A 71240-nucleotide genomic window follows, 5' to 3' on the forward strand; every position below is an offset into this window, starting at 1 on the left:
CTCATCACATTCAACCTAACAGAACAGCCTGCCTTGGCTACTTCCTGCTACGATGAAATGTTCTGTTTGTGTGGAGACCGGCCCTGACTGTGGGCCGCCACAGAAGAGAGCTTCACCTCGGCAGTGAGTAGTGAAGGAAGCACAGGAAAACCAGAGACCGAGCTGAAAAAGGAAGTGGTGCGTTAGCAGCAGCTCGGACTTCAGAAGAAAAAGCATGGTTCCTCTGTGCCGTTGATCTCAAAGAAAGCGAAAGCAGAAAGAAGAAGGCTAGTCAACTCCAGTGACACCATCATTTTTGAGATGGGTTTCCATAAACACAACAATCACTGAGCCAGATAAGTCTGTGTGTGCTCACAAGGCCATTCTGACAGATATTCGTCTGATGGCTCTACAGACTGGAGTTGGTACTGTCCCAGTTATTCTGAACAGCCAAACCCTACATTATTGTGTGGATCATAACATATGCTGTTCTTTGCTGAACTGGCCAGCTGAACTGGCTATAGTCTTCACTGATCTGTGGTTAATAATTAGCTGTATACTTTCACCCTAACGTATTTCCTAAAGTACACTACAGAAATGTACATATGTGGCATCTGTATGTGCAATGCATTCATTTATCAAGAACACCAATCAGATATAATGGGGAAGTTGATTAAGAGGGTTGCTGCAACACAGACAAAAAATCCATCCTGTGTGCCCCATATCTGACATCCACAGCCCAAGAGCTTCCACTTCAGCCCTTGGCTGGTATGATAACAGAAGTCTAGTTTTGGAAAACATAGACCAAAAGTAATACTGAAACATTTCTTAGGATGAGAATGATGTGCTTTTTGCTGGATGTATTTAAACCGTGGTTTTCCATGGCTGAAACATCAAACTTGACACTACACACAAGAATAAAAATGGAATAAACTTAATTGTGCGTTGCATCACACCAGCATGCACAAGAATAGCAGAGCCCAGCAAAAACTCTAAAACTAGATGCCAATATCACGCGTGCGTACTAGATGCCAGGTCTGAACATACCATGACATGGAAGATATCTTTAAGTTAAAACCACGTTATGTTTCAAAGTAAACTGGTAAGACGTTGCCTCTTCTTCACTCTGAAGATTTGCCTCCGCAAACAGTGTTTGCCCCACACCACACGCCCAACATCTTTCTGCCGGACACATCCTACGCCCCAAAATCATCTGTACCCCATATGCCACCACTGCTTGTGCATTTAGGACAATGCTGAACGTAAACGGTTCGCGTTATAACCACCGCTTGGTTGAAACAGCGGGCAGGTGTCACCTCAGAGGGGTAACTCTTCCTTCAAACAGCCAAATTAAACAAACATCAAATGAAGACTGTGCATCCTCCAGACACTCCTTTTGTACCCAGTTCTGCTAAAAAACAAAAGGCCAATGTCCCAGTGTGGCACAGTGAAAATTGCCCACAACAATAACAATAAGCAAGGGTCATGTTTTTCCCATCACATGCATTCAAAAGTGTTAACAGGATCCACTGTTACTGAAGACACATGGGATTGTACATATTCATTCTCTCTCCCTCTCTCTCTCTCTCTCTCACACACACACACACACACACACTATCACCATCACCACTCTGTTCCTTTCTCACAATGGACTATTTTAAGGACTTGAACAATGAGTCTCTTCGCCTTGCAAAGTAATTGATGGTTAATAGAACACACATTATGGTAAAAACTGAATGGGATGCTTCTGTTTACAATAATGCAGAAGGGTTTGCAGATTTCATTTTGGGGCTGTGGTGTTATACTGTGTGTCTTCACAGCAAGCATGTAGCCTGTTAAATATTACAGGAATACATTCAATTGAACTTACAAATGCCATTTGCAAAATTCAAAAGGTTTTAATTTTAGAACAGAAATTGAAGAATGTTCGCCTACCCTATTTCCATGCATAACAGACTTAAAGGCTTAAATGCTTGCTGCTTCTTGCACAGGTCCCCCTTGAAAGAGATGACAATCTAAATGAGGCTCTATCATGGTTAAATAAATGGTCAATAAAACAAATCGATCAACCAGTCTGCTTTATTATTGTTAAACTGATTTGTAGGATTGTAACAACCGCATTTACTGAGAAAAACTATTGATTCTCTTTGGCAGTTTGCACAATAAAACAACAACAACAACAAAACCATTCAAAATGGAGGGAAGCAAGGACAGGTGATTACGAAGGAAGGGGCTGCCTGAGGTAGAGAGGGCAGAACTGCAGAGAGGGGAATGGGTGTCCGTGGCTTTGCCCGCTGGGTGGAAAACGCAACAGGTGGGTCGCCCCCCAGCAGAGAAGCCCAAGAGCGTGCGCTGGTCTCGCCCTGTCACAGTGGCGCTCTGTGCTCTTTTAGTGCAGACAATGAGGGATAATTGTGAAGTGGCGCTGGGTTTCCATGGGAACAATAATGAGGGCAGCGCTGTAAAGCCCACTCTGGCTCTGATTCATCTGCCTTTATGGTCCGGTGAAGAATTCACTAGCCGCGCATTCAGCCTCGACTTCTCCAACGCTGTGGATAAACGTCTCCCATAATCCGCCCAGTCTACACGCGGGAAAAGATTACTGAGGCGCATTGAGGCTCCACTTTGTTCATCCGAAGTGAGACTTTGCTGAAATAACGAATCATTCAGAATGGCGGTTTAATCTAATTTTATTTCTTGTCGGTATTTAGCTGAAGACGCAGAACGCGGCACGGCAGTTGTTTGCAGCAAAGTGAACTGAGCTGGAGGGCTCTGGAACCGAATGCCGCTCGCTTGGCTCATCGAGCTGTAATTGAAATTCATTTTTGCGCTGCATATAGCAGCGTGACAAATTTACAATTGCTAATGCATTCCAGTCCCCCCCCTCCCCACCCGGACCGAATAAGTCACAGTTGTGTATGAGGTCATCGGAAGCCATGGCAACGGAGTTACTCGTTTAAACCCCGAAGACATGTTCATGACAAATTAGAACAGGACAGAGAAAATGCCAATAGATTATGATTCCTTATACTAATTTCTCCACCATTGCACAACCGTATAACTAATGAACATTACGGAAAGCCATGTAGGCTACTCGTGTGACTAGCGGTTGGCTATTACACAAGCACTTCCTTGCATCTGCGCTCCAAAATTCTTAAGGCAGACCCTACAATGTTTGCAGCTGCTAATTGTCAGCTGTTAAGTGACAGCGCTGACAATATCGAGAGGATGACACGTGTACTATATATTCTAGGAGGGGTGGTGATAACAGAAACTGAGGCCTTCACACCCTGGTTCCTGTTTGCGTTCTGTTTCCCCCAGAGGAACAGATTTCGGTACCTATCACACCACACCTGCTTTGAAAACATGCTTACTAATGCCAAAAAAACAAAACTTTAAATATCACAGACTGCAGAGTATTCAATTGCGGCATATTCATGTTCCATTTGAAAACAGCCTTTTCTTCACACTTAAGATTCTTTTTACTGTGGACTCAGAGAAGAGGGTGTATTATGGATTTCCCACAAACAGTCGCTTTGCACGTTATCATGGGAGGGGCACGAACGCCTCTATCAAATGCGCAAATATTCATTACAGAATCCCTTTCCCTCAGGTTCCTCCAGCTCCCCCCGGAGGTTCGGTTCACTGTGAAGCTTCTGCTCCATGTGCCGTCTATTTCTGGTAGGAAAGATATATAAAGGCGGTGAGAGGGCCGGGCTGGGTGGGGCGGGCCTTGCGGTGAGAAGCCGGGTGGCCACAGCATCCGTTCTCACAGAACAGGTGACCAGAAAAAGAGGAAGCGCACCCTGGGAGGGAGGGTGTGCCCTGCAGTGAAATTTCACTCTTGCCATCTTCATGTGGTAACAGCGGTGTAGCGCGTCCGTGTGCTCAGAGGTCCACTTCCTGGAACAAGCGCAGAGGATACATGAACTTCCGTGGCAGCAAGACATAGAAAGAGGAAGGGCTATCTGAGAGAGAGAGAGAGCAGTGAGGAGCGGGGCTCTGAGGTTTACACCTCAGGTTGTTAGAATGTCGTTTGTGGAAAACAAAGGCGCACTTGCAGTGATTCTGTCTGGCTCAGGTGTGTAACTGTGAAACGGCACCCTGAGCCTGTCACCTTCGACAAGTCCAGCAGCCCAACAGCTTTTTCACAGGAGTGCCCCAAAGACCTCCTTAAAGAGCTGTGTTTGACAGGCCTAACTCTAGCCTGACTCAGGTCTCTCTTCATTTTGCGGTCTGTAAGTCTTCTCTGTGCGATAGGGCCCATCAGCCCAGTAAACACAGAACTCTGCCCATTGCTGTGAGGAAGATATATTTCAGTGGAACGACAAAACAGTGACTACTGTACTTTAAAAAATAAACCCCAGAACAGTGTTCATTTATTCCAGGTTTGTTAATAGTGTATATGGATATTTGGATATTTTTAAAAGATGAAAATGTCCTAATGAAGTCCAAAAGCTGTTAGAATTGTAAACTGATCATATGTGAAGAATAGTAGTAGCTCAAACCACAGTAAGCTACAGTGATACTAGTGCTACTTTAAAAAAAAAAATTGAATCGTGTTTACTCAGATGCTGGTAGTTGCAGGCTAGGAAACAGGAAACGGTCTGAACAATCTCAGCTGAAGTTCACAAACACGGACAGCACGACTGTTGGGCCTATTTTTGTGCCTTTCGATTAGTGTACAACCCCAGACACTGTGCACTGCATTTGTTTTAAAATCGTCTATCCTTTGTTAACGGGTTCATGACTTCATCCTTTATTGATTTATTTTCCCAGGAAACGTCGGGACACGTCAGCACCTCTTTCCACGAAGACATTTATCCGAGCAATGTGCAAAAACACTGTGGCGTTGCTTCCCACATTAAGAAACAAGAGCTCTTTTCCGGTTCTCATTAGCATGAGAATGCGTCTCCCACCGAAGCTGTACGTTAGCAACGCTGCCTCTTTCAGGCTCACCAGCGCAAGCCGTTGGCAGTCCTCTCAGGGGTACTCCGCGATCCCCATTAACAAAGCTCCGCATCCTGCCGGCCACACTGCCAAGCGCTCACAGCCTCCAGAATTACGCACGGGAGCACCGAGACTTCCGTGTCCACAATCCGTCTTGCCGCAGAATAGCCGCGGAGCTCGCGCATAAAGATACATTCGTGACCAGCAGCGAATTCCAAGAAGAGTGAGGGATCAAAGTTTTTTCTTTTGTTCTAATTTTGCCTTACTTGTCCATTGTCGTTCGTTCAGTTTTATCCTTGTTCCATTGCTGTAAGTATAATCTAGCTCCTCAAGTTAGTTCCCCACGTGTCGAGCGTACCCCTCAATATCTAGCTCACTCTCAGCCACATTTGACACCGGCAAAGTCAGGATTGGATCCGGACCTTGGGTTTCACCATCACTACACTACAACACAAGTGCATTAGCTGGATATGCAACCTGGGTGACCCAGATCAATCTTATTTTCAAGCCCATCCAACCCTCCACACATGGAGAGGAATGTTGCTTGGTGAGCATGTCGGAGGTCAGTTGTTCCGACCACGATAAAGGCTTCCGATGGCTTCCTGTGGTCTCTCCATATGCTGAGAGGGTCCTCAGACATTTCCACGAGCCATCTCCTCACATAAATTATCACTACTACTTTGGGATTTGTTTTTATTTATGATTATTAAGTAATATAACAGGCCTACCGATCCAGACCTACGGTTATACATTTATTACAACACATAAATAATATTGCAGGATATAAATCGGCTCAAATGCCAGAGTTACTGCTGCAGTGGCCTTGGAAGATCCTAAATTGCTTTAGCAAATATTCAGCGGGTACAAATGGACAAGATGTAAAAATGACTTGTTTAGTCATTCTGGGCATGGCTGGCTGCTAAACACATTGATAACAGACTAAATGAGTATTAACACTGCCCACTAAAGGAGTATTTGGACTAAATCACTTAATACTGCAAGAGGTTCGATTGCGCATAGAACTGTGGTCTTTAATCAAGGAAGGGAACTGTCGGGAGGTGTTCCTGGTTTGCTGTCCTCAGCACTTGTGTATGATTCATTTTTGATGCCATTCCAGATGAATAAGCAAAATTGGGAAGAGGAACTCCCGAAATGATTTATTGTTGTCGACCAACAGAGATTGCATCTGTGCCTGTGTGTGCGTATGTGTGTTTGCATGTTCGTGTGTGTCTGCGTGTCTGCGTTATGACTATAACTTCACGGGACATGCAAGGACCATGGGTATGAAGTTTGCTTCCTCACACGCTCCCAGTGAAACTCCCCCGTCCAGATTTGGGTTACATTGCAGCCGTGTCACTGTGACCCCCCCCCCCCCCCCGCTGCCCCAGGGGAGATTTTGGAGTGAAGGGGGAGGGTGCTGGAGATGCCGCTTGTCAGCCCTTTTGGCACTCCCCAAGACGAACGGTGCCCAAGGTGACTGCCTACATGGCCTATGCCTATAACCGGCCCTGGTGCCTCCCTGGAACAGCTTGTGAAGCAGGCAGTACTCTACTAGTGCACAGAGCTGTAGCATCATTTGAGTCAAGAGGCATAACCTGTGCAGTGGTCACTGGCCCGTCCTTCCCATTGGTCCCTGTAAGCAGGAGAGGAAATCCCCTGAAGGAACTTACAACAGACTGTACAGAACAGAACAGGGGTAGCATTACCTGGGGCAGCACTAGTCGCAGGACAATATGGCGACATGTTGCATGTTGCAATGTGCTGAAATTAGGCGCTAGCCCCTTGGCCTTGACAGTGAGTGAATGGAGTTTGTTTTCCCAGTGATATTTCCAAATGCTTAAAGCGATGAGGTGACCTCACACACAATGTATTGCGGGTTGCATAAATCATGCAAATGCAATGCACTATGCAAGTCTTCTCACATACATTTAAAAACTATCCATTCACACCAAGTATTATGCCTACTGGGAAAAAATGATTTGTTCTGTGACCAAATTAAAATTGCCATCCACAAATTATTTAAACATTAACTGAGCAAAATAATGAATCCTTCACAATATCATGGGTAACAAAATGTCTTCGTAATTGGCCATTTAAACCATAATTTTATGTAACATGTTTGCGTATGACATTGTTTTACGACATGAGGAATCATATTTTGATGAGGTTTGAACAGCCTAATTTCCGACCCCAGTATTTGCGCTTATGATGCATATTTCCGCGGAGTGGGACGATGGCGCTGGCTGTGAAGCCAATTACAAATCAAGTCAAGGCAACGCTGCTGGGGAGGGGATCGGGGGAGGGGGATTAAAAATAAACTGCACTGATCTCTGGCGTTGTCAGAGAAGCAGCGTGACGCTTGATCTCATCTCGGCAGATAACCACGCGCCGACGGGCCTTCGCTGTCCTTGATCTCTAAAAAAAAAAAAAAAAACGTATCGGGCCGTCTTTAAACTGTCAGTCTGCTTCAAAAATAAAAGCCTGCTCCAAAATGGGATGCAATTTACACCAAGCGTCCAGCAGCCTCTGCAAATCCCGAGGGTTAGCGGCAAACTCGCCGTAGCTGGCGGATGTGCTTAAACGCGGCGTGATGAATGTGAAATTTAAACTCGCGGTAATCCAACAAAGCCCTCCGTTTCGCAGAGTTGCTAATGGTTCCCGGGGCGCATTATGAAACGAGAGCGGGGTCGCACTGGAGAGGAAACAATAAGTGACATCGCCTGTTCTGCTCTCACAATTTCCTTCGTGAATGGCACAGCGGCAGCGCGCTTGCGATTTTTGTGCAAGAAAATAAGGGTGCGAATTTCCCGCTGTTGCGAAACCGCCCTTTTGTAAGCGACACACAGCTATGCAGAGTGAAATATCAGAAATAAGGTTGCGGAAGACTTCTGCGTACAAACCACAACATAGAGCCATGACCACAGGGGTTCAAGTTTCGTAAGAACCCAGTAAAAGGATATGCATTTCAATTTAAAAGCTCCTGAGGAGGCTCAGTGTGCAAATAAAGCCCAGTGGAGTTCTGTAAGCTGCATATACAGTATTGAGCATAAATATGACAGCCGCAGATAGTGTCAGGTGTCCAACTAAACACTTTCCCTGGGGCTCACTCTCTCTTTTTCATGGGTAAATTTATAATATAAATTGTCCTGTGCAATTCGTATTACATTGCCGTGCAACGTCCTAGGAGGTATTTTTACATTTTTCTACTGGCATGTATAAGGCAACTATGCATGTTATGCAAATAGCCAACATAAAGATCATTACCAAAATAAAAAATTTCTGCAAAGCAGCAGTTCCGGGGTCCAAGCAGCAGCAGTGAACATGACACTGCACAAGGCCAAAGATCAAGTCTGGAATTAAAAAGACCAATAATTAATGCTGTCACTTAGCATCCTATGCAAATTTTCATATTCTGAAATATGATTGGCAATCATTTTGCCATCTCTGAACATAGAAACATTACCTCGGCAATATAGTTAGGCAGCTGAACAAAGTGTTCTTGTTCCAAATGACATCTGATCAGAATTATGTTTCATGAGAATGAGATTTTCTTTTTTTGCTGGACCGCAACAGCGGGGCCAGCCCTATAAACGTGAATGTCTGTGACTGACTGAGTGACTGAGTGATGAAGTTACACCATTGGTCGGCCGGTTCGGTCCAGCCACATACTAGGTTTTGACCTGGTCTTGCTTCCAGATGGAATCAGATGAAATTATTTTTTTGAATGGAATGATGACCAACAACGCTAAAATTCCCATTTTCTTATAGTGGCCATGTTGTTAAAGTATTCAACACTGTTCAAATTTTGCCTTGTTCAGAATGATGTGGCCTTCAATTCAAAACATGTCAAGACTGAACACCATGTCTGGAATTAATTACAGTGGTTTAAAGGGTCACGCCCAAATGGGTCAAATTGATTGGCCCGCCATTCAGCCATTTTTTTATTCACTGCTTCGCAGTTTAGTTAGGGATTAGTACAAAGATGGTTCACACTGAGTCTGACATCAACCTGATGCATGATTCATGAAAAGTAATAGATTTGTTTTGTGTTTTTCAGAAAATTGAAAACAGCGGAAAATGTGATCTGGTGCATTTTATTGGCCCAAAAATATTATGCAGCCATGTCTAATAGTTTTGGTTGTATGTCTGTAAGGTGAACGGTTCAAGTTATGAATTTTCAAAATTGGAAATTTTCTAAAATGCTTTGTAGCGCTACCACTAGGTCAATTGCTGCCATGCTGTAGTAGATAGCAATTTCACACATCCCTAATAAGCCTATCAAGTTTCAAGAGTTTTCACCATAATGTCTGGGAGATAAGCATTTTCCCTGGAGAAAAAAATACAAATAAAAAAACTGAACAATTACAACAGGGTTCCAGCAGCCTCGCCGCTTGGACAGCTAATAATAAATAAAATACTGGGAGTGCGTTCTCCCCGCCCCTTTCTTAAATCCTTTGAATTTAACTTTCAAATAATTCTGAAAACACACCTTCGAGAATTTATGTTCCATGCTTCCCCAGGGCCTGGTTTAATGTTTGTTTACATCTGTCCCTTGCACAGCAGTGTACACATGCACACAGATACATGTAGCACATGAGCTACACGCACATTCATTTTGTTGAGAAAAATGTAAATTCATCTCAAGCCCTGATTAGGAATGAATATTAAGAAGCTGTTCTCATAATTTCCTTGTCCCTGGTGTCCTTTGGTGGCTCACAGCCATTGTTGATCAGATGCTTTTCACCCATGCTCTCCCGTCTTAGGGACAAGACGCATCAGAACTGACAACAGCGCAGGGTTCACTCTGTTCTCTCTCAGAGACGCCGTAACCGAACGGCTGTATCCTTGGTTACGACTGTGAGCGAAGGATGCAGCGCTCGCGGCCTGGACATGGGGGTGGGGGGGTGGTTCGGGGCAGCAAAGAGAAGATACACGTACTGATGTACGCAGGAGTGTGCGTGTGTGATCTGCCATTACATTTTGTTATTGTAACAAAATGTACTGCAAGTGCTAAATAAGCCCCCCCTAGTGGCCATTGCTCTAAACTGCAGTGCCAATAAGTGCAGGATAACTGAGGGAACTTACAGGATTCTATGCAGGTACTCTGTCCGCCTTTGTCAGATGAAAGCTTTGTCTGGATTCAAAGCAGACGTAGACAGATCCAGTTCTGTCACTTTGCCATTCTGAGCATGAGTGGGAAGCGGTGAATGCTGGGATGCTGGGTGGAACTGCACCCCAGGGATTCAGAGTACCGAGCTGCCTGCGTTTATCGGGAGTGGAGAACGTCTGCTTATTGTGAACTGCCTCGCCCACAGCTAAGAATAGCAGCCCTGTCCTTCACTGACAACACTACTGCAGGAGTGTGCATAAGTGTGTGTATAGGCAGGCATACTCATACCTCACAGTCTGTGAGCTAAAAAAAGCCCATGTCTCCAAATCCATGAGTCAATAAAAAGCAATCTAATAATAACAAATAACATCCAACGATTCAAAGCACCGTGAGCTCAGCTGAAGGAGCTTTTCACAAACCCAGGCTGGGTCATACGGCCTTCACCTCACAATCCTGCTCCGATCTATTGGCAGACCATGGCCAGGAGTCTGCAGTCGAGGGACACGATTGGCTGGTCCTACCAGGGGAGGGTTGTGATTAAGTTTGCAAAGTTTCCACTGCCTCTGTTCCATAGGCTACTAGCTGTCAGGACAGCTAGTAGCCTGTGGAACAGACTCCAGTGTCTCTACAGTGGGCAGTAGGCCTGTATTGGGGGGAAGGGGTGAATGGACAGTGCACACACTTCAGCTGCAGTATGGGCTCAGTGTAAGAGTGCTGGGGACAGAGCAGGGACTTAAGAGGCACAGGTGGGGATACCAAGCCAGAGGGGGAAAAAGAGGGAACGATGTCAAATGAAATGCGCCGTGGAAGGTTACCTGAGAAGGGCAGCCATTTGCTTGAAATGGGAAATGTGGTTGACTGTAAGGTTCAGACAAGCCGGGTCCATTCCCTGTGCTGCAAACTCCCACAGTTTGCCTCCCGCAGAGACAGGGATGGATGTCACTGGGAGTCCGTCATGGACACTCCCGCAGTCTCTGATTCAGTAGCTGAAGGGGCATGATTAGGGTTGAGTCCTGATCTGAGCGCGGTAAGATCACTATAGATAAGGGCACCATTAGATATGTCACCCAAACAAACAGGAGTGCATTCCTAGGCCAGACCTGGGTCAAACACATACCTGAAACATTTTACACTTTCTGGGGACTTTTGATATAATTTCGGTTGTAATGTGTTTTCGTTTGGCCCAGGCTGTTTTTGTGTGCGATGAAGGACTGTTGTCTCTGATGTCCTGCCAGCTTCACAATGGCTGGTTAGGACCATTATTGGATTTGTGGTATGAAGCAAGAAAATACACTTCAAGAAACTTCCAAACTTCCATTTTTCTCCAGTGGCTGTACATTTGAACAAATTCATTTTCTAGCATTTACTCACATTAATAATCACAAATTTCTGTTTGTACATCATGCCACCCTTCTCACAGAGGAATTAGGTCCACCCAAATATAAGGCTTCATTTCTTTTGAAAGAACACTATGGAAATATACACGTATACAATCCCCAAAGGTATAAAGTCCCTTTACAGGCTGAGCTACTTTCAGTTTATTTTCTTGGTTTGAACCACAAACCCCATAATGCCCATACGCCAGCAGCTGTAAAGCCAGCACGTCGACAGAAACTTCAGTAAACATCTAAAATATCCTTCACCGCTCACAAAAACTGCCAGGGCCAACGGGAACCACGCACTAAAGCTGAAACAATATTTTTTTTTTAAACCCAGAAAGTGGACTATTTATTTAATCCTTAAGTCGCCAGTACAACCATCGCAGATTTTCAAAGAAATATGATTTCAACAACATTCTGGACAATATTTCTTTCATATAGTCCTACGTCCAAATTTTACTTGCTTACAGATTTTCAGTATTACAGTATTTCAGATGTGTATCTAATCAGGCTCTGCCCCAATGTCAGAGGAAAGATCTAGAAGGCCTCCTCAATGCCCAGCAGAAGTGATAATGGGACTGAAGTAGTTTGACTGCCTATATCACACAGCTACACCACTTCACTTCCGGTGGTTTGGAGCTGTGAGCTCTCCCTCTGCTGTCCACACATGAGAAATGACATCCAGCCGATCTTCCTCCAAAACATCTCGGACAGACCTGCGCCAAGACCGTTCTCCAACATTTGGGGGTGGAGGAGAGGGAGGGGACAGCGGAAATTGCCAGCCCATATAGTTTTTTCTCGCCTCTGATTTGGCATCTTTGTGAAGGGGTAAAAACAACCTTGGTCCAAATTAGTACTCCTACGCAATTCTGATTAATTTCAGCTGTGCTCAGGCCAAAGTACAACAACACAAGATCCCAGACATCCTAGTTAAGTACAACCATTTCACTTATTGTTCATTATATTTGCTGAGTGCAACTTATCTGAAAAACATTGTTATCCAGCATCATGCAAAAACCTTACTTTTCTGCATATCATCCACGAAAACAGCTGGATATTAATTAAAGCAATTCATGCAAGGTCACTTGCTCAAGGGCAACAGTGACAACCTCACGGTTTCAAGCTCAGCTTGTACACCTGTAGGTAAACTCACATGCCTTTCTTCAAGAATTTCTGCACCTAGGACAACCAATCATCCGCACGCGAGCGTCTGGCCACACAGTAGCGTCCTGGTCATCGAAGAGCGCACAGGAGGGTTAACGCCATCACGGCAGCCTTCTGTTTTTACCCATCAGCCCCGCGCTCCGGCTCTCCAGTCAGCCCCGCCCGCCTCGCACCTCTACGCACCGTGCAGCTGTAGCCGCTTCTGTGGTGTCTGGTTTTTAACAGAGACAGTGAACCACTCTAGCAGACTCCGAGAAAGGCCTCAGCTTAGAAAAACAAAATACAAAATTGGTGCGGAACAAGATATGAAGGTCCTACAACAAACTACAGTTTTATCTTTACTTTTTCAGTTGCATGTCCTGCCTCTAATTTTTCTCATCAGGCCTGCTGACTCATTCAGACTTGAGATGTTATTCTGTTTTTTAAAGGATTTCCATAAACATATGGAAATCCTATTGTGGCTTGGAACTGGAGTATTTAAAATAACAGCCTTTTCAGGGGCCTTCTCTCTCTCCACAACAGTAATTACAGACTGTAAGTTTGCCTGTGTGGGGTTCTTACTCAGGTTAAACCACATCATACAAGACTAAAACCTTTCAACATCCCTCTTCTACAAACGTCCCGTTGAACTCTCACACCAAGCAATGGCTACAGAGCAGAACCCTGCCCAGCCGAGTCGGTGTCATGGCTGAATCTTCAGAACCCGTTCTCACTGCACGGTCTGATGCATAATGAATGAGAGCCATGCTAAGTTTCCCAGAAGATGGGGAATGCAGAGGTGCACTTTAACCCTGCAAGATGCACGCGGACGCCATTTTCATCGAACTCCCAGCGGAACCATTCACCTCCATTTAGGGTTAAACAGCGTGGTCATGTGACCGCCATTACTGGAAACCGGTTTATAAACGCGTAACTGACCATCCTCGGCTTCTCAAATGGCGAGGGGTTCAGGGACGGGGCTTCTTATGTAACAGGGCTCGGGGGCAGAGACGGCGAGCCGCAGGTATAGAATTACCAGATCAGGAAACGACAGTGAAGCGTACGCTAGCCCGGCTCATATGCTAGCCGGGGTGGCCATCTTCTCCTGTAATGAATAAAAACTGCTAGCACCTCAGGACCCCAAGCATATGTGTCCAATCAGGACGTCGTGTCGGACCACATTTTCGCCCGAGCGGTTTTTTTTTTTTTGTCTGCGCAGCAGCTACCGAAGAGAACGCAGAACTGCTGTGTCAAGCGGTCAGCGCTGACAAAAGCGCGTGCCAAGTGCTGGAGCTCAGGATCGGAACCCGAGGCGAAGCCACATCAAAGGCACCTGCCGTAAAACACAGAGGTCTGCAAATAGGACCCTACTGCATTTCTGCAAGTCTGCTTTCCGAAAAGGCCTGTTCCCTGAAAAGACTGAGTGTAACATCACACGCGTGCAGTGACATCATCACAACACCTGCCCTGTGTGTGTGTGTATATATATATATATATTTCTCTCTCTCTCAGGGCTCCAGTTCACTGTTCCCAAAAAGCCATTGGCCGATATTCACGAAGGAAACTCATATTCCATGAACTTTCATCATATTGACTACCTGAGGAAAGGTAACAGAAAACGCCAGCCCCCGCCCCTCCCCCCACGGGGCGCGGCGCGAGGACACTTACTGCTGAAGTCCCTCCGACGGGCCCGGGCCCTCCAGGGCCGGCTCCTGATCCAGCGCAGCCGTCCCGTCAGGTCCATGGTCCCCTGGGCTCACTGGGCGAACGGTTGGGCCCTCATCCCCGGGCCCCCGGCGGCAGCGGGCGGCTCTCGGGAGGGCAGGGGGTTTAGAGATTAGGACAGGCTGCAGCGCTTCTCCTCCAGTGGACGTGCTGCCTGCTCTCTCCGGCCTCTCCAGGCTGGGCCTCTGATTAATGCATGAGGCGCAGGGAACCGTACCCCCGCCGGGCTGGAGCCGCACGCGCACGCTAACGAGCCGGCCTCCCCCAGGGCCGCCGCTCCCATTGGCCCACGGCAGCACCCGAGCCGCCGACCACTAAGTGAAACGTGATCTCCTGCCGGCGATGCGGAGGAGAGCGAGCGCGTACGTACGAGCACGCACACACGCGCACAAACACACGCACCCACACGCGTACAAACACACACACACACCCACATGCGCACAAACACACACACACACACACAAACTCACAGAAATACTCACACATGAAACGCGTATATCAAGCGTTCTCACAGTCAAATACGCACAAAGACCACACACCCACACAGAACTATATACATACAAAGCGCAAGGAGACACACGCACACAGGGAAAACCTCTTCACCTTCTGAAAGGAGTTCCTCTAGTAGTGTCCAAGGTCTCTCCAACCTACCCTTACACACACATATACACGATGCATAACTGCCAAAACCTGATAGGGTGCAGAACTGTTTTTTTTTTGTTTTGTTTTTTTGCTTTTAAACAGATGAATGGAAATATAGCTGCAAGCAGCAATGCGGGGCCCTACGAACATGTCCAAGCCGGGTAAATACTAGGCGAAGGAGAAAAGAGTCCAAGCGGCATAGATTTCAGGATTTTGGACAATCTACATACCTCTGCATGAGACGATCCAACTTCCGGTTCATGAGAAACATTACTTTGAACTATGAATGTGCATTAGCATAAAGTGCTAACTTTGTCACGCCACAAATCACGCAGTTTTTAACGAAACAGCTTGTCCTTATCACCCTTGATGGAGAGAATACCCAAGAGTACACGATGCGATGGAATCAGGTAAAACGTTCATGAGAAGATTAGTTTTAAAGCGTTGTATTAGCATTAGCATTCCGCCAAAATGGTCAAATTTCAAATGCCTGTAATTTTCTTATTTTTTGGGATATCTGCAACTGCGCCGATATGGTACAACATGGTAGTACCCTCTTCATGCCCAGTCTGTTTCAAGTCCCTAGATTATTGTTGTAAAAATTACTTGAAAGCACTTGAAATTTGTGGCCTATTTTTCTTTTTTTTTTTTTTATACCAAGTTTCTCCGCCATCTTGGAATGGATCTCTTAGCTGTTAACACTCTATAGGGAGACATGGCGGACTTTATGGTTTCTTTAGGCATATTTCTTCCTCATGAGGAATGACACAAGTACACCTGGTTTCATAAATTTTCATCAAACGGGGTGGAAATGCCTGTGTTTTGAAATTTGCGTTTTGAATCGGTTACTGTAGCGTCACCTATGGACAAATTATGGTCATTCTTTCTGGCATAGTTAATCATGGTGTCTTGTTTCGACCTGGTAATTTATATCATTTTTGGTCAAGGACCTTTTGAGTTATTTGACCAAGTCCAGGAAAATAATAATAATACGATAATAATAATAATAATAATAATAATACCAATGAAAACAATAGGGTTCCTACTTTGTAGGACCCCTAAAAAATTCATAATATATAAAACAGCCATTTTTACGTCATTTTAAATAAAGCATGACCAACGACTCTGCTGCCCTCAGGTGGCCAATCATCACATTACACTGCAATGAACACATTTTTGTTGCTTTGTATATGATTAAATTTATTGTCATTTGGCATGTACACGATTCCTCACAAAACAAACAGAGAAACAAAGTATCCACAGAAGCATGGCATTTCAGAAAGCACATGCCGCAGCACGAGTTCGTAACAGCAGAAGAGACGGATGGTGCCGGAATGGTGGGAGTGTTGAAAACAGCGGTATGACAAAGGATTTCTGGACATTGGGAGGTAGAAGTCTACGTTCTGCAGAACAGAGTACACACAAAACACGCAGGTGAACAGCATACACTGGAACATGCGCCCACATTGGAGATCACGCATTTCCTTGCGAAATTACGACGGCTGGTTAAGATGTAAGGCACGTTTACTGAAGGCGTTCCTTTCGTGTCCTCCTGACAGGACAGCGGTGCGGTGCCGCGCCTCGGCCGACGGTGCGAGAGCGCCCTGAGAGAAGGGCTCTGCGGCCGCGCCCGGCCGGGTCAAAGCAGTGCAGCGTTACTGGCCCCGCCGCTGCATTCGGCATCTGCCACCAAACGGCGGCGTTCAAGTAGGAGCTGCCCGTGCCCGAGGTCGCTAAGCCTGGGCGCCGGGCCTCTCGGCCCAGCGGCTTCTGGTCCACGGCGACAGGCGGAGGAGCCGCAGGATTCCAGCTGTCCGTTTAAGATCTGAAGACGGGGGTGCAGCTGCCCCCCTCTGTGGTAAAGCCATTTAGGGCTCTTTCTCCAGCTACGGACGAGTTAATCTGACTGCAGGTGTGAGAGAGAGGGGCGGGGCTGAATGCTGATGGGCGGGGTTTGACATCCAACCCCACCCATCGACGCAAGCGATTGGTTAAAAACCATTCCGCGTTTCAAAGTTCTGGATTGGACTGGGGATAGGATGTTAAAGGGTGGGGTTTGACATGAAGCCCCACCCTCCTGCAGCCTGCAGTCAGATGCCGCTAGAGATAACTACATTAGTCTAACTTCTTGTACACAAAGAAGCCTAAATTCTAAATCCTAAATTATATAACTGTTGCATAAGAAACAGTATAATTCCAATTGCACAACTTGCACTGATAGTTTTTTTTTTAAATGAACAAACTGATAGTATTGCAAGTAACAAAAAAAAAAAAACTATTAACTTTGAGCAGCTGTAACATTGTACAAGGAAAATCCAGAACAATTATAAGGGAACCATATTTGCTTAAAGAAAAAAAAAATGTATATTAGACTTTTGCACAAGCCATTTAAGGGTCCCTTTTTAAATATTGCATATTTCCCACCTGGCTGGTCTCCGATGAACACCAGCTTGCTTTCTCAAACCTTCACCAGATGCAACTGAACACCAATAATTAGAACTGAAGAGTAAAGTAACCCCATCTTTGCAAGCAGAGCAATTTCATTCAAAACTCTGCATGGCAGGAAATCATAAAAACGAAAAACTGCTACAAGCAGACAAATGCCCCACTGACCAAATTCATTACAACCAGGTGTGTGAGAGCACTTAAGTGTGTGCAGGTCTCTCTACTTTCCATCATTTGCTACTTGCCTGACACAGGGGATGAGAACTTTTCATTCTGAAATGACATGGCTGGGAATAACAATGGTTGACCTTATACAGAAATCCTGGACTGCGTACATTCTTCAAAAGGGGAGGAAAAAAAGCAAAGGAACGAGCAAGCGAGCAAAAGCTATGACAACCAAACGTTGCAACGTCGTGAAAAACATGGGCCCTGGAGAAACGAGCAGGGCTCAGCTTTCGGGTTTGGGTTCAGTGTGCGGTTACCTTACGAACCTGAGGCATCGCCCAAAACTAAACAACACACTCTCTCAAGTGTACACTTCAGCATCAGATTTAACAAATAAAACAAAACTGAGGTCTCTGCATGTTGTACAATAACGACATTCAAACATTTAAATCCTCATCCAGCAAGTGCGCCAAAAGCATTTCTGACCACAAGCATCCTTAGGACAAAACTTGCCATTTTATAACTGCACATTAAGAGTGCACCAGAAGATACCATAATTTTGGAAAGGGTACCCAAATACCCAAGTGATACAGGCCAGACTTGTGAAAGCTTGGTGTGCACAGAGAAAGAGGATTTCGAGGGAAAGGCTGGTGAACGTTTGCTTTGAAATGTTAACCATGGGACAGCGACACTAAATCACACAGGCTTTGGCTGATGGAGATTACCTACTACCGGTCCCTCTGAATCGCTCCTCCTGTGACGAACGGTTTTTTCTGACAAAACAATACTACACTGCAGCCACAAGGGGGAGCAGATGTGTCATTACAGCTTCAATATGACTCACCCCCTGCCTTACATCAGAATGAGCTTGTGACCTGATAATGCACAAAACTATGTGACAAATATCAGTTTGTCACACATAAGTTTTATCTTGGGACATTGTTTGGACCCACTATGTAACAGGCACCCACCAAATTCTTAGGCTTCACAAGGCAGACTGGCGCTTGGTGAATTCCACACAAAAACACACGCTAGGTTTTCCAATTTGCTGGAGGAAAAACCAATGAACCCCCTGAATTCAACAGCACGTTTGAATTTGTAAACATAAAAAAATAATGGTAACAGCAGTTTGCTCAGTAGTGGGAACTGTATCAACCTACGTTCGTTGTCGGGTCAGTACAGGGAGGGCACACTACTGGATTTATTTGCTCAGTATGAGTGATTAACATATTTTAAAATAATTGACATCTGCTAAAATGTCCTTGATTGTAATGACCTGTTATTTACACACAGTACCATAGCTGGATAACTGCACGCCAGTTCTACCCAAGGGTAGACTTGTGTCACTGGGTGAGGGCAACAATGCAAGTCTGAGGCTGCTGAACTACTGCCAAGATTGGCTTGGCACCCATAGCGTATAAGCCTGTTCGTACCTGACAGAACAACCAGCCTGTACAACTATGAATGCCATTTTTAAACTCTAACTGCGATCGCCGTTGTGTTTTCTGAGGTAATTAGTTCCGGCTCCTCACTGGTGCTCGCGAGATCTCCCCTTTCCAAACCGTTCGACGGAAACTCAAGCGATCCGGTCACGCCTTTTTCTTCCTCTCCGTTTCATTTTTGGCTCGACAAGCGGTCGGTTTTGTGACGACGGAGCACACCGCGAAAAGTTCAGAAACGCGTAAAAAAAATTAAATAAATAAAGAGCGATTGATGGTCCAAGATATCAGCCCGACTGTCACGTTCCTTCCAGCTGTGCGTGTGTGCGAGTAACTAGCAACGGTCAGGCATGTGATTCGGTTTGGTCAGCAAGGCTACCGCAATACAAGGAAACATTTTCCTTCAACATTTGGACCTGGTCACCTCATTAACCACAACATATTTTAACAAAACACCCCCATATGACAAATAGTCCGTTTCCCATTCATGAAGCAGTGTCACATGGGACATGCAAAACAGGAAAAGCAAGCTACTAATTTAAAGCCAACTGAAACCCTAGTTGTCTTTCATTCATTTGGTCTTGTTGCTCCTTAAAGGGAACTTCAACTGGAAACAGAGAGGGAAAAATGTTTCTTAAATTAAGAAAATCTCTCAATAGGTTTTCATTTCAAAATTCCTTACTTTTTTGTCGTTTGCATTTTAAATATCTAAGTTCTTTTTTTTTTTTTTTTTACAAACACAGCAGAGCAGTGCACTGTGGGGCTCACTGCTCCCTGAGAGTCCCCTTTCAGGGGGGGGCATTGACTGTTTTTGAGTTGAAGGGGTGTGGTTTCAAGTCGATCTGCATTACCATATGCCTTCACTTAAAACAAATAAACCAATCCACACCCCTGGATAGCAAAAACACCCATTCTTTTCCAGTTGAGGTTCCCTTTAAGAGAGGTCACTATGATGTCACAGGGTTCACTAGACTGACAGTCACCATCCGTGTACATCCATAAAAACACCTGCTTAAGACGGCAGTAAGGACCACAAACAGCTGTTATCCTACTGAATGAACTGCACGGGAACCTGAGCATAGGACCCGGGGTCGATCCTGTGTGGCACCGGGCTGAAACCGCTTCTTTTGTTGGGCTGGACCGCTCTTAGTTGCTCCATGTTTCTGGTCACTGCGCTGCGAGCGGAGCTCCGTGCTGCGTCACAGGCACACACGGACCTGGGGCTCGGGGAGGAGGGGCCCTCGGCAGGTCTGACGCAGCTCCAACGCGCCGCTCCCGGCGACGGCGCCCGGAGCCACGGCCCGCCGGAGCCGCGCGCCTCCCGAGGGCCCCGCTGGGTTTTGCCCGTACAGCAGTGTACGAAAGAACACACACTGTCCAATTCTAACTCTAAACAACGCTAAAATATATAGTATTTTTTATACTAAAACATAGCTGGTCGGCCTTCGACGCCAATTTCATAACTACGTTAAATAATGAGCCGCAGTCCGTGTGAGCCGCTCTTTAGGAATCGCAGAGGAGGAGCACACTGAGGCCGGTCCCGCTCTTCTGTCGTGGGAGGGGCCAGGAACGGCTGGGCCCCGCCCCCGAAGAGGAATGAGTTCCAAAATGCCGCAGGGCCGAGAGGAGCCTGCCAACCGCACTAGTTTAAATCCAGATATTCTCCCCCCGCAGGCCTAGGCAGCGTAGGGCCTGCTGTAGGAAAACAGTCTAAAATCAAGTCAAATAAATAAAAGCGTAGCGAAGCGCGTGCGGCTCAGCGTGCCGCGCGTGCGGGGGCGCCCCAGGTCCCGTCCCTGGCCCCGCCCCCTCCCCTCACGCTTGCTTGTCCTCCGGCAGGTTGTCCAGGTCCAGCGCTGGGTCGGCCACACAGCAAAGGCACAGCTTCTGGGTGCTGAGGGAGATGAAGTCTGCAGACGGGACACAGACCAGGGTGAGAAGCACACTTATCAATTATAATGACTAATCTTGGCTTTGGGTCATCTTATTGCAGCAGCCTCATCTGCAGCACACCAGCGAAGGGCTGCACAGCTAACACAGCTAAAGCAGGTAACACAGCTAAAGTAGCTAAAGTGGCTAAAGCAGGTAACACAGCTAAAGTAGCTAACGTGGCTAAAGCAGGTAACACAGCTAAAGTAGCTAACGTGGCTAAAGCAGGTAACACAGCTAAAGTAGCTAACGTGGCTAAAGCAGGTAACACAGCTAAAGTAGCTAACGTGGCTAAAGCAGGTAACACAGCTAAAGTAGCTAACGTGGCTAAAGCAGGTAACACAGCTAAAGTAGCTAACGTGGCTAAAGCAGGTAATGCCGCTAAAGTAGCTGACAAAGCTTTCGCGGCTAACGCAGCTAACATGGCTGACGAGGCTGACGCAGCCGGCGCAGGAGGTTCGCAGGTTGATCGCGGGCCGCCGGGCCGTGCCGGGTCCTTACCGAGCATCTCCCCTAAGAAGGCGGGGCGGGAGCTGGGGGACATGTACACGCAGAGGAAATAGACGGGGGCCCCGGAGAGCGCCACGCCGATCCCCACCAGGGAGTTTATGGTGTCGCTGAAGAGCGGAACCACCACCAGGAACACGCTGCACAGGCAGTACACTATCGGGAAAAACAGACTCAGCTGGGAGGAGAGATAGGGAGGGAGGGAGAGATAGGGAGAGAGGAGGGGAGGTTTTGTTTTAACACCAGCACGTGGGCAACACTGCAACTTATCTCACAAAAGAACTCAGGAATTTCCTCTCAGAAATATATTGAACACACATATTTTCTCTATTGTACAAAAAGCAAAATGTTGCAAACCCCAGTCAAATGTTATCCGTCATGTGACAGAGAACTGAAACAGTAATGCCATGGAGGGCTGTACAGTCATTCCAAGCTAAACTGGGGAAAAGTGACCTTGACCAGCTGACCAGACCAGCTGGGAAAAAATCCCGCAGGTCCTGTCCAGGTCCAGGGGTGAGTAGCCGATTTGTGTGTCTTAAAGAGTAGGTCAGGACGGCAGAAAACTGCTGTTACAGCACCCTCTATGGGATGAAATTTGCAACCTGACTGCCCTGCTGGTCACATCATATCCAGTGATGTCATTACAGGTATTTTGCCTCAGGTGCCAATGGAAAGACACCTGCTCTGACATCACTGATTTAGATGTGCCCAGCAGTGCAACCTAGTTGAAAATTTCAACTCACGGGGAACGTGCCACAGCAACCGCAGTGCTCTGCTCTGTGTTGACTTACTCTCTAAGTCAACACAGGGCTCTCTGACCTAACAGCTTACCCTTTTGCGAACCGTTTAAGGTGCAAGATCGCAAATATGGAACATTCTAATGCTGATGTAACAATCACCACTGGTAACTGAAAGCAATGGAGTTCTAGAATACCGCTTTAGAATTTTGAATTAAAAAAAAAAAACATTCCAAAAACTCTTATTCTTTATAATGTTAAAGTCTCTTTGGGCCCAGGCTCCACAGAAGCGATGGCAGCTGCAGCAGCAGCAGCACCACTGGTGCTCATACCTTGACCGGACGGTGCATTTCGGGCCGTTTGATGCGCAGGTAGATCTGGCTGGCTATGGACAGGCCAATGAACAGCCAGTAGTTGAAGCTGAAGTAGTTGATGAGCTGGAACACGTCCTTCACGCACAGGAATATCAGAGACATGCCTCCCTGCAGCAGGCAGCGATGGGGGGAGGAGAGAGGGAGGAGAGGGGGAAGAAAAGGCCACATACAGGAGAGATTCATTACGCGACCAGAGTTCACGTAAACGTTTAAAGGTTTTATAAAGGTTATTAAAAGGTCATTACTCTTTAACCAGGGTGAAACAGTATGCCGTCAATGATAAATGACAACCCTTGAAAAATCCAGGTTTCTTTTAGATTCCGATGGACCGTAGAGGAACCACGGTCGGTTCGGTCCAACCTATCCTGGACTTACCAGCTCACATGCGCTGTTTGACCGAACCGAGGCCTGGGGGCCTCACCGCTAATGAACCATTCCAAAGACTTAAAAGAGTATCGCCCTTCCCTGCAATATGCTGGCACCGAAAACAGTGGACTGTGGTGCTTGCCCTCTTCGAGATGTGAATCTTTGGTTTTGAGTAGTGCTGCACCAGAGCAGGCCGTTGGAATAAACACTATGAGGTCATAATTGTCCAGCGTACTCACATTGAAGATAAGGGCCGGGATGGGGGTGTAGCGCTTGACGTGGATCATGCAGAGGAGGTTGGGTAGGTGCCCTTCCCGGGAGCCCACGAAGAACAATCTAGGCAAGGGGAGAGGGGTAAGAAGGGTCCACACGTCAGCCACAGTTCACAGCTGAAGCAGGAGAGCGCCACGCCAGAGCTGGCTCTAAAATGGCGGCCTGCTTCTTTTCAGTAACAGGCGTCCCCGGGGGAGCGTTGAGGTTCATTTCCCTAGGCAAATCTGAAGCGTGAGGGTGACGGTGGGAAACACCGCCACCTCAGTCCCGCCGCTCTGGCGCTAACAGACGCGGCCAACGCACTTCCAGGGCGTCGCGACGTGCACCCAGAAACCCAACCTACGCTGCACAAGAGAAATGGCATTAAGTCTCACCTGTCCACTGTGGTCCAAATCACTTTACATTTGACAACAATAAAATAATGCTGAGAATTTCCTTTGTCCTCAACCTCAGGAACCCAGGTCAGCTTAACCCCCACCCTACACCTGACAGGACAAAGCCATCTGCATCCTCCCACGGCACCACTTCCAGTCATAACTGCCTAATAACACAGCCCAAGGCCTGACCCGACGGCATTGTGGATCCTGCCAGTGCTGGCGGCAAGCTCCCTTTCCCAATTGACCACGACGCCCGATTCCAATCGGCCATTTTAAGACAAAGACAAATTGCACTGGGTGACTGAGGCCGTCGACTTAACCTTGTTAGGCAGACGACATGAAATCTACTCGGAAAACAATTAGACAGTGACCGGGCATTCGGGGAAGTAATTAATCCTGCAGAGGCCGGTAATCTAACGAGGTTAAATTCAGACGGCTTGCAGTCAGGCGCTCGCGCACGCCGGCGCTCCCCTCGCGCGGCCCGCGGTTCCGGCGCTCTCTCACCTGGACGCGGCGATGATGGACGAGTTGAGGCCTCCGTAGCAGGAAATGGCCACCGACAGGGGGATGAGCCAGCGGCCGTATCCCAGCACGCTGTCGGCGAAGGTCTGCGGGGGGGGGAGACAGCGGCACTGTAACGCTCCGGGCACGACGCGCTCCGGACGACACACGGCTGGCTGCGGCGCGCCAGATAGCCGCTAATGCGGTTAGCCGCCATCTGGTAGGTCACAGCCATCCGTCAGAGCGCGAGATCAAAGCGCCGTAATTCGATTCCGCTCCGAGCGAACAGACGCCCCCCATTAAGAGCAGACGCGCAGCCTCCGGCTCAAACTGGTGAGCGTGTGCAGCCCTCCGTGTGCGCTTCTGCACCGCTGCGTCTAGCGTGAGACTGAGCCGGGCTGTGCCTGTGGGACTGCAGGTGTGTGTGTGTGTGTGTGTGTGTGGGACTGCAGGTGTGTGTGTGTGTGTGTGTGGGACTGCAGGTGTGTGTGTGTGTGTGTGTGTGTGTGTGTGTGTGTGTGTGGGACTGCAGGCGTGTGTGTGTGTGGACTGCAGGTGTGTGTGTGTGTGTGGGACTGCAGGTGTGTGGTGTGTGTGTGTGTGTGTGGTGTGGGACTGCAGGCGTGTGTGTGTGTGGGATGCAGGTGTGTGTGTGTGTGTGTGTGGTGTGTGTGTGGGACTGCAGGTGTTGTGTGTGGTTGGTGGGACTGCAGGTGTGTGTGTGTATGTGTGTGGTGGTGTGTGTGGGACTGCAGGTGGTGTGTGTGTGTGTGGTGGGACTGCAGAGGTGTGTGTGTGTGTGTGTGTGTGTGTGTGGGACTGCAGGTGTGTGTGTGTGTATGTGCGTCTGAGTGTCTGCGTGTGTGAGTGTCTGGGATAGAGGTCAAACGCACACCATTCAAATGAGGTTAATGGCATTAGTATTATTTTCATTTAGCTGCATCTTTGAACGCTGTAAAAAGCAAAAGGTTTACATCTAAAATGTCTTTCTGTAAGATGACGGTTGCTATCTTGAGCCACATTTCTCCAATGGCATCTCGACTGAACAACCAGGTCTTTAGTACCCTGCAGACAAGTGTCTGCATTTAAGGGACGTGCTGTACATATTTTACACTCCATAGAGCCGTTTCACTTCAGACAAACTATTTTCCGAGGACACTGTGTGCAGCTTGGGAATCGCTAATGCTTACTCATTTTTTTCATCTTTTTTTCACATGCTGCTTTAACGCAAACACACAATAATAATCACTCCCTTAAACGGCTCCCTTTAAAGCCCCTATCAGCATCGAAACATGCCCACTTTCCATTGTGGCGCATAAGCCAACTTTTATTTTTCAAACACCAACGCCCTGACGCGCTCTTACTGCGCCAGGCCTGCAGAAACAGCGTGACATGGGAGTTTCTGTCCCTCGACCCCCCCCCCCGACCCCCCAGCTGCAGCGTGAGCGAACGCCGCAGAGCGAGGCCCGCCTCACTCACCACAGCCACGGCCTCGCTGTTCAGCACCGCGTCGGCGTCCAGCACCGTGTAGTAGGCCACGTTGGTCAGGACGTATATCACCGTGACGATGGGCATGGATATGGCTATGGACAGCGGGAGGTTCCTGTCGGGGGGGGGGCGAGAGAGGCGCCGCGTGAGCGAACCCGTCGGCGCCCAACACAAGCAGGAACCGGGGGGCAGCCGCACGGGCCAGTAAAGTAAAACGCAAATATCGTATTCCAAAGAATAACACATTCAATGGGATTTCACTGTTCACTGCAAAATTTGAATGCTCATTACGCTGCAATAAAATATATAGGACACTTTTAGGTCCCACCCGTTCTGCACGTTCCTGTGCTGAATGGTGCTTCAGAAGGGCACAAACGCAATTGAAATACTTCACAGAAATCGCTGAAGTACTGCGATAAAACACAAATAGACGGTTAATCTCCCACGGTTAGATTGCCGGGGAAGATTACGCCTTGTAACAAGAAGCTGAAGTTAGATCATGTTTCGACGGTGTAGGTCAGGGGTGTAAAATGTAATCCGAAAAGTGCAGAGGGTGCAGGTTTTTTTGTTTTGGCCCACAGTACAATGACACCTGATTCTACTTATTAGCCGATCATGTTCTTCAGCCAACGAAGCCCACAGCAATGGAACCATTACTCTATAATAACCACAGCGCCACCTAGGGAACGAGGCAGGCAGCGCTGTCGCAACTTCTGTTTCAGCTAGGCAGTCTCCTTTAGCACAATGCTTGTGGAAAAGATTTCTCAGAAACACAAGGTGATCCAATTATTTTGGCCGCCTTTTTTCTTTCTTTTTTTTTTTTTTTTTTTTTACAATGTTGATCGTGAAGAGGCTAACAGCATTCCTATGCTAGGAGTGTATAAGCAACATCACTGAAACACTAAATGTAACCTATGCAAAATTAGTAGAAGTATAATGCCAATCATAATTACATGCAGATAACAGCCATAAAACATTCAAAAATTATGGAAGAGCCACCAAGATGCAGTCTGAATGGGAGAACATGTTGAAGATGAACATCGCAGATTATTCTGGTTGGTAGTTAGACGTCAGCACAGAGCACAGACGGAGCTTCTCGGAACAGTATTTGCCAAAGCCATGTTGTGCAAACATGCAAGGTCATCATGACATCACGTGATCACATACCCTGAGTGGGATGCTGGAGCGTTCTGTCACAGTCGCACGTTCAGCGTGATGCCGTAATTGGCCAAATTAAGTTGCCGGACCGGGTTGATAAGACAGTTAATCCTTTTCCTGGTATTAAGTCTCAACTGACAACGAGTCATTTTCAAATCATGCAAAAATGCAGTGTTAAATGTCTCACGGAATAAAACAGGTCACACGAGGCTCTACACATACTTTTTAGGGACAGTTGTTCTCACCCCCACCCCACCCTGCAAACCTGCACTCTTCGAATCATTCAAGGCAAAGCGATTTGGAAAACAAAGAGAAGGTCACGCTCACAGGCTTCGTCAGGTTGTCTCACCTAGGACAGGTGTGTGTCCACCCTGACTCACCTAGGACAGGTGTGTGTGTGCACCGACTCACCTAGGACAGGTGTGTGTGTGCACCCTGACTCACCTAGGACAGGTGTGTGTGTGCACCCTGACTCACCTAGGACAGGTGTGTGTGTGCACCCTGACTCACCTAGGACAGGTGTGTGTGTGCACCCTGACTCACCTAGGACAGGTGTGTGTGTGCACCCTGACTCACCTAGGACAGGTTGTGTGTGCACCTGACTCACCTAGGACAGGTGTGTGTGCACCCTGACTCACCTAGGCAGGTTGTGTGCACCTGACTCACCTAGGACAGGTGTGTGTGCACCCTGACTCACCTAGGACAGGTGTGTGTGTCACGGTGTACTCACCTAGGACAGGTGTGTGTGCACCCTGACTCACCTAGGACAGGTGTGTGTGCACCTGACTCACCTAGGACAGGTGTGTGTGTGCACCCCGACTCACCTAGGACAGGTGTGTGTGTGCACCTGACTCACCTAGGACAGGTGGTGGTGTGCCCCTAGACTCACTGAGTACGGTGTGTGTGTGCAGCCGTGACTCACCGGAGCAGGCTCGTGTGCGCCCCGTGATGTGGTGTCGTAGTGCTGGAGCCTGTGTTGAAGGAGTCCTCGAAGTTCCCCGTCTTTCCTACGAGGGAAGGGAGAGACACTCAGCGCGGCGGCAAAAAAAAAAAAAGAAGTTTTTGTTGTTTTTGGATTTCTCCCTTTTATTTTTCCTGATTTTCATGCCTGGTCATCAAGCAGCACATGCATTTGGGGCTTTTTTTTTTTTTTTACACTCGATTCACTTTTAAGATTCATCAAACTTTTATTTAATTTGAAACAAAATTCCTTCGGGACATTTACAGTGGAGTTGCGATCGTGCGTGCATGATCGTAGCAGGTCATTAAAAAGCAGGGGAGGACAGGCAGTTCTCTCGTAAAAAAAAATCATTTGGAAAAAAATGTATGGGCGTGGTGTCGGAAAGCTTCTTACAGGATGACTGGTCGGTCAGGTTACTGCTATAGCAGGGACTTCACCAGCTGAGGACATTTGGCATTCAGATTGCATCAGACCGTTTCAGTTCCTGTCATTCTTGCGTTGCATCATTCGCGTTTCAGTCACAGTATTGCAATGTGTTCCTTCTAATCAAAGGCAAAACCTGACACATGCAGACACACACAGAGAGAGACAGGCCCTTTTAACAGAGGACGCATCTGCCTTTAAAACAGAGACTGCCAGAGGTCATTATATTTCGTGAATGAGAGAAGTATATGTCCGTACTTGTTTTAAAATAAACTAGATTTGGATACAATTCTGCTCACAGCTCAGAAGGACAGGTTTCTCAGCAACGTTAATTCAGATTTCCCTTCACTGGAACTAAGGGGACAAGCCAAAACCATAAAAAAACAGCATTTGGGCAGGTGCTGCTCTCCTCGTGTTTTCCAAACCCAGATTCGTCAGTCAGACTGGCAGATAGTGAAGTGTGAGTCAGCACACCGCGTTTCCACTGCTCCACAGTCCACTGGCTTTGTGCTTTGCACCACTCCAGCTGACGCTCTGGCATTACGCTTGGTGATCTTAGGCTTGTGTGCGGCTGCTCGGCCATGGAAACCCATTTCATAAAGCTTCTGACAAAAAGGTCTTGTGCTAACATTGCTTCCAGAGGCAGTCTGGGACTCGGTAGTGAGTGGTTAAACTGAGGACATTTTTACACACTACACGGTACCATTCTGTGAGATTGTGTCACCTGCCACATCGTGGCTGAGCAGCTGATGCTCCTACACGTTTCCACTTCACAATAACAGCACTAACAGTTGACTGGGGCAGCTCTAGCAGGGCAGAAATTTGGGAAAGGAGCCATTCCGATGACTTTGCCACGCTGAAAGTCACTGAGCTCTTCAGAACGACCCACTCTACTGCCAATGTTTGTCAATGGAGATCGCGTGGCGGTATGCTTGATTTTACGTAACCCGTTAGCAACGGGTGCGGCTGAAGTAGCAGAGCCCAACAATTAGAAAGTGGGTGTGTCCACATACTTACGGGCATGTTGAGTATCTGCGGTTTGGTCAGTACATGTGGCACTGCACGTTCCTAGTGTTATCTAATTGTATTGTGAATAGGTGGACTACATTACATTACATTACAGGCGTTTGGCAGACGCTCTTATCCAGAGCGACGTACAACAAAGTGTATAACCATAACCAGGAACAAGTATGACGAAAACCCTAGAGAGAAGTACCGGTCCAAGTACAGGGAACAACCGCATAGTTCAACTTGGACCCTGGTGGTTAAACTGATTAACACTAACAACGAGAACGGCAACAACGCAATCTATGGAAAAATAAAAATAAATAAAAATACAATTAGTCGTTAAGACAGGCGCATCAACTAAGTCACCTATGAAACAGCTGCCTAGTTACAACCCTAAGTTTAGTCATTTACAGGGGGGAAGGGAGGGATGGGGAGAGGTGCAGCCTGAAGAGGTGGGTCTTCAGTCGTCGTTTGAAAACTAATGCTAGCGATTTAGCAAGTGTAGAGGAGCTGAAGTGCATTTGGAGCTGCCCTTAATACCCTGTGTTTGTTGCCTGATAGTGTATGGCGTAACTACTTCCAGAGGAGAAAAGGCCTGAACCAATCAGTTAGCACACAAACGTAGCCAATGTCGTGGATGCACCTCACATGAACATTAGTTCGCGAATGTTTGCTAACTGCTAGATTGCCAATATTAATTTTCCACTCTGTGTAATATAAAGAAGGCAAACTCACCAGCTGAGAGTTAACCAACGTACTTCCCGAAAAGGCACGTTTCCATTAGTGTGACACGTGGATAAGAGAAATAAGACTGATAAGAAACTTAACCGTTAGACAACGGAAGAAAGGGCTTGTGGTGCTGATGCCTTTTCTGTTCTGGCCAAACAAAAAAGTAGGCTACATGGCTAGTGATAGGCTTTAAGCATTAAGCTAACACCATTTCCCACAGACAATTTACTGAAATTATCGCTGCTCCACCTTTGTTGTGTGTTCCTATAGCTTTACAAAGATGAAAGTGAAGCAAAAGATTCAGAAACACAAGTAGATGCAGTTAGTAAACCGTTGATGATCGAGTCTGCTGCATTGTAATAGCCTACAAAGGTGCACCTGGCTTGCACATGCATCCTTTACTAACAAGAAACGAGTCTATAGAATAATATAAAATAATATTTTAAAAATCACAATAAGGACTAAGGAAAATTGGCATTCCACAGATAAGAGTGTACAATGTACTTAAAGCCTGTATGTGTGTGTGTGTGTGGGCACGCACGCACGCACGCACGCACGCACGCATACACACGTGCACACACACACACACGCGCACACACACACACAGCAGCCCACCTTGTATCAGCAGCACCAGGCCGGCCACGATGATGACGATGAGCGCCAGGACCTTGGCTATGGTGGAAGCGACCTGCAGGATGGCACCCCACTTCACCTTCATGCAGTTCACACTGGTCAGGAGGCCTAGGGGTCAGAGTGGAGAGAGACGGGGGGTCAGTACAGAGTTCACCCGCCCAGGTTTTTAATCACACAACGCCACTGGGGAAAAAACAAAAAAAAAGACAAAAGCTCAACTGCTCGTCCGCCTCGTACCCGCACTCGTCTCCCCCGAGGTCTTACCGGTTCTCTCAGAACCGAAGACAGGCCCAAAGCCCGGGCCTAATGCGACATGTCCGCCCGGCTCCCTCGGCCTGCCGAGCTCCGGCCGGACGGGTCCGAGGCGGCCAGCCCGGGCGCCGCTGATCGGCTTAGCTGCCCGCTGGATCTAATTGGAGGGGGCCTGTTCGGAGGGGGCTGGGGTAATGAAACCCGGCTTCCCGTCTCCGACAAAATACCCAAATGGAATTAAGGAGGGAGGCAAACCGACGAGCCGGCCGATCGACGGCTAGCCGAGCCCAGGCGTCGCGGGCCTTGGCTCTCGTGGAAGTTCAGTTCAATAAGCCCAGGGCGCTTAGCGCAGTGCCACCTGCGTGTGAGGACAGAGTTCGTCCTGAAGGATCATATTCTTACAAAAAATATTATAATGCAATATGTATTTAAGTACAGTTCCCCTTATCCGAAAGGTCGTTACTGGTAAAGACGTGTAGAACTCATAGAAGGCCACTATTGGAAAACACAGTAGCCTTGGGGCAGAAGGTGATAAGAAAACTTAGTTTCAGTTTCCTCTCCCTAAATTTTCACCCCCTTGGCGCGGTTAAGGATTCATACGTGACACACACGAGCACATCCACTTCCAGAGGGAAATAACAGAGGCTTCTCTCAGGATTTAAATACAGACGCGTTGCCTGCGAGTGCGGCTGGAAAGCGCGGGGAGCTAAACGTATGCAAAGGGCCTCGGTGAGCACAGGCGCTTGCTTTCACACGCCCTAGCGCAAAATGACTTGCGGTGGAGAGAGAACGCATGAAAGCTGGTCCAGAAACACTTGCCCAGGGAAATACAACCAAACATCAGACAAATTAAAACACTCCGCCGTTCGCCTGATGGAAATTTTAACAAAACGAATTGGCTTAGCCCCTTCATTCCGCGATTTAAATAAAAAGACTATTTTTGTTTTTACTTTGAGAGGGCACACACTAGAGATATGGAAGATGGCAGCATTTGAAGGGCACAAGGAACAAAGCATAACACAAAATAACAAAACGACCAGAACAGGCCACTCAGCCCAACGATGCCCGCCGTTTTCTCGACTAAATTGGTGCTCTGATTACCTACAGACCAGTATCTAACACCATATTAAGCCTAGTCCTGAAAAGCACCAGAGTTTCTGCCTTTACTACGTGACCTGACAGGCTACTCCATACATTGCCTACTCTGTGAGAAAATTCTTCCTGTTTGTACGAAATTTTCCTTTTGCGAATTTTATTTACTGAATGTCCCCTCATTCTACTAACAGAACTGAACCTGAAGTATCTCTTGAAGTTCACTTTGTTGATGAAATTGTTTATAAATTTAAAAGCCTCAATCAAATCACCATGTGTCTCCTTTTACTAAGCTTGAAGAGATTAAGCATCTTAAGTCTTTCCTCTTTTATCTTATCATACCAGGAATCAATTTGGTTGTTCTTCTTTGAACCTTTTCCAGAGCTTCTATATCTTTCTTGTAGTACGGTCCCCAGAACTGCAAGCAACAGTCCAAGTGTGGTCTAACAAATGTATTGTATAACTTCCTTGGATTTATACTCAATACTTCTGGCCATATATCCCAGCATCCAATTGGGCTTTTTTTTTCTTCTTCTACAGAACAGTGCCTAGAACCTGAAAGGCTTAGATAAACCGTTACTCCCAAAACCTTTTCATATTGAGCACATTCCAATTTTGTTCCACCCATAAAGTAATCCTGCCTAATGTTTTTAATTCCCACAAGCAAATCTTCACATTTGGCTATATTAAATTTCATTTGCCAGGTTTCCACCCACTTCTGAATTTTAATTAAATCTTCTTAGACTACTTTAGTAGATTCCAAACTATTAGCTGGGCCTCCCAGTTTTGTGTCATCTGCAGATTTTACTAATGTACTTTCAAAGTCGTTGTCAAGGTCATTGATATAAGTGAGGAAGAGCAGTGGTCCCAGCACCAGTCCTTGTGGGACTGCTCCCTGCTCAGATAATATCCCCCTTACTACTACTCTTTGTGTTCTACCCTGTAGCCAGTTCTGAATCCACTCAAAATACATCCTCCAATTCCTACAGTCTTCATTTTCCTCACAAGTCTCTCATGTGGTACCTTATCAAATGCCTTCTGGAAATTTAAGTATAGAACATCATAATGGCTTGTTATAATCAAAACAGTTGGTAGCATCTTCAAAGAATACCAGGAGGTTCGTCAGGCATGACCTTCCCTTGCGAAAACCATGCTGGCTATCCCTTAGGGTGCCGCTATTTTCAAAAAACACTTCCAACTTGTTGCTACTGATAGATTCCAGTGTTTTACATGTGATGCAAGTGAAAGTGACTGGCCCTTCTTCAACTTACCTTTCCTTACCTTTGGAATAAATTTACATTGGGCCTCAAGAATAACAGTTTTGAACCTGTCCCACTTTTCATTCACAGACTTGCAGTTAAGAAGCTGCACCCAGTCAATATTACTCACATCTTGTTGAAATTTGCTCGTCTAAAATAAAAGATTCTGGCCATAGAGGAGGCCTTGTTAATGTACAATAATACATCAACTCTAACTGCAGAATAATGACTAGTTCCAAGTGGCTCAATTACCTCTATGCTGCAAATTCTGTCTGGATCATTAGCAAAATTACATCCAGAATTGAAGTCCATCTTGTAGGCTGATTAACATACTGTGCCAAAAAAAGGTCATCAATAACATCTATAAATTACCATCAAGACTAAAACCTATGGAATACGTGGGGAATTATTCATGATACAAACATAATGCACTTCAGGCAAAAAAACACACACACACACACACACACAAAGCACCTTAAAATGTAATTTCTCTACTGTTTATTTCTCTGAATCCTCATCAGCTAGTGGTTAAAAAATACAAAAAACGTTTTGCCAGAACTTGTTTTCTTTTGTAAGTCAATAAAACGTTGAAAATACATCGGATATCGAAGCACATACTTTTTAGCTTTTGCTCTTTTATCGACCCATCCTCCAAAGCTAGTTTGTGCTTTGAGGCCATTCATTTCGGCGAGGTCCTGAAAATGAACAGGGAGTGAAGCCGGGCACTTGATAGGAAGGAGAACTTGGCTGAGACCGCACCGCTGCCGAACGCGCCGCCTCGCACAAACGTCTGTGTGTTCGCTGTGTGCGCGCATCTGTCCCTCGCCGCCGGTCATGGGGCACAGACTGACATTCTGCAGCTGTGGTAACCGCGGGAAACGCGGCGGTGACAACGTTTGCCGCGCCGTTTTATTTTTTAGGAACTGAGACTGAATTCTTCCTGTGCTCGGATCGGACAGAAAGACAATAAACCAGGGCGGGGACGTCCCTGCATTAAAGCACGCAGAGCATTCTTTAAAAGGCGGCCCCGCGGACCGCTGGCAGCAAGGAGAAGACGGGGGAAAGCGCGCTCCCTGGATTACCGAAAAGCTCCATAAACACACAGCCGATTAGAGCCCCTGGAGATCAGAGCGAGAACACGCGCGCTGATTTACAGTGGCTTAAAGCACTCGAGCGCAGACGTCTGCGTAACGACAGCAGGGGGAGGGTACGCTCCAGCTGTGCAGTAAAGGAGGAAAAACGAAAACCCTCCGGAGTCACACCCCCCGGCCCCGGCTTCGTGGTGACAGTCCGGGGACGGAGACCGGCGCACCTGGCAACCCTGCGTCACTCGCATTAAGCTCGGCTCTTTAACCGATCAGGGGCCCGCTCTCCCCGGCCAGAGAGCAAATATTGACTATGCGGGTGTTTCGGCAAAGCGTTACCTGGGATTTTCTAAGTGTGCTACAAATTAACAACCCGTTCTTTAAAGGCGAGCATCATCATGTAATTACAGCATTCTTCAGAGAACACCGTCCAATAAATATCGTATGTCCCGATAACAAAAAAACAAATGCTAGCGCAGGTAGCGGTGGAAATTTCCAGTCAGGTTCGTTTTCACGCTCTAGTTTGCTTTTGGTCTCAGCGTGAGCCAACCTTCAGCTGAGCTCTTTCAGGATTTATGTAAAAAAGGTTGTTCCCCTGAGGGAAAGAAAGCCGGAGCAGAGTTTCCTGCGAAGCCACCCGCAGACACGGCGGCGAGGCGGGAATGGAGGTCACGTGCTCGCGTGCGCGAAGTGTAAATACACAGCTGTCCCCCAAAGGCCTGCCAACGTGGGTGTGAAACCAGAGAGCCGTCCCCACTCCGCGGCTCAAACCGGCTCCGTTAGAGCTCTGGAACAGGGGCACGTTCGGGATTCACGTTTCCTAAACGTTTGTCCTCCGACGGAGTGCAAAAAAAAAAATAAGCCAATGAAAATGACTGCCCCGCCCACCTAAACAATGAGTCCAAGCCATCTTGCACAGTCCGACCAACGGCAGGGATCCAGCAGGATCCATCCAAAGCAGTTGCTCTGGAAAAGTGTTTTTCTAGGTTGTATGAGTCAACTACTGAACGGCACTCCCACTTCCATTTGCATGACCTATCTCAAAATTACCCCCCCCCCCTCAGGTAGCTCCTGAAATGGCCTGACAAACTGAAGCAGTTTGCTTAGAACCCCGTTATCACTGCCCTGCTTCCCAGTGGGGGGGGGGGGGGGCTGGAACCCCATACATGAACAAGGACCTGTAATGGGACTCCTCTGCGCCGTGTTCAGCTAAAGTAAACCGAAAGAGGTAAGAGGTGCTGTACTATTGGGATGGGCTCACTGCTGTAATTGGACATTCTGAAACGAATCAGGTCAGTTACGGGCCGGGTGGTGGGGAGGGAGAGGGGGAGGGGTCGTAGAGCGTAGTCGTAACGAAAGAGCGGGGCGGGCTTACCGATGATGACGGCCGCTATGAGGCGCACGGCGACGTAGGGGGCCGCGCAGGTGGGGTAGAAGGGCTGCACCAGGTAGGTGGAGAAGGTGATGGCGATGACCGCCTGGCAGGCGGGCTCCACGATCAGCAGCGAGGTCCACAGGCGGATGAACGCCAGGAAGCCGCCGAAGGACTCCAGGATGTAGGCGTAGCTGGCGCCCGACTTGCGGATGGTGGTGCCCAGCTCGGCGTAGCAGAGCGCGCCGAAGACGGAGAAGACGCCGCCGATGGTCCACACCACCAGGGACAGGCCGAAGGACCCCGTGTGCTCCAGGACGCCCTTAGGCGCCACGAAGATGCCCGAGCCGATCATGTTGCCCACGATGAGGCAGACGCCGTGCAGGAGGGAGATCTCCTGCTTCAGGCGCAACGGGCCCGTGTCCGACTCGCTCCCCATGGCTCTCTGCAGGCGGGGCGCTGGTGCTGGTGCTGGTGCTGGTGCTGGGAGGGACTCCAAGCCCGTGATGATGACCTCTAACTGGACTCTGTAAATCTCAGCTGATGAACGGCATCCCTACAAAAAAAAAACAGCATTTCATGGGCAGTCGTTTCGCACGCTGCCGCTTTACCACATATTTGAGTCAAGAGATCAATAATATGGCAAATACAACACTCAACAAAAACAAACTGAATTACTACTACTTTATCAAAGGAACCCACAGACATTTGGATTATGAGGGTATTCCACTGTGTGTGGACGGTCACTGTGAAAGAGAAAGGCTGTCGTCAATCAGGCCTCCATTATACCTCTTCACACTGCAGTGCCCTTCCCTTTAGGCTAAAGATTTCTGCAAGTTCCCCATTTCGCACACTTTATTTCATTATATACAAACCCAAAAACTGAATCGGAGCAATGTTTTTTTTCCTTCTCTTTCTCTAAGGAAATAACACTTCCAAAAGTACGTGAAGGTGTGTCACGGGTCAGACTGCGGACATCGCTTGAGCACAACAGAGTAAGAACGCTCGCGCTGTAACGCGCGCGTGAAGTTCACAGCGCTGCGTCGCGCAGACCCCGTGCACTCGAGCTTAGGTCAGACATTTCGTCTGCGGAGGCCGAGGGGCTAAGTAGCGCGGGTGCCCCCATTCCACAGCTCCAGGCACGGCGATGCTAATGAAGCCGGGGTCTCATGACCGCGAGACTTAGCCCGAGGGCGCACCGGCCGCTCCGCTCCGGACCTGGATTACCGCGCCTGCTGTTTGCAGGAGAAACACAGAGCCTTTGTGTGCACCTGCGAGTGCGCATTCCGTATGCCCTTCCGCTCCAGACAAAAGGGGAAGGGGAAGGGAAGGTTAAAAAAATAGGCTGACGAATGAATTTGAAATATGACGTCTCTAGTTCTGGTCTTAAAATCAACAAACTGCACTGCTGTAATCGCCCAGCTGCTTAGTTGATAAGCACAATCAGTAAACTCTCTGATATTAGACACAATAATATATATATATATATATATATCTCTAATATCAAAGAGTTTACAGATTTATTTTCTTGAATTGGCTCTACTCCAGAATTTAAGGTTTGTAATCAAACAATTAAGAAGTGGGTGATGTGAAGATTCTCGGCTTTTATTAAAGGGTCATTTTTATACATTTTGGTATAAAATATATTTTCATGCACTTATTTTATTTATTTATTTTTTTTAAACATAGCCCCCCCCCACCAATTTCAGGGCACCTAATGCTTTGGGACAAATGGTTTCACAGGTGTTTTGGATTAGTCAGGTGTGTTCAATTGCTTCCTTAATGCAGGTACATGAGAGCTTTCAGCTTCTAGTCTCCGTTGTAGGTTTTCAATCGCCTTTGTCTGTCTGTTCTTCGCGTTTGTCAGCACAAGGTCCAAAAAAATTCTGATCTGTGTCACATGTAGGCAAAAAAAAAAAAAACAATAATCGGATTTGGCCCACTTCACTGTAATCCGAGCACAGCCATAAAAACCTTACACTGATGTGTACACAGAGCCTAATAATAAGCTTGCACCATACAAGAATGCATTCCTACACCCTAACTAATTAGCGCATTGTAAGCATGTGCATCGTTATGCTGTGAAGTGGCCTTAGCATTCAGGAAGGTGCTACACAAACTAGTTGTTGTTGTCGTTGTTATTGTTGTTAGGTGCTAAGGTACTTATCCTGAATTGCTTCAGTAAATATCCAGGGCTATGAACAAATTTTTTACAAATTTTTTGCAACAGTGCATGGCTGCAGGCTAAAAGTCAAAAACATACATGAAGGCGTTTTCCAAAATTTCACTCAGGGTTCAGGGATTACATTACTTTGAACAGGAAAGACCAGGTGATGATGTTTCAACGGGACGTTTCCTTCAATTGGCTTCTTAAGGAACGTTCCTCGGAGCATGTCTCCTGTCTGTTGTGCAGTTCACATTTCCTCAAGCACGAAGGCCACGTGTGCAACAAACCGCTTCCTGGACTGAATGTTGATTAAAAACGCAGCTAAAACAGGCGAACTTCACCATGGCCAGCCGCCTTTTCCACAAGACCCAGCATGTCCGGGTCCTGTGACTCGCAGCCAGGAAACCGTTCAGATAGAATGGACGGGTGTCGCGTTCCAGGTCAGGCAATGTGGAAAAGGCTTATTGCGGTCGATAGATGCGAGTGTGAGACCTTATACAGGTACGCTGTACGAGCTGCCAAACGGGGAGGCATTTTTCATACGTAGCGCTTACATCACAGCCACATTCTCGAAGAAACGAATTCCCGAACAGCATACCGGTTTTATAACATTCTCGCAACAATATCCCTACATTTAAAACTCATTTTATAGACTTTGATACTTTAAGTGTGCTTGATCCAACTAGTGCAAAACAGCCCTATGTCTCTGACTGTATTTTCATATTTCTCAGCCTCTTAATGGCTTCCTTGACTTTCATTGGGACAACTCCGGTCCTTATATTGACAAACGCCAACCGACTCCAGAGGCAACCAAAAGCCTACAATCAAGACTAGATATTGAAAGCTCTCTTATACCTGCCCTAAAGAAGCAAGTGAACACACCTGACTAATCAGAAACACCCGCGAAGCCGTTTGTCATAAACATTAGGGTGCCCTGAAATGGGGGGCTATGTATATGAAGTGCTGTTATTTCCACACGGTAACACCAAAATGTATCACAATACCGTTCAACGAAAGCTGAGAATCTGCAATTTAACGAAATGTAAATTTGATTACAAATCTAAAATTAGGGAGAACAGAGCCAAACCAAGAACCAAAAAATATGGCTGTCCCAAACATTATGGACCTTGCTATATTTTCTTCCTTTAACTTAACTAGTCAGGCATACATTAAATGAACAGCCGTTCAGTCATACTACATTTTACTAAAGACTAACGTTATTTACACAGTATACAGTATTTGTAACGCTGGAGATGCGATAATGTACTGTAATGCGTAAATAATATAAATATCAACACGTAAATAATTTAATAGAGAGTTTGATTTGCTCGTTTCTATGTTAAAATTGTATTTTCTGGTAAGCTCTGAATTAAATCGACGCCATGTGCTACTTAACCACGCCGGTATTAAAACGCACTGCAGTTGTCGGCATGGCCTTCCGCAATGATGCTTTTCGTAGATGATTGTGTGCCAGTAATTACAACCGGCTAAGAAAGCAAGCTGTAGGCTAGATGTTAGGGTTAGTTAATTCGGTCTAGCACAATATCTTACTATTACAAGAGGAGTTAAGTGGTTACTCCTTGTAAACTAAGTTAGTTGGCCCGATATCAGAGCAGCCGATTTCCTTTGTCAGACGATTTAGCCAACGTGCTATCTAGCTAACGTTAAACGACAAGCAACAAACGGACGATTCTGAACGAAAGTACAAAATGTTAATCGTACAGACATTCGGGCAGCGACTCGGACATTTAAGTCAACACCACTCTAGCTCGACCTAACTCTGTGTTTTAAATTAGACAGAAAGCTAGCTAACCTTAACTACCAACTAGGCGCTCGTGGTGGGTTGAGTTCTCACGGACATCAACTCACCACGTTAGACTACATTTATTAAACGAACGGCTTTATTTTCCACATAGCCTCGTGACACCCACCTAGTTTGTTCGGTTATTTTAATTCTATTATATATTGGCACAACTGTTTTTAACACAGCTCGCAACATCGCTGTAATTAACTTTAGTTATCAAGTTCATTCTGGACAGCATCTCTTCAGTTAGCACGGCAGCTAACATTAGCACCAGTTAGCTATGATAGCTACATCCTCAGTGGCTGGCTATAGCTAACTACCTATACATTCGTTGTAGAAAAAAAAAAAAAAGCACCGAAATGACTCCTTTATTCCAAAGCACAGCTTTTCTATCTAAGTACCGTATAAGTCATAAGTCGAAAGCTCAAAAAACATTGAAGTCAATTAAACGACCACTTACCTCTAACGTTAACGTTATGCAGCTGTGTTATTTCCTCTGATGCTGGCAAATCAGTGAACGAAGGTAGCGCGCGCTCTAAGTGTATTTCGCCAGTTACCACACAGAACATCGATGAGGTGGATAAGCTCCAATCAGGATCAACGGTGCAACCTTCGTTTTCATGTCATCATCTTTTTGGGTTGTGACAGTGTTCTGTATTCTGTTTTGCTGCTAATAACTTTGGTAACGCTGTCTGAAACACAGCTACGCTGTTGTCACGTGCGAATAAAACAATATCTTAGGGATGATGGCTAAAAAGCTACTGAATTGTTCGTTTATAAAAATGTTCAATAAGAAAACAAGTAACTATTAAGCCGCAACTGGATGATTACATATTGTTCAAAACTCGTATTCGACAGTCGTTTGACGTTTCCATCATGTGTGTAGCTATTTATATACACACAATCACTTAACTCAGTTCTAACAACTTCTGCACGTTTTACATTATAAGTGGTCAAGCACCCTGAAGGTAGCCTCGCGACATGGAACAAAGCGTCAACTCTGAAAGGCTGATGTAAAGTGAGAGTTTACGACCGACAATACAAAAACTAGCCTTAAGCATTTTTCCATGAAAGAAGTACAGCGGACTAACCTATTACTAGGTTGGAGAATCGTCTGTTTGTACACGAAACTCCTTTCCCCCCTATATTTAGCTGTCCAGTAATAATGTGTTTTGGTAGGTAGGCTTGTTGCCTTAAAATTGTGTTTATGTGTCACTGCTTAATAAGTGACACATATACCTTAATATGCCGACACTGTTGTATGCTGTTAATCTTTACTTAGAGTTCTATTGTTGTTGCCTTCTTTTATGAAAGCTGGCTCATAAGAGCAAAACACGTAAGCACGTTATTATCATCAAATCCTATAGGTAGATTAATTTTCTTTTCCTTTAAAGTTATGCAACAGCAGCATTCAAGCTATTATTCCAGTGCTTATTCACCAGTATACATCATTGTGGTGTTGCCACGTTAAAATTGTTCTGGGTGCCGAAACCTGACCAGAACTTTCACAGATTGTTATATTGTTTTGGCATGACTGCAACACCAAAGTCTAATTTAAGTTCCCTTTAGGTCTTTCATCAATTACAAGAAATATGCTTTGATGAATGACAATCCACCTTGTTTTTCTAGAGGAAAAGTATGTATAATTTTATTTGACCAGGGTAGTCTCATTGAGATTGACATCTATTTTGCAAGTGAGCCCTGGAGCGTACATATCTTTGGAATGTGGGAGTAAATCAGAGTACCCAGAGTAAACCCACACAAACACAGGGAGAACATGCAAACTCCACGCGGAGAAGGTCCGGTCGGCCAGGACTCAAACCCAGAACTTCCTTTTTGCAAGGCAACAGTGCTAACCGCTGTGCCACTCTGTTGGTTGCCTGTAGATGCCATGCCTCCAGTTAAATGACCAAACTTTAGTTCTTTGGGAAAGGTTTATTGGGTGAAGCATGGGGCCATGGGGCCGCATCATCAGGATTATGAATGTAGCCATAGCAACATCTCCTTTGCAGTTGCCAGTGCAACCACCTGAAACTGAGTATCAGGATGAGTCATACAGCTGCCAGATACTGGAGTTAAATGTGGTGGTCCAGTCAGTGAGCACCCCGCACAACGTTGCAACCTTTAGAACTTGTATTGCATCATTAGTAAACCTTGGAAATGTTAAAACTGATCCCATGAACTGGTGGGTTCAGGGTTTTTCCTCCTCTGGAAGTGGTTAGGCCTGTGTGTATTGATCTCTGATTAAGTGTAATGGGTGAAGCCTGGTCATTGGGGCCTGGGTTGTAAATGTATTGTTCAGAGGTCAGGCGCGGGGGGGGGGGGACAGACCTCTGCCCTCTCTGAGTGGACATTGCGACGCCATATGGTATCAGGCAATACTAATGGCATAGGTTGTTTGTGTACAAAACTTTGGAGACGTCATTAGGGAACAAAGAGATAGGCCCTTGCAGATAGGATGGACATGTGTACCCAGTCAAGGCCTCAGAGGGTATTTAAACCAGGCTAGAAGACCAGTGTGTGAAGGGTTGCTGTACCGCAAACTTGTGCTGTGTTTCAGTGATTACAATAAACTTTTACTTTCTTCAGTAAAGTGTTTTGTTGCCTTGGTGAGCTCCTGCATCGTCCTGACTTTGATTTCGCGGAAAGAAGCTGGGTCCTAACAGAACTAATCAATGCCCAATGATCAATGCTGATAGCTACAGCTGATAGCTAAAACAACTTATTTTACAGAACAAGGTAGCTTCCTGTACATGGAATTTCCTGTTTTCCCATGCCTGGTTATTACACTCATCTGAGATCAGTAAGCACAATACCTTTGGGTCTGAAAGATTTTTTGAAAATCAAGCTTGTGCATGAACTGTTGGCCATGTAGATTCACATGTCTCTATAATATGTGTAGTTTCTTATGCAGTGGACAGAACAGATGGAATAAAGATGAAACTGTACATCACTTGTTGAGAAATCAAGGCCTCAGACCCTGTGGGTGACCATTACCCTTTAATCAACAATTGACTTGTACATAGAAGGCCAAATTGGATGATTTCAGTTTAACTACTGAGGGAAGAGTTAAACATGAAACCAAACACAGCCTGTGAACCTCAAGAACTGGAGTTGTCAGTGGGAATGTGTTACGTTTAAGTGCTACTAAATGCATCCATTATGGTTAATCAGTGACTCTGCCGTACTTCATCTTTGTTTGTTCCCAAGTTCCCAAGTGTTATGTTGGCACTTCACTTCAGACACTTATGGTGAGCATTTACTACCCCTTGGTCATTTTCATCAACAGAAAGTAAATATTATTTTAATTGTCTTGAATGCATGCCAGTGCAAAGAGTCACGTGAACTGAGTAAAGACCAGTTCACGTGACATGTGACAGTGGATCTGAACATGCGAAGTGTTTTCTGACTTTTATTTTCTGATGTTTAAATTCAATAACGCAATCCCTTCAAGATAAAATTTATTGGGATGGCAGGCATGCCATCCGCAAAGTTATGGCATGGCAGGGCATGCCCCATACTTTATTTTACGTTTTTTTTAAAAAATGAATAAATACAGCACTGAGAGTTTGGCACTTTTCAGGGTTTCCTACAGAAATACAATGAGTGACCACATTCGCTGGTACGATGAAAAAACACAGGGTCAAGTTACGTAAAAAAATTAAAGAAATAATGAGTTGCATTGCTTTGAAATAGAGCTTGTTTAATAAATTATGTGAGCTAAGATAGCTAATATGGTTTGTTGTAACTTGGCCTCATTTTGATATTAATACTTTTAATGGTATGCCTTCGATGTTGCTAGTTTTAATCAATGACATATAGACAGGTGCTTTGTATGTATGAGTAACTTGGTATTTTTTGTACGTTGAAAATATGATTTTGTTCAAATGTGGCTATGTTCTTTACTCCCGAACAAAAAAAGGCTAAACAAAGCGGTTGTAAACTTGACACACTGTAAAATACATTTATGCATCTGTAAAAATAATACTAATGCATTAGGATGATGTAGAGTAATCAGATGTATTAGTGTGACTCATCCTCGTGTTCAGGTCAACAACAACATCAACAGATGATGGACCTAAAGCACTGGTACAAGTCTAGGAAAGGTAGACTTAGTACTGTTCTGTCATTTTTGAAGTCTAATTCTGGCGTGTTCAGCATGAATGAGGCCCAGACCTGCATGACATTTATTTGTAGCTAGTGTCTGAGTGACAGTCAGTACAAACATTTTTAGCAAAAAAACTTAACATTGTGTTCCATATGTTATATCGTCTTTCCTCTATACTTTATAGTTTTCAGATTTCTTGACTCTGCATAGTTACAGTCAAACGAGAATGTATTAGGTCTCTACTGCAGCCTTGTGGTAGAACTGCAAAAAGGCAGCGGAATTTGCCTCAGGTATTTATGTACCTGAATATGGGTTTGCATGTCAATATATTTTCATGTCCATGACAATGTCTAAACACTGGCGATATCAGTTTTTTGTATTACAGTATTATTTCCTGCACAGCCTTTTGTTCAGCCAAGACAAACAGGGGAAGAAAGCGTCATTGCGTGAACTATGTAGGCCCACAAGTTATAGCAAGCAGACTTGTCAGGGGGGAAATCACTTATATGATTATAACCATTTAGATACATGAAAGTACAAGTACCTTTTCATCTAATGGTTTTGTGTTTAATTGCTAAGTATACATTACACAGATACTTCAGATTTCTTTGTTTTATTCAGCTTAATATTCAGTAGTACTAGTTAGAGGCAGTACGACATACTCATTTGATTCATTTCAAATAATGAACAGTCTAATCGGATATATCCAAATATCCATATCCAAAAGGCGATAATAATTCATATATACCCATGCGTGTGCGCTTGCGGGGGGCGGGGGGGCTACGAGCTATGAGAGAAAATAATATTCATTAATTCAGAAAATGCTGTCATGAATGAACATATTTCACGTATTCCAACAAAATTAAAACTTTTTACTCGTTGTAGGCTGGTTACGCAATATTTTACCATGCGGATAATAGTCGTCATGTGATTTTATCAGAGTGACTCATAAAAGCAAAGGAATGCGCTCATTTTCCCACTTTTATTGTAATTTCTATGTTGCAGAATCAGGAAATATTGTGAGTGCGTTTGTTTCTTTCCCTGAGATGCGCGTCAGGGGACGACGGTAGCCAATCTGCTCTTGCGTGAAGACGGTCGTAAATCACTAGCTCAATATCCCTTGCTCCCACCAAGCTGTGTTCTGCTGACTCAGTGCCTTATAGTAGTCCTTTCACTCGCCACAGACCTGAACTGCGACGTTTGCTTCGGTAGCCTACTCCAGAGTTACTGCACCAACGACAACTATGGCTAAAACCGCAATTGGTAAGCAACCCAATCTCTATGCGTCAATTTTGGGATGGGTAACCGGGAATCTGTTGTCCAAGCCCGTGGATGCTGGTAGATCCAACAGGAATGCAGACGCATCCTTTAGGCACAAAAGATGCTACGAGCGGATTCATGGGAGCGGTCAGATTCAATACATATGACAAAACAGAGGAAACATTACGTTTTTTTAATGAAAGTATGTAATATATGTTTTAAACATAGCCTAATGTTTTATGTTTCAGTAGTAAATCATCTTATTTGTGTCAACGGGGCCGAACGGGATAGATGAATAGCTAGCTAGCAACAAAACGCCCAACGTGAAAGTAGATTCACACGGGATTTGGCGTTCAAATGGTCCTATATAGTCTACTCATTATGCCACATTTATATTGTTTGAATGTGGTGATTGAGGAATGAACGTGTTCGTTCATTCGTCACGTATTTTCCATGAAAAAACAGGCAGAAATATCATATCGATATTGCCGCACCTGCTTCTATTGCCCGGCACATGCCCCAGCAGCATAATGCAGACAGACCGCACCCAAGAACCCGGTCGCTTGATGATTTCAAGAAGGTTTCACGAGTGAGAATCAGTGTAATAGAAGCATTGAATAGTTTCGTATATCGCTAAAAATAACCTTTTCCCATAAATATAATTCTACACGGGCTCTACAATTAAAGAACATGAAATAGCCTACCTTTTGGGCTTTAGAACAGAACATTTAGGAAATTATATTCCTTTACTTTTTTGTCATAGCGAAGCTGTCAGGTGAACAAGAAATATGATCTGCAATCCAAGGAGTATATTTGCAACGTTGATATTTTTGCGAACCGAAATTGTTGTAAGTAGACTAGGAGGATAGAGAATCGGAATGTGGGCTGGTTTTGGTATTGCCATAATTATTTGTTGTATCGACCACATAGCCTATCCGTTTATCTTAGTGGTTCTAATCGGCATTCTATGTGAAACGATGCATACGAGTCTCCATGTTTAATTCTCAGTTTATTTTAATATGCTTGAATTGACCAGTTGAAACTTGACCGGGTGTTTTTATATAAGCCACTATGTATGTAATATGTATTCTATTTGGGTTGGGCCTTGTTCAACATATGATTGCAGGTGATGGCACTCGGCTACATCAAAATTTTCATTAATAATTATCCAAGGTATTATTCACATAATGTTGTTTGTTTTTTTTAACTGGGAAATGATAAATGTCCATAAAATTCAACGTGTATATTGGGAAAGTAAATAGATAGCGTTTAACTCAGATCTAAAAACATGTTCCTAAGAACTAAATGCAAACCCGAGAAGGCTACTCTCTCTCTCTCTCTCTCTCTCTTCTCTCCATACATAAATATATATACATATATATATATATATATAGAGAGAGGGAGAGAGCAGTCTTTTTAGGCTGGTATTTTAGGTTTGTGTTTTATTTTTTGGGTTGATATTGTTTAACAAAAGAGGGAGCCGAACTGATGGAATAGAGGCCTCTTGCTTCTGCTGCTGTGCAAGGGCGCTGATGTGCCTTTAGAGTGAGTTGTCTACCGACTGAGGGGGCAGACAACACTCTTAAATTGTCTATTCAGTGTCTGCCAGGCAGAGAGATAAGGGAAATGTCCCTAATTGTGTGGTTGATTCTTTTCACGGATTAACCATTAAAAGACATAGTTACATTTGGCTGCTCTAATATTCAGGGAAGATTTCCCGTTGTGTCTCATAGTTTACATTTGCAGACAGTGAACGATGTTTTTGAGGGCTGCAGTCTGCCTACTGAGTTGGAAACATTTTACTGGTACTGTTTGGAATTGACAGCTCATTGGGTCGGAACTTATCTCAACGGAGACACCTAGAGGTGGACCCACCGCTCCGAGGCTACTGAGTGTGTCTTTAATGTGACGGGCACTGCGAGTGTTTTCGGACTCTTGGCGACCAGGATTACTGGTTTGAAGGGGCATTTCCACACTTCTGATTTGCCTGCCAACTGGTATGTGTTCATGTGCGTAGTACCTTTTTGGTGTGTGGTGAGAGCATCATGTGTTGCAGTGTGGTGGACTGCGTTAAAATGTATCTCCTTTTGTCTGCCGGTGCATGCTTGGTTTTAGTTGCATTATTGGTGCATTGTATTCCAAATCCAGATATTGCACTTGACGTTGCTGGAATGTTAGTCTATGTGGGCATGCTTTTTAAATGACTGTGGACTATTATGTACTATGCAGACTACATTGAACAGCTGGAGGTTCTGTTTGACTGTCCTTCACTGTATTACTCTGTACTGGGTTGTACTGAAAAGGGTTTTCATATTGTAACCATCCCTTGGGTTTAGATCTGTTTCTCCTAGACAGGTGAATAATTCTGCATATATAGTATACCTTGGTGAAAAGAGCCTGAAAAGTTCTCAGGGCTTTAGAGAGCTTAGCAGTTCTGGCCCACTGCAGGTGGCACTATGCCATGTCACATTTGACAGGTGATGTTTGATCTGGAGATGTACCCTCTTGGTTTCCGACAGTTAGACACAAATGGTTTTCCCATCCGACAGCTCTGAGCAGAACAGCGAGGGCGTCTGGTCACGAGTGGCAGCCAGAGGGCGCTCTACACCAAGCGGCTGTCTAATCTTAACTGACGATCTGCCGTCACACGCTGATGGATCGCTGCGGGGGGACCTGGAGTGTAGCTCTGTTACCTTGGTGATGAGAGGATGCCTCCTCTTCCCCTTATTGTGTCGAGTTAGAGGAGGGAGTTTTGCTGCTCTGCCAATCGTGAAGCCTGTTCTCTTACTGTAGAAAATGGCCAGTTTAAAGCAGCTGAAACTCAGCAGCGTTTGAAATTTTAGAAGACTTAATTCCTCTGTTTTTGGACCTTTTTTTGTGGATGGTGTATTTTCTGATGACAGAATCACAGATGAACTATGATTGGATATTCAGCTCCGTATGCCTAACATTATTGAAAGCCCATGTCATTCTGAGTCTGAGTTGCAGTCGCACAATGAATATTCATAAAGGGGTGTGGTTGAAGAGAGAACATCTATAGATTGCATAGCAACACGGAAAGTACTGGAACCTTCTACCAGTTGTATTCTCCAAATGAAGCAAGTATAGTATTGAAGCCATATCAGAGCTTCATATCTGGTCAGTATATAGATTATCTATATCTATCTTGACATTACCCGACTGGATTTCTTCAAACATTCAAAGGATTAGAATTAGGTCTCCCCTTCTGGTTCATTGTAATACAGTTGTCAAAACACACAGGTCCCTTTATAGATTCCAAATACACTTTCATGAATAAATTTCAATTTCAATTTTGTGCGAGAACAAAAGTAATCTCTTAGGAGAACATGATAAGTCAAACCTCAATACCGAACAGCTTATAATTGCAAAATTGCCAGGATTCCAACTGTTGGCCGTTGACATTTACGTACCAGAGGTCTCCTGTCTGGGCTCTAGTGGGAATCTGTTCTCCACACGGTTTTTCCTCTCCTTCCAAGATTCTCCTCTGGGGAGGTGTGACAAGCACATTATTAAACAAGTACTCAGATCTGGCTCTCTGTGCCTCCAGTACTGCTGGCTTTCATTCTTCCCAATGAACGAGGAGGTGATTAGATCTGTTCCCGCAGGCACCAGATCTAATCAGCGAAGTCTCTGTCCAATCGGTGACATTAATCAATCAATTAACCGTGTGGTTGTAAGGAGGAGCAGCGGTATCGATGGCCTTGGGGGCAGATTTGGGCATCCCTGGCGTGTATAAGGTCACTGAGGGTTTGCAGAACAGTGAACGCATGGAACAGGAATAAGGTTCATGCTAACCTGCTGAGCTTGTCCACTGTGGGCATCCCTCAGAACCTCTGAGTTGTATCTTACCATCAGTCAGGGAGCTCTTCAGAAAATAATTGCATCACTTAGCAGTTACCCTTTCCTTTTGTTGTTTACTCCCGAAAGCGAGACGTTTCAAGGTCGCGCCCGCTGCGGTGCGGCTGTCAGAGTCAGGGTGGCCGTGTCTGCAAACACACAAATGCAGCATCACTTGTCAGTGCCAGTGCAGAGACGGCGTGCCAGTGGACGTTTCTCAAGCGAGACGACATCAAGGCGAGGTTGCGTGATAAACGTGACATGAAACGTGCCAGTGAACAAATTCACTCCAGAGAAAATAGCTTTGTTCATAACAATTTTTTTAATGTACGTATCATTTCCAATCTGTTAAGTTTCCCTTTGAAAGTGTCTTGTGAATGGCGGTTAAGAGTTGGCTCCTGTTGCTTGGTTTCCACAGCGTACAAAGAGAAGATGAAGGAGCTGTCTGTCCTCTCTCTCATCTGCTCCTGTTTCTACCCGGAGGCGCGCAACAAGCTGGTGTGCGAGTTTGAAGGTAGCAAAGCAGACAGAGAATGCTGCTTCACTAATGTTGACGTGCTTTATTAGGGACTAGAGGTTCATAGGAGTGAAATCAATGGAAAAACCTACTTCAAATAATGTGTGACCCAACATCCTTATGCTAAAGACTGATTTTTGGTTTTACTGTAAGGTAGCCCAGTTATTCTAAACTCGTCCTTATATTACTAGGTGGTATCAAATGCTATTTTTGTGATTGTGTGCCGGGGGTTCCGCTACTGTCCTGCAGACATGGAGGTGAAGCCAATCGATAAGCGGGCCTCCGGTCAGGCGTTCGAGGTGATCCTGAAGCCGCCGTCCCCCATGTCCGATGCTGCCCACAGCATCACCTCGCCCCCCAAGAAGAGGGACGTCTCCCTGGAGGACATCCAGAAGAAGCTGGAGGCGGCCGAGGATCGGAGGAGAGTGAGTGGCCGACCAAAATGTCACAATGACCACAGCGTTCCTTTCTCTGCACCAGCAGTTTTCAAACTGTGGTTCATAGACCGCTGTTCATCCCTGAGAACCTCCTTGGTGTTCCGTGGCTGAAAAGAAAAATGGTTCACTGAGGGTTTCATGATTGTTTCAGAGGTCAATGGAGAATAGGTTTGGAAACCACTGTAGCACTTAATCTGTTCATTGGCTTAATGGATATCATCCAGGGAATCTCATAGCATATCCAGATTCAGTGAAGGGCACACTCCTTCAGGCTGAAGACAAACAGCTCTCATCTAAAACACATTTAACAAGAGATTTCCACACCGCATTTGGCAGGAGCCCATGAGAAATGTGGGAAATTGCTCTAGAATTGTACTTCTACTCACATGATAAGTTATTACAGGAGACCATATGGTAGATCTTCTGGATGATTTCGATAACTGTCATTGCATCATATTTACCTGGATACATGCAATTCATACTAAATGCAGATCAAGCAAGGCACTGCAAGCATTACAAGCTTCCATTGTTATTGTCCTTGTATGCAGCTGAATGTGTGCCATTGTCTTTCTGGTTAAGTGCCTTTCCGGTTTTTAAAATTTTTTTTATTGGTTTATTTTTCAGGGACAATGCACACCAATTAACAGTCAAACTGTAAATGAGCCAGAGTTAGCCTTAAAGGGTAGTTTTCATCTGCTGTCCCTGGCCAGATGTTTAAAATGCAGCTTAAAATTTTGTTAATTAAGCTGTGCGACTTTCACAACCTTGGGGGCTGTAGTAGAGTCAGTTGGAGCAGGAGTGAGTAATGCAGACGATGTCCTGACCCTGCCTTCCAGTCTCAGGAAGCCCAGGTGCTCAAGGCCCTGGCTGAGAAGAGGGAGCACGAGCGGGACGTCCTGTTCAAGGCCATGGAGGAGAACAGCAACTTCAGCAAGATGGCGGAGGAGAAGCTCATCATGAAGATGGAACAGATCAAGGAAAACCGCCAGGCCTACCTGGCCTCCATCATGGAGCGTCTGCAGGAGAAGGTGAGGGGGCGGGGCAGGGTAGGGGGGCGGGAAGGAGAGGGGGTGCAAGGGGGTAGAGCCATGGAGGAGATGTTTCTTTTTGAATCCTAAATTAATTCGGAAGGGGACATTTTTTGTGGAGTTCATTGTTTCACCTGATAGATGTGTCCATCTTAGAATGCCCTGCAGAAGAACATGAGGTGGAGGGGAAGGGGCGGTCTTTGTTGTGACGATGTGGGGCCGGGGGTGGGGCTTGGTGGGTGGAGTCAAGAGGACATTTACGTTTAGGGTTTACGTTAAGCCCATAGTTTTCAGCAGAGGGGCGCAGTGTAACCCGTGGCGATGTTTCTGTGCCCTGTTTAGGAGAAGCATGCCATGCTGGTGCGCAGGAACAAAGAGTTGAGAGAAGAGGTGACAGCATGAGCTCCGCCCCCCAACCCCCCACCAGCCCCGCCTCCCCCGACCCCAGCGTACTGCAGCACAGCGTACAGCCGGAGGAACGCCCACCACCCCCCCCCCCCCCGCCCCGCCCCGCCACGCCCCGCCCTCTCACTTACAACCTCGTAGAAACGAAACACAAAATAAACATCTCACTCCTCTGAAATGAATGATTTGCTTGAAATCAAAGAAACAAAAAAAAAAGTGAAAATGGGTATTGCTTTTGTAAATACTTCTTTTTTTGTTATATGAGACGACAACGAAAAAAAAATGGTGTTACGGTGTTCGATTTTATAATTTTGTTTGTTTCTGGATGTTTTCCGTTTCTTTACGACCTGCGGCGCTTTGTCTCGTGACAGGCTTCGGTGTTGTGAGTTGCCAGGTAGCTGACGCTTGCGGTGTCCGGTTTCCCCCACGATGTCTCTTTCTGTGTCGGTGTGAAGAATGCAAGCGTTTAGTGTCACTCAGCCCCCCAGTTACAGTAGCGGTAGACTTCATGTGGCCTATTTAGCATTTACGACTTTCTCTTCCTCTCTGTCTCTCTATCACTCGCTTTTCTCTCTTTCTCTCACGCACACACGCACACACACACGCGCATGCGCACGCTCGCAGTCTTCGTGATGTGGCCTGGGCCGCACGTCTCCTGAACAGAGATAGGCAAGTCCTGCGTTTTGGGCTGGGGGGGAGGGAGGGGGGGGGGGGCTCTGCGGATTTTGGACTTTCCCCTGGTTCCATCGACAGTCGTGGCTCCGTGCCCCCTCTCGCTGCGCAATGGCGTCTAACCTGCATGCCTCTCTGACCCCTCTGTATCACCCTGCCCCCCACCCCTCCCCATCCTTTCACACAGTACGCCCAAATATTTGATCCATTGCTCACGGTGGGAGTGCTTTTATCTCTGTTTCAACTGTGTCTGAAAACTCTTTGCTTCCTTACACCAAGCTGATTGGCGGTTGTATTGCCCTTGAGCTGTGGTCCCTGGTCATTGGTGATACCACACAGTGGTCCTTTGGATCACTTTCTGGTACATTTTGTTTTGCCAAGGTGTGGCACGGGGAAACCAATAGTGGTACGAGACTTAAACAAATGTGGCAAAATGTAGTCCACTGTGTAGCATTTTAGCATTTTACGGTGTTGAAGTAGAATTTTAAAAACGCCGAAACGGAATTGAAAAGATGTTGGAACGGGAAGCGTCGAAGGAATAAAAATGCATGCCTTAGCGTAGGATAGACGTACACGCTGCCGCGCACAGATTGTACAATGATACAGGGCTCCGGAAGGGCATTGACAGGGAGCAGACGTGACGAGCCCGGTCCTTGTCGTTGCGACTTCCTCCTCCGATTTTCCGCGCGCGCACGGACGTGCGTGCCCCCGAGCGTACGCGCTTTTCAGGGGAGCCGGACGGCTCAGGCTCGTCCCTTCTCTGTCTGGAACGCCGGAACGGGGGACGGGTGCAGGCTGGCGCACCCGTGGAAACACTTCAGTACTTCTCTCTCTTTCTGCCTGCATCCTTCGCTTCCTGTTTGTGTTTACCTCCCCCAAATAATATCTTTGTGAGCAAGCTGTGGTGAATAAAGGTTTGGGGTTCTGTGAATGAGACGCAGCGTGTTTGTGTTCTGTTGTGCGCCTGTTGATTCCCGCTGCCTGCTGTAATTTAATGCAGACACATATCATCTGACAAGAATGGCTCTATTGATCACTGTGCAGTGGTTTACAAAAACATAACCACAGTTCACAAGCGCTACACATTGTAGTATACAAAAACCACAACCAAAATCCATCCGAGAATACCATGTTTGGAAAATGGGTGGATGACAAGATGCACATATTTGTTTTAAAAATGTAAGCCACAGTTGAAAAAAATACATGAAACATAGTTAGTCTTCATAAAATATTTTTATTTATGATACAGACAAATCCCATTTAAAAAGTATACATTATATAAATTTTATATGGCACATATAAAACACATGGACTACAATAAAACACATCCCTGTCTTTGAACCTAGTCAAAAATTCAGTTGTAATATGCAATTACATTTACCTCCAGCAGGTGGAGGTAAATGACCACAATATACCTCATGGAACACTTAAAACGATTGAACACGGATTCCTGTTGTCAATATAGTGGCCTATCCGAACTTTGACGTTTGGTACTGAAGAGTAACGTTCAAACAAATTTGAATTTGACCAAGGCTGGAGGGAAGAAAGAAAAGGTCGCGAGGTGGAGGAGTGGAGGGAGGAGGGAGTCGGGCCTGTGAAAAGGGGAGATGAAGGGAACGAGTGTGTGGGAGAGCAGGAAACCAGGAGGAGTGTGCGCCGCGATCGCTCGGGGACAAAGCCCCGCTCTGTGTGCACACTTCCCTCTCTTTCTCTCCTTCGCCCACACAGCTCCCGCTTCCCACAGTCCAGACCGGCCGGGCGGCCATTGTCCAGGATGTCCCCTTGTTGTTAATCGCTTCCTGGACACACAGAGAAGCCACAGAGCTTTACAGCTTCACCTCTGCCACAGAGTCAGAGGAGCTCTGTCTCAGTTAGCCATGAAGAGATCCACAGTGGCTTATCGCTGTTACTTATAAATGTATTGGAGATTTAAACATACGTATATTGTAGCGTATGTGTTTCTTTCATCGTGGTAAAGTAACGTATTCTGGTATTTGTATTTACTTAAACGTGTGCACGTCTTTTGTAATCAAACTAGCTAAGGTATGTTTTTTTTGTTGTTCTCCTTTTCCATTTAGAGAAATACAAGATTGCAAAGGCTGGTGTTGACTGTGACTGAGGGATGGTCTCTGATTTATCAGTCATAGTGGATTATATCACACAGCAGCCAGGGCAGGGAAATGGGTTCTCTTAAGTGTCACAGTCAGATGCATCAACCGACAAGTCTTGGTAACACAAAAGAGAGAAGTCGACATCTGACACAGCTTATTTTATCGAGAAGTCATAGATCGTTGCACAAGGATGGAACGCAGCACCATACAAACTCCAACTGTAATGTACTAGTACTACTATCCTTGCTATTCTCAGTAAAGCTGAGAAATATGATTTGTCAACGCTTTGTTCACAAATACAGTACCCTCCTCTCTTCTTTATGAGTGCAAACACCTGATTTTTGTTACTAAAAATAGTTTCTTGAAAGTTACACAAAAATATTTTTGAGTTTTTTGCACCCTTGTGATTAAAAAGGGGGAGTGTGGGTGTGGGTGGGGTTCAAAATAGCAAGCAAGTTCACAGGGATATTGCATATCCTTCAGTATGTAAGAAATAACTGTTCTTTTCTGGCAAATGTCGCTTAAGAAATGGAGAATTTCAACCAAAATACTAAAATAAAACAAGGAGGCCGAGAATTGATCAAAGTGTGTATTCCAAGGCACTGTCAAAGCCTTAGGTTCCTTTTTTTTTTTTTTTTTACATCTTATTCATACGCATAAATATATACAATAAAATGAAATTCAGCTTTGCAAGTCTCAGACATGCATACAAAATTCTAAAAATGAAACTTGATCCTTTTTGAAAGAAATAAAAAATCAACTAGTTGACTTGAGAGATACAAAACTACACTCTATAGGTAACAACAGGTTCAAATGATATTGTTACTCGGGATAGTGAATTTTGAAGGTTAGTATGGTGAGTTAATACCACAGGAACACAAAAGGTAACTGACTGGGTTTTTCAGTTGATTGACTGCAGCATGATAACCATTTGAAGACAGGAGGTTTGAAGACAGGAGTCAAGCCCGACCCTTAAGACACTAAGCTTTCAACTCAGGGATGACGGTATGGACTCTTTCCAAACGGTGACATTTCACACATGAAGGTTCAGGTTAATGTCACTTGCATATAACGTTTTTTAAAACAGTCTGGTTTCAGCGATTCCAGCCCACAGTTTATTATGCTAAAGTGTTTTTTGCCTTCCGCTCAGTAGTCGGGAAAGGTAGCGGTGCAGTGCACTGCTAAACAGAGACAAAGGGGACAGTTTCGCTGAAGTAAATGGGCAACAGCTTGACCATCTGGACAGTCCACCCTTGATTAGTTTAAAATAGGAGTGGCACTAACAGTGGAAGGGTGGTGGTGGTGGTGGTGGGGGGGGGGGGGGTGGCGCAACGCACCGACTCCCCCGCACCGCTCAAAATAAAAAAAAAAACACAAAGTCAATGACGCTGTAAATCAGTCTGTTTTGTCCGTTCCTCTTTTGTTCGAAGAAAGAGAATTACTAAAACTGTAATTCTATGTCTCTCTACTGCCAAAAAAAAGGAGAAAGGAAAAAAAACACAGCGAAAAGAGGGGGGGAAAAGAGAAATGGCTGGCTGTTGTTTTGGCCGTCTTCAGGAGGAGCCCAGCTCAGCTGGGGCGCTCAGTCCAGGGGAAGGGGAGTTCAGAAAGCCCCGATCTCCATACCCCAGGGCCGGTAGGGCTTCCCCAGGGAGGAGGAGGGGGCGGAGGGGCTGAGGGCGCTGGGGGAGAGCAGCGGGAAGGCGCTGAAGGAGAAAGGGAACGCCGACAGCGAGGAGAGGGAGGAGAGGAGGGGAGGTGAGAGCTTGGAGGCGGCGAGCGGCAGGCCCGGGGGGAGCGCCCCGTTCGGGGGCATCCTCAGGGGCCCGTGCCCCGCCTCGGGGTGCGCCGTGCCGCTGAGCCTGCTGGGGGCGTGGGGCTCGGAGGAGGACGAGGTGGGGGAGGAGGAGGAAGAGGAAGAGGAGGCGGAGGAGGAGGAAGGGGGGCTGCTGGTGGTGCTGCGTGAAGCTGCCGTTTGCTGCTGCTGCTGCTGCTGCTGCAGGAGAAGGTGGTGCGCCAGGTGGGCGGGCGGGGTCCCGAAGGCGGAGCCCCAGGCCAAGTGTCCGAGCCCCGAGTGTACCTCCCGCTGGGAGGCGTAGCTGTTGAGGTGGGAGACCAGGCGTATCCGCAGCGGGTCGGCGCTGTCCAGCCCTTCCATGATGCTCAGGTAGCGCGCCGTCTCCGCCAGGCACTCCCGGAAGCCCAGGCCCCGGTAGTCCATGGCCAGCGCGTGGGCATCGAAGTACCCTGCAGCCAAGGGCACAGGGGGGTCAGACAGTCGCACGCTTTCGGACAATATCAGGAAACCAGCAGACTGGAGAAAAGGAAACCTACTCTGCCTTCAGGCGATAAAGTCCTGGGAGTGTCCGAACCAGCCACTCAATAGGACACAGCAGCCTCTTAAACAGGGTAAGCATTCATTTCCTGGACTTCACTCAGTACACCTGTACCGCAAGCTAGTTTCATATTAATTTTGTTGCTGCCACTTTAAATTTCTTTTGGAGATGGAGGCTTGCTCTTACATTGTTTAATCTATATACAATAAAACTCTTCTACGGCAGATAAAATTCCCTGAAACAAATATGCAAATACCCCACCTGGGCGTAATCATCATCAAAACATCTGAATCATTTTGAAATCCCTCATGCCAAAAAAATGACAGCTACATTGAAAGTAAAGATTTATAATATCTACTTTGCTTATTAACAGCATATTATAACCTGAATTGCTCTGTACATCTATATGTATACTAAGGCGATCGCTCAAACGCCTACAAAATACAAATACAAAACAAACATACGAATAACTATAGTTTAAGGTTCGAAGGCAACCACACATTCCCCCTAACCACACACAAGCTTAGCAACGAGCAGCTAAGCTACACTTTCAATATGATTCCCTTCAAAGTGGGAACCGTCTATAAACGGATAATTTATTTGCAGTCGTTACCTTTTCCACCAGCAGCATGGAGCATCTTCAAGTGATCCACAGTCATCTGCAGTATCTCCGCCTTTTCTAATTTTGCCGAGCCCTGGAAGGGACAAGAAAATGAATGAAAAACTGCCCACGTCAGCGTACACGTCGCTTAAATTAAACATACATTTCACTGCGTGTTAATAATATTTTTAGTCTAGTTATACGTATATATCGTTTGCGGTGATTTCATCAGTTCGTACCTGCTTCTCAAACGCGCTAGGCACGAGTCTGCGGAGCTCAGACAGGCTGTTGTTGATCCTGTCACGGCGACGTTTTTCAATGATCTAATTATTGAAGAGAGAAATCGGTCAATTTAGGTGATATAAAATAACATAAATGTCACCAAATTACAAGCTATATATTAATATATAACAAATTTAGCATGCCAGCACGCAAACACGTTAGCAACATCATTTGAGGCCTTATTAACGTTAGTTCGCTAAAAAGCAAATTAAGTACTCACTCCTCGACGCCGTTTCCTCGCCTGTACTTGAGACGATGTAGAAGGAGACATCGATCCGTGGGGAGAACAGAGGTTCCTTATGTGGATAAATTAGTTGCATATCAGTATTGAGTCGAGAAATAATACTGAGAAATAATTCAGCTCTGATTGAAAAAAAATATTGCGATGGCTTAATTATGACCAAATGTGGCTAGCAAACTAGCTAGTTATTGTAGGAATTCCGCGTGTCTGGAGTTTTGAGGATTGCTAAACGGCATGGCGGCCAGCACTTAAGTATTAACTTGCTGTATTTTTAGCTGCAGCAAAACAGGAATATAATTTACCCCATGTGCCCACTCTGAAAATTGATTTCATGATTTCATTACCAGTTTCTGTTAACTACATCTGCAAGCTATTCCAATAAAATGACCAGACAATGTTCGCAATGTTAGATTTCGAACCATCTAACGTCATCTGCCATGCCAATATTACGATGAAAAGTTAATATTAAATTTAACCGTTGTAACGCAGTTGGTGTGCAACTAGCTACTTACCCATTTTCATCAGCACTCTCTTTCTCTACCTCAATGTTTTCGTCGAGCTCGCTGTCCGAGGAGCTGAAATCGTGATTTCTTTTCATTTTGATCGCAAGTCTTGCGCAAGGTTCTCCTAGTCCTTTATCGTGCGACTTGTCAGTGTACTACTGTCAACTGCTCCACCGGTTCACCCGTTTAAAGACCCAAGCTTTCCCACGGTATCATTTCAGCACCACTGTCAGTCAGAGGGGGAGGGGAAGGGAAGTGGCAAGCCAATGAAAAACCAACAAGACTTTGAGTGACTGTGCAGTTTTTGGCATCCAGAATAAAGCACGCCCTTCTCCTTTGAATATTGTTGACAATGGTCCAATAGAGTTGCACTCCGTGACTAGCGCACTCCGCCCCCGTGTTTGCGAGCACTGTAGCTGTCTGTCCCGGTTGTGGCTGGCCGGCTGTCAGCACGCGCTAGCCGTGGGAAAGTTCCATCGCCGAGCACTGATAACCAATCAGGGGCGACGGCCGTCTCCGGCATTGGAATGAATGGGGCAATTGGTTAGGGCGACGGGCGGTCTGCGAGTGAGCGTGTGAACCTGTAATCTAATACTAACTCATCCGACCCAGTGCAGTGTACAAGAGGAAGCTACGAAGTATAATCTTACCCCACGGCGAGGCACCGTGCGTGGAACATGCAAACGGCGTTCATGAACTGCGCCCGTACAAAAGACATAATGCAATTAAAAGAAACCCCTTTTCTCCATCGCGCTCCGTGCGCGCCACAGGACTGCCAAAGTTCTTGCCATGCTTACAAATACTTTGACAAGGATTGTTCTTATTTCTATCACTTTTGGGGACCACCAAATGTATAAATATTTGATATTCACCCGTTTGCCCTGGGCAAGTCTCTTCCAATAAATAAGCTGAAATGAATAAGCCTGTGTTTATCACGACCTCCTGCTGCATTTCCCAGAGTCACAGGCCCAGGCTTGAAGTGCAGTGCCACGTGTTTTCCCACTTCACTGAACCCACAAGAAAGATGAGACAAAGCCAAAAATATCAGCCACCTCTCCCCCAGGTATTAACCACACAAACCGTGCAAGGTATGAACCGTGCTTTAAGATGCTTTGACTTGCAGACAAGCATGGAATGCAGTCTGCTAATATTAATATGAATAGCATTACTGTACTGCCTGAAGGTTTCTTCTTTGATTGAGGAACATTAATAGAATTCAGCATCTTGAAACATGCAGGTAGCCAGCTGCAGCAAGAATTCACAGTTCAAGGATAATCTAATGAGAAAACAAGAAGAAGCCGTGACTGATCACTTGGGTGATTGATGGTGTACAGTTAAACAAGTACAATAGCACTGTGACAATGAAGAAGAGATTTAATATGCGTAATGTAATGTACATTTAATATGTATATTTAATATATCAAAGCGAGGGTGACATCACAGACTGAATGCTGGATGCGCCCCACGGCTTTTGAGCCGAGCGCACTGCCCGGAGGACACAAAAAAAACCATTAGCACGAGCGGTGGCCCCGTGTGTCGCTCATTGTCTGGCGTCGGCTGCATGGGTCACAGCGGTGATTGGACATGACGCACCGGCTTCGCTCAGGGCTGCAAGGAGCCACGCGAAACAGGCAACCCAAACTCCCCAGTGTCTGCGTGGCTACAATCTGTGGGTGCCAGTCGTACTTTCGAACATGTAATATAAATGTATATTTATGGGTGTAATAAATGAGAAGGCACAGAGTATTTGTTGGACAAACACGATTTTCCTGCGAAAGTCCCATTCAGAAACAAATAGGAGGAAACAAAGTGTCAGGTCCTGCAATACAATGTCTTGTTCCTATTTGATTGCCAGCGGGCTGCCGCCCATTATGTTATTATTAGATTGGTATCTTTAGACGCTGGATTCTTATCAGACTAAATACAGCGCGCACCAATTCATCCGTGCAGAAGAGAAGCTCCCTTATTATAGCATACGTGAATGGCAGGAAGCACTTTGGGCTGTTGTGTTGTTGTTGTTTTTTTCTGACCAGCCGCTGGTTAACATGACAGAGTGACTGGGTGACTGTTTTTATTTTTTTCTACCCCTCTGTGTTCTTTCGCCTGATTGTTGGAGCGGGCTTTTTGTTTTTGGGGAGGAGGGGGTATGGGGGGGGGGGGGGGGTAGAGGTGGTGGGTTTACTGTAACTGGAGTTCACATGGGGTTCCCACGCTTCTATTTTCTGCCGTTTTGTTCCTCGCTCTCGTCACGTGTTCTAATTAGTGGTTCCAGGGTTCTTCTTTGAAGGTGAGGGCCCCGCGACGTGACATCACTTCCTTCAGAGATTTGGCTGGAGCCAGAGCTGGGGGTGAGGGAGTCCTTTCTCCCTCCTTGTGCGTTTGCTGGAATATGAGATGGGGGATCAAAATATCTGTGCTTGCAAACATTAAAAATGTTTAGGCTTTGAAATTTGGCGCAGGAGTGCGGACGTTGAACTCACTGCAGCAAACGTTTTCTGTTTCTCCTACTTGACACCATAATGCCAGTTAAGTCCCTAGGATTTGTCCTATTATGGTGGGGCTCTCATTTGTGTATGCATCACATTTTCTTTACAGCCAAAGAAGAGTGACTCATCAAATTAAATTTTGCACAATTAAGATAAAGAAACAAAGCAGACGATGGGAAAGAAGAACCAGCAAGGCTCATCTTTTGAAGCAAACAACAGACAATATTTCAAATAGGTGACCACAGACTAAAAGATTCCTTCAGTGACAAACATAGAGAAGGCCATGCAAAATGTTTGAAAGGAAGGGCTAATTTCCTCTGAGATGCACCAAGGTTTTCCGTTGTCCTTCTGGACAACGTTGTCAGAATGGATCCTATCAACAACCTCTCTGAAAATCTATGGCACAGTACCATAGAATTGATGATCGCGGTATCATAGATTGAGGCTCCCCAGGAAAGACAAGGCAGATGTTCTTTATCTGAACAATATGTTGGCCATCAGAAAAGCTCAAGATAACCACAGAGTCAGAGATGATATTGTTCATAAATAGCCTTGCGCATTAGTATCTTGACCGGAGAGAGGCTAGCTTTGTCTCAAGGCCAAGGAGAGGAAGCGGATACTAACTCTCTCTGAAACCTGTGTGACACCTTTCATTGTGTCGGTGGGCGGCCATTGTTCTCCGCGGCGGCCTGTCCTTTGGGTCCGGGTCGCTCTCCCATGCTCGCGGGCCTTTATTCCCGCGCGGGCTGAATCGATCGCGCAGCGCGGCGTGAAGTCCACCCCTGCGCCCCGCTCAGCGTGCGCATGCCGGGGGGGACGCGCCCCAACGAGCCGCTAAGAGCCCCGTGGGGTCCCCCGGCCACCCCGCGCGCTCTGAAAAGGGGACGGGACGCGGCCCCCGCCGAGCTGCCCCCGGCTCCTGTGTCAGGTTGTGTCGGGACCCGCAGGGGGTGGGGTTGGGGAGGGGCGAAGGAAGAATCACCCTTTTGTTTTCTCAGAGTTTGGAACGGGGAAGGCTGTGAGACATTGCCATGCCCCCCCCCCCCCCGCGCCCCACCTCCATAGCAGGACATTTACACAAATAACAGCAAAAAGTCACACCTGTAACTAGACGTTACTTTGCTGCCTCATGCTCCACCTGGGACGTTTCCTGTAATAATCCATGATCCCTCTGGAATTGTTTTGTTTTTCTTTTCTTCTGTTTTTTTGTTTGTTTATTTAATTGAGTGTAATTGTCAATCTAATTATGCTTTCATTTTAACATGCAACACGATTTCCTTAAAAGGCACAAAAAACATGTTTTGGTCCATTATGCTTTAGTTTACATAGCCATGTTTGGAATTTTAATGCCAAGCATACCTAAAATCAAGCAAGAAATGATTTACTGCCTGCAGAATTTGCCATTGGCCATCTCAGACTCCAGACATGAACCCAATCAAATTGAAGAGTGCAGTCCATAAGCATAGAATGCAGGATCTAAAACATTTTGAAAGATTCTGTATGGTGGAATCATTAAAAATCCCAGCCTAAATGTTCACCAGTCTCATAAAACTTTGCGGAAGATGACTCAGCAGTGTCATCCTTAATAAAAGGGAAATAAAAGTTTAATTTGAGAAAAACACTATTTATTTTAATTAATTCCATTGGATCATTAATAAAGTATAATATTTTTAATGTGAAAATTAAGTTAAGACTCAGTACAGAAAATGAACACAGCAACATGACCACACGCTGCAAATAAATAAATACAATCTTCATGAAGACATTTTAGACGAGTCTCCAAGTGCAGAATTGAACGTAAAGCTTTGCTAAGCCCAGCCATCATTACGGGCGAGCCTGTGAAGCTCTTGTTAATTCAGTTGTTGTGATGTGAGCCCAGAGGCTTAGGCAGAGATAGCCGGAGACGGAGAGGTTTCGGTGATCGGCGTCCGCCCCGGCGCGGCTCCACCTGGGTGGCCCCGGGCCGCACATGCCGGGGGAAAAACCGAAAACCAAGAGGGGAAACCAGAGGAGCTCCTCGGAGGGAGGGCCGGGGTCAGATCCCCTCGTCTCCATTCAGCCTTTTATATCAGGAGAGGGGGAGGGGGAGTGGGGGGGGAGACAGGAGACAGGAAGGAACGTGGCGCCCTGCTCCTGTGCTACTTTTACCACAGCTGGGGAAGTGTGCATGGCCCTGTGACTTTGCATGCTCACTGGGGACCTTTCAACAGGTTGGGTTTTCACTTCTGTTAGCTTTCGCTGGTCCTGGACACCAGAACTACTGCGTGACGTCATGGTGTTTAAAATCACAACGCCCTGAGTGGTTTGTTTGTTTTTTGTCGAGGTGACGCTGACTCAGATGATGTAGGAAATAAACTAAAACGGCGCAAATTCTCTCTTTAGTGAGTAAGTGTTGTTGTAGCGTTGATGCTTCATTGGTTTTGACAGGAGGGAGCCTGTGGCCGGATGTCAAGCTACTGCCCACACTCTTTTCCTAATTCGATAAGGAACCGCGGTCAAGAGACGTGAACCCAGAGCTTCGTGCGGACAAGAGGGCTGGGGGCGACCTTTGCCCGGCTCCCTTGGGAGCAGCTTCTCCAGTGGCCGAGCCCCGTGACCCGGGTAAGGAGGAGGGGTCAGGGGGGCGGGGTCGTGCGAAAGCCTCGCGTTTCTGGTCCGAGGCTGGGAACCGGCACGGCCTGAGTGATCCTGTGAAATCGAGCCCTCTGGGGTCTGCGTGGCTGGGGGCCCCGTACGGCTGGCCCTGTGCGACAGGGACGGTCCGTCTGGGGCCCCGGGGCCGCCCCGAGCCCAGAGAGCTCTGTCTGCTCGGGGCTCGGCCTGGCCCCCGAAAAGCAAACACGCTTGTTTGTTTGTGTTGGTTTGCTTTTCCTCTCTATCTTGCCCTTCCACGGCCAATTAGGCCTGGTCTCCAGCCATGAAACGCTAAATGGAGTCGAGCCCTTTGACCTTTGTGTGGAGAAAAAGAAAACAGGTGGGGTCCACACCCTCCTCCTCAGTTTTGGTGCTTTGTAGTAATTGTCAAGCTGATGGATGTGTGTTAGGATCATTTAGCCTGCGTGTGTGTTGTTGATATGCTGAAACATCAGGAAAAGGGATATGACACACAGAGAAGACAGGACAGGATAGATTGGGGGCTCCAAAATGAGAACTGGACCATTTCTAAAGGCTAAGTTCCTTCATGCGCAACTAACTACACACATTTTATTTAATACTAGCTAACATTAAATAATGTTGGTTATGTTAAAAAGTGACAATAAGGTGTATATTGAAAATTCCTCTCTCCTTTTTTAACTTGCTGTACTAACTAAATTTGCATGTCCTGGTAAAAGTGAATAAACTATTACAATAAATAGCCACCCTTAGTTAAAATGATGTTCCTTGTTCTGGTCAACTATTGACACAGATAATGCACTTTGCAGCCGGGCCTCTGGGTCCCTGCCCATCTTCTCCCGGGCTCTGGAGAGGAGCAACTGTTTCCCTCCCCCTGACCCCGGTGTGTCAGTTGCCCACCCGCTGCGGTCCGTGCCGGACAAGTGGAGATGGCACTGTGATTACGGGGAGCAACTGCGGGCCAACACACACACACACACACACACTTCGCACATGTCAGGAGGCTGTCAGCGGTGAAAGACACACTGCGCTGGCCCCCGCACCCTGCGCTTCCCAAACCGTGGCCCGGAACGTGCACCCTGCACCGTCAGCACACCCGTAACCTTACCCCCTGCCCCGTTAAAAACCCCCACCCACCCTTAATAACTGCTTCTGCACCCTCTGTTTTTATGTCTGTTATACCTGCTTTAATACCACAGAACTGCAGCCCTCTCTCTCTCCTGGAATGGGGTCCTTTGTGTTGCTCTGTGCTGGTATGGGGAAAGTGTCCTGTTTGAGGGTAAAGACACACAGTATGCACAGTATCCTGGCAGCATCAGACTCCTGAATTACCCCACCAGCACATCACATATATGAGACACCGACATCTTGTGTGGAAGCAGTGACTGATTCAAGTGCAAAGTCGAGTAACGACGGAGCAAGTGTGGAATCATAATTGGGTGGCGGTGTAGTATAATGAGTGAGGAACTGGTCTTGTAACCTGAAGGTCACAGGTTCGATTCCAAGGTAGGACACTGCCGTTGTACCCTTAAACAAGGTACTTAACTTGCATTGCCTCAGTATATATCAGTATATGTAATGCAATGTAAATGCTATGTAAAAGTTGTGTAAGTTGCTCTGGATAAGAGTGTCTGCTAAATGCCAGCAATGTAATGGATAACTGTATATTATGGTGGTTGCTGTATTTGCTGCTGAAGGTCATGTGACTCAGGGTTTATTCAAGAAACGGAGGGGTTATATACATGGTAGACATACTTTTATAAGCATAATGCAAATCTAAAAATAGCAGTTACAATCATTTAAAAGGCAGTTCTCAATGCACAGGAACTACTTCAAACAATTCATATGAACCATCATGAATATGACACATAATTATGATACATGGTGCTCAATGATAAATAATGTTATGAAGTCTTAAATATTGTAAAGAATGCTGTCATGTGGACGTGGACAAGTTCAGAACAATTATTCTTAGATTGGTTATTTACAGGAATGTCAGAGCTCCATTATAGTTAGATTCAGTGGGAAGATTTTTTTATTTTTATTTCTGTTTCTGTTGTTCAATTTCAAACTTGGAAAAAAAATTAAAATGAAAAATCATGACTATAGTAATGAATAGTTGCCTCTGTATTTCCACTTTCTGTCCTAAATAGTGAGGTGCCAGGAGGGCTAGGTCAGATAAAAGACACGCCTTGTGTAGCTGCCCTTCGTCAGTGTGGACGAGCAGATGATGTAGCTTACTATATCGCTACTTTCACTGTTCCACAAGACAGCCAGAGACTCCGCTAGAGACCAGTGGCTCAGTAACACAAACAGAGAGGTCTTGCCTGTGAATGCCTGAAGCATTAAAGCATTAGTTCTGAAATTTCTCCCGCTTATTAAATACGATTACACGTGAAATAAAAAGAGCTTCCTGTGTCTGATACTCTGCATTCTTTTCGGGATCCTTAATTACAGTGTCAGGAGATGACACTCACCCCCGCCCCACTCTGCAGTCAGAGAATTCAGAAACAACACGCTCTTTTTTTCTCCCTACCACAGTGGTTATTAGAGACTTACGATGTCTGTATTTAGCAGAGTCAATATTTGCACAAATGGATTTTCGCTGGAACGGTCCACTTTTGTGAATTGTTCCGTGAGGTATTTGAACCCCGAGACCGTAAATCTAACCCTTTTGGAGCTTCGCCCTCGGGCCGGCCGCCTCTGAACCGAATCGGCAGAACTGTCTGAGTCGCGCGCGCGCCGCGCCCAGCGCGGTTCAAATTAGCCGCCGATTGAATCAGACGCCGTTACGATCTCAGAGCAGGAGGCAAAAAAAAACAAAAAAAAAATGAACGCGGTCAGACTAAATATGGAAAACAAAAGCGGGGAGATTTCTCCCTCCCCTCCGCGAACCTCGCTCCATGGGAAAGGCGCTCGATTAAATTGGGTTTTGTGGGGGGGGGGGGGGGGTTTTGTCCGTTGACTGCGCCCACAAAGGAGCGGGCTCGGGCCATGCCTCGGAGAGATAATCAGAGACTGGTGGACTGTGTTCTCAAACTGGCACCAGCTCGCCCTGCCCTCTCCCGGGCGTCACCGGGAGACGCATTTGCATGTGAAAAACGGAAGGAAATTAAGTTGTCGAGAGTTTGCTCGCTTGTTTTTCTGTTTTCTTTCGGGCTTTTTTTTTGCCTCTTGCTCACTCGCTTTTTTTTTTCTTTTTTTTCAATCGCGCCTTAAAGTCAAGGCCAAGACTTGATTCCCAACAACAGCCTCCCACACACACTCCTGACTCCCTTGCGCCCCCTCCACCAGCCCCCTCGCCCCCCCCCCCTCCCCTGCCCCCACCCTCATCCTCCACACACCCCCCCCTTACACTCCATCCAATACCCACCCCTACCAATGCCAGGAAGCTAAGAGGTATAAGCAAGCATTTGTTAAAATCTGGACTCTGCCCAGCTGCCTTCCTCCGTCCTCCCTCAGGTCTCCCTGGGTGACTGCATGTGTGTGCGCGAGCGTGCGTGTGTGTGTGTGTGTGTGTGTGTGTGTGTGTGTGCGCGGTGGTGTGTGCGTGTGGTGGTGTGTGTGTGTGTGTGTGTGCGTGTGCGTGTGGTGGTGTGTGTGTGTGTGTGTGTGTGTGTGTGTGTGTGTGTGGTGGTGTGTGTGTGTGTGTGTGGTGTGGTGTGTGTGTGGGGTGTGTGTGTGTGTGTGTGTGTGTGTGTGTGGTGTGTGTGTGTGTGGTGTGTGTGTGTGTGTGTGCTGTGTGTGTGTGTGTGTGGTGTGTGTGTGTGTGTGTGTGTGTGTGTGTGTGTGTCGTGTGTGTGTGTGTGGTGTGTGCGGCGTGTGTGTGTGTGGCCCGCGTGTGTGTGTGCGTGTGTGTGTGTGTGTGTGTGTGTGTGTGTGTGTTTAGGAGGTGCTGTTTCCCACAGCTCTGATCTAATTCGGCTGTAATTCAATCTCCGTGTGAGCGGCGCTCCGCCAGCGTTCTCCCACCGGCCGGCCGCCCCTCTCCCGTTGGCGGGGTGTGTATCAGGCATTCCCACTGTCAGTCCCTCTGGCTCGCCGCGCTCCGGGCCCCCCCCCCCCGCCCCCCCCAGATTGATTTACCGCGGCGGCCATGGGAGCTGTCGGCAGCCGCCGCGCTCACAGACCCCGCCGCATCCTGTGCGCACACCTCCCCGACACCCTATACCTGCCACTCGGCAACTGGGGGGGGGGGGCGGGGGGGCAAGGGGGGTGGGGGGAGGGCAAGGGGTTAGCGGGGCACGGTGGGTGGGGGGCCTTCACTTTCCTGACATTTAGGCCGCTGGGGCAGGGATGGACGGAGTGAGGACAGACGAAAATGAAATAAAAACAGATGTGAGAGAGTGTGGGCGAGCTGTGTGCGTGCGTGCGTGTGTGTGTGTGTGTGGGCGTGTGTGTATGTGTCTGGGTGTGTTTGCATGTGTGTGTGTGTGTGTGTGTGTGTGTGTGTGTGTGCGTGTGTGTGTGGGCGTGTGTTGTGTCGGGTGTGTGATGTGTGTGTGTGTGTGCGTGCGTGTGTTTGTGAGTGTGTGTGTGTGCGTGTGTTTATGTGCGTGCATGTGTTTGTGGGTGTGTGTGTGTATGCAACACAAAGTGATCTTAGTTTAGCCTGAAGGGAACAAAAACAAGCAAATGAAAAACTGCTTGTTCACTAAACACTAAAAACAGGGTGTAAGCGCTGTTGTTAACTCAGGAAGATTAATGAGGCTTCTCTGTCCTTCCAAACCTGTTAAAAATAATGATCTAATCGAGTAAAAATAATTTTGAACTTTATGGTTTATACCTTTTATACAATGACTTTATATTGATAAAAATATGCCGGCCTGAAAGTTGCTTTATCACAGATATTCAAACACTGTTAACACAGATATCTGAACGCTGTCATTTCTTCTACAGCAAACTTACAAAATTTTAGTCTCCTGTGAAACAATAGTTCTGAGACGGTTATATGAATCAGAGCAAAATCGCTGCAGGTCTTTAATTCAGAATGAGGTGATTACGCGGAGGCACAAAATGTCCCCCCCTTTGTAAAAGCCTCGCGACAGCGAGACTTCTGACCATCAGATACGGCGACCGGACTTGTGCCCAGCCCTGAGAGCGAGAACAAACAAGCCACTGGTTCAGTTCTCTCCTGGGAATTGAACCCACAATGGGCCACGGCGCGCAGCGGCACCATGTCTGTTTTATTGAGTTCTCCCGGGCCCCTCCCACCTCGTTCCCCCGGGTTCCGTGTTCCACAATGACAACCCCCCCCCTCCCGACCGGAAGAAAAGAAACACCAGCCGCGCAGGTCCCATTCAAGAGTGGTTATCCTGCCGGGCAGTACTTCCTGTCCCGCCCCCCCGTGGCTCCAGCACCCAGGTCCCGACCAGACGGACCATCACCGCTCCGAACCAGCAGACCCCCCCCCCCACCCCACACCCCCCACACAGAGGATGTGTCTGGCTTTCCTTGTTCTTTTCTCTTTTCTGTTTAACGTGTTCAGTTGTTTATCGGAGAGGACGTTTTGCCGTTCTGAGCATTTTCACTCCTTGATGCCTCTGCTCGGCATCCAGCGTGTGAACGCTTCGCTTCCCGAAATTGCGCCACAAGAGAGGTCGGGTTTGCCTGGCTTTCTCACCGCTGTGCTGTTCAGCCAGAGTCAATGTCCCAATGATTCTGATCAAAATGTTGCCAGATCACCCCCCCCAAAAATGGCCTTTAGTAGATGAAACACCCCATGGACTGGACTGGAAGTTCTCCAGATGGATACTAAGCTTGTTTTCTGCATGCTTCCCCTGCATTTTTTGGCCAGGCCTATACGACAAACATACAGAACGCATATTAGCGACACCGTAAACGTCTCTGGGTCTACAGAAAATCTCTTAAAACAATACTTGACAATGCTGGCCAAGGTTCAATCTCCCAGTCAGTACAATCACGGACCTTTAAAGAGGACCTGTCACTTCTCTCTGGGGGACAGCGGTGGGCGGAGTCCTCTTGGGTTGGGCTGAATTCAGTTACTTCAGCGAGTTTTTGTTTGTGGTGAAAAGAGAACGCCCAGGGAGAGCAGGCTGAGCTGAGCATGTCCCCATCCTGCCGGGGTCTCAGTACAGCAGCTCACCCCAACCAAACTCCCATCTCGTGTGATCGACTATTTGGGGAAGGCGGCTTCGAGTGCATACCAGTCATACACACATATAAATCAGGGGTGTCCGTGTCAGCGTCGTAAGGACAACATATTTATATACACGCACGTGCATGAAGTCACCACGCCAAGATATAAACGTGTCACAGCTTTCTTTACGACACAAACATCTGCTGTCCATTTTTTCCTGATATTGTCGAGCGGTGTTTTCCGAGGTCACCTGACATTAACGGGCTTATAATGAACCCCCTAGCCCTGTAGGAAACGGCATGGAGGCGCTCGCCCTGCCGCACGCTGATTAGCAGACCTCATTCACGGGCTACGTACGCCCCGGGCCATTGTGTTAGCCGCGCCGGTGCATTCCATTAGGCTAACTGTTCGGAACCGCGCCCCCCCCCCCCAGGAGTGCATTGCAGGGGCTCTATGGGGAGAAGGCTCGTGACAAATGGACTCTACAGCAGGCAGCAGAAGGCCATATAGGGGGTTGACTACCAGGTAGGGAGGGACTATGGAAGCCTGTCGCTGTGACCCACATAAATATGATACTCGCACCCGATTGGGCGAAGGACGGGCACAATGGCGCTCGGAGTGAAATGTATCCAGCGACGGTGGATGTCATGAAAGGGGCTGGAAGGCTCCACTCTCGGGGACGGTTTCCGTGGCGCATGAATGGGGATCTGGCAACTCCGAGGCAGGGCAGAAACCGTACACTCGCGCCGGGCCGGGCTCCTTTTCCCCGGGAACAATTTTAGGACGGATGGGAGGAAACAAAGCGGGCCGGGCTCTGAGAAAAAAAGGGAGACATCCGAAGCCAAGAAAGGTCTCAGGCGGAATAATGGGGAAATGAAGTGGTTCTGTGCCCTTGTTTGTGCCGTCACAATGAGGGAGAGCGGCTGAAGCGCTAGCGTCCAGGCCCGAGTGGGAACCGTGCCCCGGGCAGAGGAGGTGCTCGATGAACAGGCCGAACCAAAATTGGGGTCCTTGTGAGCCCATGTCACCCAAAAGCAACATGCCACACCCCTGCTCAGTTCCTCAGCCTTGCCCCCCCCCCCACCACCACCCAGCACTCACCTAAAACAAACCAACCCCCTCCCCCTCCCTGTCCTCATTTCGAGCGACCTCCTTTATTGGCAAAGGTAACCAGAACTCGCATTTTTTGAGGGGGGGAGGGGGGAGAAAAGAAACATAATTTATGGTCTGTCACAAGTTTATCACTGAGAAACGTCCCCTTTTTTGGGAGCAGGCTCCTTTCCCAGTGGACGCTCCGTGCCAGCTGTCTAGGCTGCAGACCAGTCCTGCTTTCCCAAGCTCAGGCCTGTGGGAAAATCCGCACTGGCCACTAATTGATTCCGCCCTGCCAGCACCATTACTCTACAGCGCAGTCAAACTGCCAGTGGCCTGCAGACGGCCTGCTGGAGTTCCCCCTCGTCTTCTCCCTCTCTCCCTCTCTCTCTTTCTCTTTCTCTCTCTCTCCCTTCTTTCTGTTGCTCGCCCACCCTTTCTTTCTATCACTCTCTCTGTCTCTCTCTCTCCATATTCCCCTCTATTTATCGCACACTGTCTCTCTCTCTCTCTGTCTTTCGGCTTCTGTGTCCCTCTCCCTCTGTTACTGTGTATTTTGCGTGTTTCTCACCTTCTCTTTCGCTCCGTTCGTATCTGCTGTAGAGACAAGGCTGGTCCAGGGTTCCTCGCCACATTGCAGGTCCTGAGCCCAAGCAGGGACGGCTGTCGCCCGGACCACCTGACAGCGAGCACGCAGTCTATTTTACGAGCTTCTCAACAAGCGCGCACCCACAGATGACATACCACACGCAGCCACGCTAGGCCTAAGTGGCTCATTGTGTCCCCCTTATCTCTGCCCACACACCACCCACTTATGTACCATATCTCCCAGTCAACAGGCGCGATGCAGGAAGCTACTGAAAATATGGCCGGCTAAATTCATTCCTGTCTCCTGAAAATTTCCCCTTGGAGCTTCCGCTCGGCTGGCCCAGAATATTTTCTGAGGGTCTGGGGGCTCATTCTGGGTATGGTAACATATGTCCATAGCAAATGCTAAGACGAAAAAAGCGAGAAACTGTGCTTTAATGAAGAAACACAAATAGGCGTCTTGTGAAAACCCATTACCCAGCATCCTAATTTATGATTATGAGCAGGTTGTTTTACCTTACTCATAACGG

General features: G+C 46.7%; 3 protein-coding genes across 4 annotated transcripts; 1 reads left to right on the top strand and 2 right to left on the bottom strand.

The window, feature by feature from the left end:
* Positions 1–19226: 19226 nt before the first annotated feature.
* On the bottom strand, positions 19227–40201 carry si:dkeyp-120h9.1 (Y+L amino acid transporter 2-like). Its single transcript, XM_064348160.1, has 10 exons — positions 39933–40201; positions 35505–36057; positions 30424–30549; positions 27653–27694; positions 25521–25771; positions 24045–24148; positions 23130–23226; positions 22483–22632; positions 21408–21591; positions 19227–20887 (listed from the first exon to the last, which is right to left on the bottom strand). The coding sequence occupies exons 2-10, from the start codon at positions 35938–35940 to the stop codon at positions 20793–20795; spliced, it is 1485 nt and encodes a 494-aa protein (XP_064204230.1). The 5' UTR covers positions 35941–36057; positions 39933–40201; the 3' UTR covers positions 19227–20792.
* On the top strand, positions 38072–52693 carry stmn2b (stathmin 2b). 2 transcript variants are annotated; one of them, XM_064348157.1, is made up of 5 exons: positions 38072–38108; positions 49117–49212; positions 49465–49640; positions 50489–50680; positions 51023–52693. In XM_064348157.1, the coding sequence occupies exons 1-5, from the start codon at positions 38087–38089 to the stop codon at positions 51080–51082; spliced, it is 546 nt and encodes a 181-aa protein (XP_064204227.1). In that variant the 5' UTR covers positions 38072–38086; the 3' UTR covers positions 51083–52693. The 2 variants fall into 2 exon arrangements, with proteins under 2 accessions (XP_064204227.1, XP_064204228.1); XM_064348158.1 differs by lacking the exon at positions 38072–38108 and adding an exon at positions 44616–44843.
* A 1318-nt stretch (positions 52694–54011) lies between these two features.
* LOC135261664 (hairy/enhancer-of-split related with YRPW motif protein 1-like) lies at positions 54012–58037 on the bottom strand. Its single transcript, XM_064348161.1, has 5 exons — positions 57841–58037; positions 57308–57383; positions 57045–57128; positions 56818–56899; positions 54012–56115 (listed from the first exon to the last, which is right to left on the bottom strand). The coding sequence occupies exons 1-5, from the start codon at positions 57924–57926 to the stop codon at positions 55472–55474; spliced, it is 972 nt and encodes a 323-aa protein (XP_064204231.1). The 5' UTR covers positions 57927–58037; the 3' UTR covers positions 54012–55471.
* Positions 58038–71240: the final 13203 nt, after the last annotated feature.

Source organism: Anguilla rostrata, chromosome 8 (genome assembly GCF_018555375.3).
Source record: "Anguilla rostrata isolate EN2019 chromosome 8, ASM1855537v3, whole genome shotgun sequence".
Classification (NCBI taxonomy): Eukaryota; Metazoa; Chordata; class Actinopteri; order Anguilliformes; family Anguillidae; genus Anguilla; species Anguilla rostrata.

Coding starts and splice junctions, on each gene's coding strand:
- LOC135261664 (XM_064348161.1), bottom strand. CDS start 57,926: ATGAAAAGAAATCACGATTTCAGCTCCTCGGACAGCGAGCTCGACGAA. Junction 57,384..57,840: donor GAGAGTGCTGATGAAAATGG/GTAAGTAGCTAG, acceptor TATCCACATAAG/GAACCTCTGTTCTCCCCACG. Junction 56,900..57,044: donor CTAGCGCGTTTGAGAAGCAG/GTACGAACTGAT, acceptor TGTCCCTTCCAG/GGCTCGGCAAAATTAGAAAA.
- si:dkeyp-120h9.1 (XM_064348160.1), bottom strand. CDS start 35,940: ATGGGGAGCGAGTCGGACACGGGCCCGTTGCGCCTGAAGCAGGAGATC. Junction 22,633..23,129: donor TCCCGGCCCTTATCTTCAAT/GTGAGTACGCTG, acceptor TGCCTGCTGCAG/GGAGGCATGTCTCTGATATT. Junction 21,592..22,482: donor AAATGCACCGTCCGGTCAAG/GTATGAGCACCA, acceptor CTCTCCTCCCAG/CTGAGTCTGTTTTTCCCGAT.
- stmn2b (XM_064348157.1), top strand. CDS start 38,087: ATGGACGGGTGTCGCGTTCCAG. Junction 38,109..49,116: donor GGACGGGTGTCGCGTTCCAG/GTCAGGCAATGT, acceptor TGGTTTCCACAG/CGTACAAAGAGAAGATGAAG. Junction 49,213..49,464: donor GCTGGTGTGCGAGTTTGAAG/GTAGCAAAGCAG, acceptor ACTGTCCTGCAG/ACATGGAGGTGAAGCCAATC.